Source organism: Mauremys reevesii, linkage group 2 (assembly GCF_016161935.1).
Source record: "Mauremys reevesii isolate NIE-2019 linkage group 2, ASM1616193v1, whole genome shotgun sequence".
Taxonomy (NCBI): Eukaryota; Metazoa; Chordata; order Testudines; family Geoemydidae; genus Mauremys; species Mauremys reevesii.
Window position 1 is genome coordinate 142,262,422 of NC_052624.1, and position 72,089 is coordinate 142,334,510.

Sequence of the window (72,089 nt, forward strand, 5' to 3'; positions counted from 1 at the left end):
TTTTAAAAAACCGGTTTCTGTAAAATCGGAATAATCCCGTAGTGTAGACATACACTAAGGCTCAGTTGCAGCACTCAGGATCTTCTCAAATAGAACATATCCAGTTAAATTCAGAGGCCCCTCTAAAAGAGAGTGCCTAGGCACAGATGCACAAAAAAGAGAAGAAGGAGGGTGCTGGGGGAGCGGGGAGGTGGGAAGGGAGAAGGAAAAAGCAGAGAGGGCAGTTAGAATGGAAGTCTAACATTACTTGAGCAATAACAGCATCCTTTATCCAAATAAATCAAGAAATGGGTTCCCAAATTTCTTCAAATTCATATAATTGCTCTGTCAATTGATAAGCTATTCCTTCTTTCACTGCTAACTTAGACAGGTCTAAATACCACTACTCTATTTTAGGCATAAGCCCATTCCTCCATTTTTGTAAAATCATTTGTTTGGTAATCATTGCAGCCCTCAAGAACCAAAATCTTTGTGGTGGAGTTGAACCTAGCATAGTAAGTATATAATCTAGGATATAATTTTCAGATGAGATTTGGTTGCTGAAGCCAAACCCTATTTTCACTCTTGTGTCCACCTCTTTCGACAGCTGCCTGAGTATCGGACAGTCCCATAGTATATGTATGCATCAGGGTTTTCTCTTTATTGCAGAGCCAACAAATAACAGAGGACAAGGCCCCCATTTTTCACAACCTATGTGACATCAATACATTTTGAGTAGAATCTTTTGCTGTATCGGGCATAGCCTGAGATCCACAGAAGCATTTTTATCATATTGTAATATGGTCTGACAGTGGGGTTCTTTTAAGGCTGTGATAACTTCCCCTCCAGTGCTTGTACAAAGAACTCCAGACCAATGGAGTTCTTCTTCATTAGTAAAGCATACATAGTGGGCCTGGGCTTGAGGAATGTATGAAACATTTCCATGGTTCTCAGTAGCTCTGGGTCCTGTGGAAGGCCTAGGGAATCCAGATTAAATTAGCATGTTAGCAAGTGTTTTAGGTGTAAGTACCCCCACTCTGCTGAGGGTGGTAGGTAATATTGTTGCTTTAGTGTTAGAAAAGGGACACAGCCATCATCCCTAACCAGTTGGGAAATGCACATGATACCACTGTTTAGCCCTTTCAATAGTTTCCCCTTCCTTCCCGACAATTTGCAAGTCTGGCTTATTTCAGGTAGGTAGGTGCTTTTACATGATAGTGAGGATGAAACTGGTACCTCTTAGCTAGGATATCCCAGATCCTTTACACTCCTACTGCTGTAGTCAACTTCTATTTCTCCATCGGACCAAAAAAAAAAAAAAGGGAAATGAGGAGACCCACAGGGGTAATTGGATGCATTGATATTTGTTCAGTTTCTACCCATGTGGGTATAAGTGTGTTTATCATGCTGGAACATATTTGACTTCTGTGACATGCTAAAAGCATAAATACCAATTCTGTAAAGCTGAGAGCCTGACTCTCCCACCTCCTTGGCTATGAGGAGTTGGACTTTTTAAGTGATAGTCGTTGGAGTTGACCAGCGTCCCTCAGAAAGACTCTGATAATCTTACAGAAGTTTTGGAGCATGAGCTTTCATGCATCCGATGAAGTGGGTATTCACCCATGGAAGCTCATGCTCCAAAACTTCTGTTAGTCTATAAGGTGCCACAGGATTCTTTGCTGCTTTTACAGATCCAGACTAACACGGCTACCCCTCTGATATCTGATAATCTTGTTCAATTTTCTAAAGTGAGATGGGGTGTTTAGAATATAGAGGCTTAGGCAGAATATTCATTTTTATTGTACTAACCCATCCCAACATGCTCATCCAGAGAGGATGCCACCTATTTGTATCACTAGTTATTTGAGAAAACATAGGATCTAAATGTATCTCCACTAATCTGTTAATGTTTCTTGATATTTTTATACCTAGGTGCTTGATTGCATTAGTTAACCTATGGAAATTCCACTGAGGAAAAAACCCCACTATATGACAGCCAGGAGATTTCCAAAAGTTCCAATTTATTTTGTAACCAGGTATTGCGCCAAATTTTTTGAATTAGCTGTAGGAAGGCTAGAATAGTGGTTTCTGGTTTGGAGATATACAAAAGGGCATGGTCTGCATGTAACATTAATTTATACTTCATAGAACCAAGATGTATGGCTCGGATAGTTGGGTGTACACATATAGCTATTGTTCAAAAGATAATGAAGATGGGTACCCTTGTGTAGTACCCTGGAAGAGACTGAAGGTATCTGAGGTCACATTGTAGGTTTTGATGTGAGAGGTTGAATGAGAATATAAAGATGGATGCAGGAACTAAATTCAGGTCCAAATCCAAATTTTTGTAGGGTATAAAACACATACCTCCACCCCACTCTATCAAAAGCCTTTTCTGCATCTAAAGCTAATATTCCATTCTGGGTCGTCTTATTTCAATTCTGTAATATCAATATTGTGATGGTTTCTGACAAACCCAACTTGGTTTGGGTGTCTGATAAAACCAAAAGCCTTCTCCAACCTCATTGCAAGAACTTTGCTAATAGTTTGATATCACTATTAATAAATTAAATTGGCCTATAATTGGAATGTATTGTGGTATCTCTTCCTGGTTTAGGAATAACTGATATTAGGGCTTCTCTTAATATAAGAAGAAAGTTTCCCTCTTGGTGTGACTCATTAAACAATTTAAGCATCTTGTCAGGCATAAGGTCAAGGAAGTATCTAGAGAATTTATCTGGAAAATTATCTGGCTTCAGGGCCTTTTGTCACATTCATGTTCTTAATTGCCTCTATTAACTCATCCTTCATTAGGGGCATGTCAAGGTTTCTATGCTGGGCTGTAGTAATTTGCAGTGATGTAATATTTTTTTGAAAAACTGATCTAAAAATTGAGGGGTTTATGTCCAATTTGTACAGATCTTTATAGAAATTAAAGAACTCTTTATTATTATTTTTGGTGACACCATTTGCCATGTTTAAGGCCATGATTCTACATGCAGAGGACTTTTGTCTTGCCGAATATTCCAGCAATTTGCTAGCTTTTTCACTAGATTCCTAGCAGTCCTGCCTGAGTCAAAATAGGGTGAACTCAGTCTGTGCCAAGTGCATCTTATTAAGTTCATCTCTAAAATTAATTAGGAATCACAACATACTTGGAGATGGGGCTGTGGCATAAAACCAATCAAACTTTTACTTAAGGGCTATCATTTTCCCCATGTTCCCTCTTCTTGGCACACACACAGATCATAATTCTACCCCTCAAATAAACCTTGAATGTCTCCCACAATAGCCTGATAGAAGATGTTTAGGGTATGTTTATTTCTATGAACATGGCCAATTTCATTTTCAATACAAAATTTGAAATGGGGATATAATAAAAGTGAAGGATTAAATCTCCAGCTACATGGCTATTTCTCACCTGGGTCTGCTGCTATTTGAGGAGTTATAGGAGCATGCTCAGAGACAGCAGTTTTATTAGTGGAAGAGTCAATTACAGAATTAACCAAGTCCCTGGAGACCAAAAAGAAATATCTACATGAATATGACCCATGTGCTGGAGAAAAGTATGAATAGTCTCTACTCACTGGATGTATAAGCTGCCAGATATCACATAGTCCCAGATCTTTAATGTGCAACTTCAGAACCATTCTAGTTTTGGTTAGCTTATGACACTGAGATTTGTCCACAAAAGTATTAAGCACCTCATTAAAATCCCAAGCATTCGTAGTACGCATATGAGGTTCTCCATATAATTTAGTGTATTAAAAAAAAAAAACCTATGAAAGTTTCAGGATCATCAACTATAGCCCATACATATTAGTAATGATTAGTTCAGGTCCGTTTATGTTGACTTTAAGGATTAAAAATCTGCCTTGATTGTCTGAAGTTGACTCTGAGACTGCAAACTGCCAGTGCTTTGTGGAAGAGAATGGCTTCTCCTCTGGATCTGCATGAGAAGCAGCTAGACACTGTTTTTCTTCTCAGTCAAATTCTAATTTGCAGCTTCATCTGCAGTCAAGTGTCTCTCTTGCAAAAGTACTATAGCTGCCTTTGCTTTTTTTAATAATGAGTATCCTTTTTTCTTTTAATTGGATTATTGAGACCCTTTATGTTTCAGGAAATAAAATTTAGGACCATTTGGCTGTGTTAAAAATTATTTTTGTATGTTTAGTCATATAAATGAAGGTGATGGATTGTTTGTGTCATTTTGCTTTATTACATCCCTTCCTACTAATCTATGAACAAAGTGCCTGATACTTATTCCACAGATTTTGAAATATCTTGCCAGGTGCTTGCCACGTGCCAGACTTCCAAGGGAAAAAAAGGAGAGGGCTCTGGAGAGGGTGAGAGAAGAGCACAAAAGATAAGTTAAAGCTAAAACATAAAAACATACATATAGCATCTTAATTTAATACCAAGCATAGTAGACCACAATAAAAAAGCAACAATTATATGAAACATTCAACAATATAAACAAAACTAAACCATAAGTTGCAGTGGTCATGCTAAGGAAAACACTATCCAGTCTGGGTGCTCCCCTAATATCCATTATTTTATTATTTTAATATTCATGCTATTTTTCCATACCTCAAAGTAGTAGTTGTATTGTAAGGAGATCAAAAGGGAGCACACACTCCAGAAATGTTGTATTTTGTAACCTGATATGTCAAGGATTTGCCTGTATTTTAGCTCCTGTTTTGTAGTTTGCCAAACTAAACACCAGAATGTTGGTAACACAGCTTGGTCTCTGAGTAAGACATATGTTGGGGGGATTACTTTCCCAGGATACTTTGCGTTTACAACCAAACATTCGGGTTCCAGTCAGCATATTAAATAAACAAATAGCTAAGAAGGGAGAGATCTAACTGCTCCCCTAAATTGTAAATTACTGCACAGACGAACACAGCAAACAATTCAATTGAACCAACTGACTCTTCTATATTAACCTAATACTTCATGTTTGTGTACTCTGGGATCTGAGCGTAGGGTTGGAAATGTTGAGGGAGAGTTCAGTGTGAGGAGGGATGGGGCAACGAGGAAAGAGACAAGGAAAGTGCGGGTGGAGGAGGACATGGGGGTGGGGAAAGGATCAAGGTGAGAGGGAGTAAGTAGGAGGTGGTAAGGAAGGTAGAAATCACTGCCAATGTAGCTCATGTTATGCTCCTTTGGTCCATGGGGGTTGCTCAAGTTCTATGCAGCTTTTTGTGATGTCTTTCAGGGAGGAGAGCTTCTCTCTTGCATTTCCAGCACATGTGATGTCAAACTGCCCAGTTTTGATAGCCTCTAGCAGTAAGGTGTGGCAGCACAGCAGGCTCTCTATTGGCACCAATTTCAAAAAGTGATATGGAAGCCCTCAAATTTCTACAGAGCAACAGTGAGCTGCACCATCTCCTAGTGATTTCTTTGGTGTATGTCAGTGGCAAGCTAACAAAGGCATTGTATAATCACAAACAAATGCTTCATGTTGATCTGTCCATTTAAGATGTTCTGAAATGTTTCATTAATCACCTAACTCAAATACACAGGAGCAAAGGCACTTAATATTGGTAGTACACAATTAAAATAAATCCTTCCCACAGTCAGTACACTCCAGGAGATCAATTTGGGATGTGTTCCCTTAATTCTCCTGCTATGGTGCTTCATATTTTGCCATTTGATGAGAATTGATATACATGTCCCAAAAGTTAATAAGGTATAAGTTTGAGGCAGAAGAAAGAACCCAAATAAATAAGTTAGTCAGTCACAGTAATGGGATAAGTTCCATTAGGGCAGACATAAAAACTGGGAAATAAGCTTTGTATAGAAAAGAACAGATATTCAGTTCACTGTAAGCCATTTAAAAAACGGTCTGCTACTTGTGGCTTTTGGAACAGATGCAATTCCGCACCAACCTTGACTAAAATTGAGCTGCAAAGTTTGTAAAATATTCGAGTAGTTGCTGCTTGACATGTTCCCTGGCTCTTCTAAGGGCTGATCTCTGTTCACCCTCATAGTTCTTTTTTCATGAGCTCACAACGTTAATTTTTCTTTTACAGTAAACTTGAGAAATTTGACAATCAGTGCACAAGGTTTGACATCTGAGGCTGGCTTAGGAGCCAGGGACTTATTTGATCTCTCTAAATCAAATTTCAAATCATCTGGCAGGCTGAGCACTTCTGAAAAGAGCCACAAACAAATTTCTAGGGAGTTGCCTTTCTCTACTCCCTCAGGTGTTCCAACAATTCTCATATTATTATAGCAAGACTGTGCCTTATTTAATCTGCCACTTTAGTTTTTAGAGAAAGTAAGTCTTTGAGTCTTCTCTACATTAGGGAAGAGAGCCAATTTACTTGATCTTTCAATGATGATATTCTCCCTTCTGCTTCATTCACCCATCCTGTCAGCATTTGTGGAGAGGAGTTAATCAATGCAACAGTTGCACTGTGGCCTTAATATCTACTGTGTCTGCAGCAACTTTCTCTAGCAGAGCCATCATACAAAAATGTCCTTAGTAACGCCATCTTCTTCTCTAATCTGCTTGTTTTTTGGCTACTTGTAGAGTGCACAGTAGACAATCTTTGCCTGCTGACATTCCAGAGATTTTGTGGAACCTGATTGTTTGTTCAGGGGAAAGGGAAGAAAATTGGTCGAGGCCCTGGACTCTGGATGGAAATGAATATTAGCAGTTGGTTCTGGAGCTCAAGGGATCTACTCCTTTGGCCCCTGGAGTCAAAAACACTCAATCTTAATTTTAAAAGTGCCAATGATGGTGAATCCACCATGACCCTTGCTTCCCCCAGAACTCCCGAGGGTCAGGTACAGAGGCTTAAGAAACACCTGATGGAGAAGGAAAGGAGACCCTGTCAGATCTAGACCAGAGACCTCTCCCATACATCACCCTTATCAAGCAGGCAACGCCCCTTGAAACATGATCTCGAGAATAGAGGTTAAGATGTCTAAGCCTAAAGAGAGAGCTTCCCATGAGAGTAAGGGGCACAGGGACAAGTGGTCTTTGTCAAAGACTGCCTTGAAGTGAGATAATTCCTCCTCAACCCCATCAAAGTCAGGAAAGCCTGCACACATGGGCACTGAGGACTTAAGCCTGAGTAAATGTTCTCAGCAAGAGAGAGTGCCACACAAGGATATGGATCCACCAGTTCTGGCACCATTTCTGACAAGGACAAAAGACAAGGCTAAGGACAAAGATCTTCTGGTGTTCCCTTCACCATCTACAGCCCCACCACCCGCACCCCACCCCAAGAAAAAATGATCCTTAACGTAGTTTCCAAGTTTCAGGTGAGTCAAATCATCCACTTATCAGTATTTTTTTCCTAAACCACATGCCTCTGATGGAGAGTGGAGGCTGCATTCTCTGGATGTCTGAAGATCACTGGCCTTTTATCTACAAAGAACAAAAGACGTTAGAAAGACACCTAAATGATTTGTTTCTGTAGCTTGATCTCTTTGCTATCTCTGCCCAGAAACATTCAAAATGGATCTCTGGTTGTATTATCCTTTACCAACTAGCTCACGTTGCCCACCTCTGGAGGGATGAGGGCTCATACCACCAGAATGCAAGCAACCTCTGCTGCATCTCTGAAACACATAACGTACTAGAGATATGTCAGGCCTGTATCTGGAACTCTTTGCATACCTTCACAAGACCTTACGCTTTGGTCTGATCTAGAGCAGATACAGCTGTGGGGACAGCAGTATTACAGTCAGCTATTACTTTTGCATCCTCACACCCATCTCCTCTTTGACCACTGATAGTTGATCTCTCTCATGTGAAATACACACTGGGACCATAATTTAAGTAAACTCAGTGTTTTCTTTACCTGTAACTGGAGGTTCTTCAAGATGTGTGGCCCCTATCTGTATTCCACTACCTGCCCTCTGTCCCCTCTGCTGCAGATTATCTAGGTTTGTGGTAAGAGTAGGAACTAGAGAGATGACTGCCTGCACCACCCTTTGTGCTCTGGGTGGGGAGCATGAGGAGAACTACATCACATGGGCGGACCAAAGGACACTGCTTGTAAAAAGTTATGGACTAAGGTGCATGTTCTGAGTACAAATCCCACTTGTGGAATACAGATAGGCACCCATACATCTTGATGAACCTGCAGTTACAGATTAGTAACCTCCATTTATTGTTTTTTCCCTTTTCTGTGACTTGTGCCTGTAACCTGGGACACATTTACACGGAGGTGCTTAGAGCAAGGATTAAATGTATTGATAGCTGATTATAAATATAAATTGAACCTTCAACTCACTCTTTTCTAGTAAAATGTGAACCCTTAGAGTTCCAAAATAAATAAAGACCTCTTCTTCTCCTCGCCACCCTCCAGTAGCTTTTCCCCTCCCTGCATAGACTTCCTAAAGGCTACAGGAAGTTATGAGTAATCTTCCTCCTCACCTGGAAAAAAATCAACCAAGTGGATTTTTTTTCTAGCCACTCTCTTCTCTCCCTCCCCCCTTTTGGAACTGGATCCCTTGCATCAGAGATGGGATATAGGCTTTTTTTAATTTGTTGTTTTGTCTTGGAGTATAATTTTACAAATGTTAAGAGGAAAATTTAGGGTTGAGTGGGCAGTATAAATGATGGAGAGTGCTAGTGGATTATAAGGCAGTTAGCACCTGGCTTTAACAGTTCATTTCAAAATATGTTAATGTTTGGGCTGCAGGTGGGAGGTTCTAATAAAGTGTAGTATTTTTGTAAAGTGTTACGTTTCTTTTGGTCTTAACTGGACTCTACTAAAATTCACTTCCAACAATATTTTTTTATGAAGGGGTTGTGTGTGTGTTTAACATAAAAGAAAATGTCAGTTTTGTTCTTAAATTCTTCATGTGCTGTTCTATCTGAAGAATGTTTGAAACAACTTTGACTTAAATTGCTGTGTTAGAAATGTTTTATAGGCACACTGCTTCTTTTTAAAAAATCCATTTTTATTTGTGTGGAAATTGGAGCTGGGAACTGAGTATGCTCTCAGGAAAGAGGGAAGCTTATGCTTTCTACTGGTCTCAAGAGATTGTAACCAGGGTCTGGCTAGCCCTCACATAGGAACCTAAACCTACAAGAATTAGCAGTGTGTTTCATATCTCAGTGTACCAGGCAAAGGAACTGTTTTCCCTTAGGTGTGAGAGAGGGGCAGTTGAGCAATGTTTTGCTAATAAGCTGATTTCAAGCTGGCACTGATAATTCATTGCCCTAAAGAACCTGGAAGCAGCATTTCACCACTCTTCCTCAGTCTCTCTGTGGATTCCCTTTGTACTGTCAAAAGAAATAAATGTCTATGTCAAAATATAAAGGAAACAAACCCCTACATTTTGGTCTCATTGAAAAAGTATGCATTAAAAATGACGAAGTACACAAGATGAATAATGGTGAACTATAGAAACATTAGAGCATTTGGCATCAGTAACATGGAGTCAGTCTTGAACTTCATTTGTGAATATCTATCCAATCAGTCAAGAGTGCTTCCTAGTGTTACTGAAGTGCAGTCACAAATCTGTAAGAGGGTAAATACATTTCCTCCAACCCAAACCTTATTACTGAACACATTTTTAAATAATTGAAAACTGATATACAAATCACAAAACTCATTGTCCAGCACTTGTTCAGTGTTCATTGTTCACTGTATGATACCTATGTCAGTGCTATCATTACTACACCCAAGAAGGGCATTAAATTCACCAGAGTGAAACATGGTGTTATTCAATTTATATTAGCATTGATTTTGCTATGATTAACCATTAAATAGTGTTCTGCTTTCTTTCTACCTGACACAAAAGAATTTGAAACATTTTATATGCACTAATAGTAAACTTGCTAAAGCAAGTTCTGCAAACCTTGATGTCTTTGTGAGGCCTCAATATTAAAATGTTTTTCTAGCTTGCAATAAGAAATTTTTATAATTTAATTTTTTAGACTTTTTAATGTTCAGAAATAGAATAAGACATTTGAGGTATTCAGCAATCCCTAGAAGAGCATTCTGGTGCATATTTTGGACTCACTACAAGGCAGGGCCACCTGTACTGTTTTTGCCGCCCCAAGCAGCGCGCCGAATTGCCGCCACGGACGGCGGGGGCAGTCCGTGCGCCATTAGGGCGGCATACGAATTTCTGCGGCGTCGGCAATTTGGCGGCAGCTTCTGTCTTCAGCCGGAAGACAGAAGCTGCGCCGCCGCGGACAGCTGAACATAGAAGCTGCCGCCACCGTGGAAATGCGCGTGCTGCCCTAACGGCACACGGACTGCCCCCGCTGTCCACGGCAGCAATTCGGCGCGCTGCTTGGGGGCAAAAACACACGGATTGCCGCCCCTTGCAGATTGCCGCCCCAGGCACCTGCTTGGAATGCTGGTGTCTGGAGACAGCCCTGCTACAAGGTAAATGCCAATGCAACTGTAAGGACTGGCAGACTTAAACAACCATTCAGCAGCCAGAAGATGATTTTAAGCAGGAAGCCCACTCTCTGGAGAATGCTGTCTAGTGATTCTGAAAATAGCATTAGCTTGCTGGTCTCCAAAAAGGCAGTAAATGGTTGCCTACCAAATATGTCACTACATGAAAATCCAGGAGGAGGCAGGGTCCAGTTGGTAGATACACAAAAATGTCAGGAATAGTAGTCCCCACCAGGTGACAGAAGTAAAAGAAGGTGTTGGTTATTCTGGACTTGTAGAGATGTGGGGAGAAAGTGATGCCACAAGGAAGATAGAAGGGGATTGAGGTTTGCTTATGAAAAATGGTAGACCAGAGTTTATAGGCCAAGCTGCTTCAAAGCCACCTTCTAGGTCTGGAGCCCAACATTTGTGCTGAGGAGGAGCTGTTGCCCTCCAAAGAGTAAGCAACCCATTACAAACATTCTAAAGGAAGTTTGACAGTTTAATTTGGGAGTGTAGGAGTTCTCCAGCATCTACTTTGTAGGAGCAATGGGCTGTGTGGTCACAGGAGGTCTTTGTTGTCACAGCTACTGTTGACTTGATGCCTACAGGCTCAGGACAGATGATATGAGAAGAAGAAACTGGAAATTTGAATGTTAAAGGTCCTCATAGATAGAGGACTTCATACTTCACTAGAAAGTGTTTCCATTGCTTGGAAGTGGGCAGTGTGACATGCCTGCAGAAATGCAGAGTTCTTTGTCTCTAAATGGAAATTGTCTTACTGTGGCTCTGAGAGGTGGTACAGACAGTCCAGTGATCACTGTCTTGTGAAAGAAAAACAGTGTCTGTCTTCCAAAGTCAAGGTAAGGGTTTCCATGGCAGATCTTTTATTTGAGAAGCAACCAAATGTTGTCTGAATCAGAGATTAAGAACTGTTCAAAAACAGGCTATTTCATACCAAAGAAGTCATAGGGAAATTTGTATTGCATGTTCCTAGAATTGTTTTTTAAACGTGTATTGAGTGCTACCGAAAGGTGCTGGCTTGATAGTTCTGGAGACCAAAATATCAATCCACAGAAAAGGTGTGCTGTGTACATCCTGGCTCTGCAAACACTGAAAGAGCCACTGTCATGGAAAAAGCCACTCAGGCAATAATTTGATCAGAGACTCAAGCCTGCGGCCTGTTTATTGAACACACACCAATGCATTGAGGGTAGCAGTATTGGAACCGCTCCCCCGATACAATGCTCGCAGAGACTATTTCAAACTTAAAACTGCAAACAAATTACACACAGTTAAGTAATGATAACCATATTAGGAATAATATTTCACACATTTGAGCAATAGCAACCTTATTAGGAATTAGAGAGTTAGGGTCTTTGGGTACTTTCCAGTGTTCTTTCCCAATTCTTCCCTTGGGTGGGTGCAATGTGGGTTAGGGTCTTTCCAGCATGGTTATTCCTTTGCCTTTTATGGCTATTGTTTTACCCAACTGTCCCTACCGGGTCTTACCACACGATTTGGGGGGCAGGTCAGGAGGGCACTTAGGGCTTATTACAGATAATTGTTTCACACTAGCAGTTAGGCACATACTGCAAATAGTTCCTGCTGCTGGGGCTTTCCATTGTTCCCCCCTTCCACCTCCTCCCTCCCCCCCGCAGTCATGGGACACAGCCAGTTTGGTTCAGGCTTTGGGCCTGTTAGTTACAAGGCAGGCCCAGGTCAACAAACAAAGGCCTAAGCAATGGGGGGGGGGGCAGTGTCTTTTCCCCCACACCACTGTATTGAAATACAGCTGGTCTATAAGAGAAACTTGATGCCAATATAAAATATTGTTTTCCCACTGTTGCTTCTGTTCCTTGCTATGCTCAATTTATTCTAATGTAAACACTCCAGACACTACAATATATATCCCTCCCATTTTGTTTAAAAAAATATTAATGGGGGGATAATCCAGTAAAATCCTCCCTGCCAGCAACCTTTCTCCTGCAGTGTAATTTATGCCAAAACTATATACAGGGGGACATGACCTTACATGACCTTACTCAGTATTCAAAGAGAACTACATGATTGTGTTGCAAATTAACACTTTAACAAAGCTGAGTTAATTGAATACCATTTATTATTTTCATTACAACATTTTTCCCCTGAAAGAGTGAGGTAACACAGAATTATGATGCATGATTATTCTGTGGAACATGATAATATGCTGTAAATGTTTGACCTTTCCAGCATTTAAGCAATAAGACACTCCAGGGTGTGCTGTTGAAGCATAATATTAACACACCTCACCTGCACTCAGCTTAGTATGCATGCTGATATTGTACAGTAATGGGCACCCCCTGGAGTGTTTATGGGAATATAAAATGTTAAATTAAATGTTCAAAAGGGTCTGTGCTCTCTGTTTTTGAACAGTTTTTTATATACGAGCAAAATAATATATGAAAATTATTTGCAATTTAAATAATTGCAAACTTGTACTACTGCTTTAATTGTTTTGTTGATGTTTTTGTGTGTTCATAGGCTATATAGTGATAAGTGTTTCGGTAATACTTGAGCTATTGTTTTCTTGTGGCCCTTTGCATGGGACCGGACAGACACATTCTCCACATTCCTGGGGTTTTACAATGTCACAACTGCCATACACTAGTTTTTGAATCTAAGTCAATTGTTTTCCTCAGGTATGTGAACCAATGTAGGCAGCTTGTTAATATGGCAATATGTGCTGCGAAGCTCATCTAGAGCATTTCACAGGAAATCTTGTTGCATATGCTAGCATTTGAAATATAACACAGAATGTTATGTGTGATAGCATCCGAATCACTGCTTTGTTCTCAAGGAGTACAGATGATGATTCAGTTTAAGGAATAGTTCAAATATAGACCAAAATAAAATAAAATAATAATAATAAAAAAAAACCTGCTAAAATAATCGAGAGAAATGTTAGCAACCCATTTGCTCAATACAAATGTGGCACTGTGATAGTGATTATTGTGCAACGTATTTTGTCTATAGTTTAAAACTGAAGTTAACTGACAGCTTAACAATGTTAGTTGATCTTGTAATCTAGGAAAGTTGGGCACTAAAGATTCATGAGATTCACATATCAAAAATGTGATGGCAGTGTATGAGCCATAAATAAATGTGTTATGCACTTATCAGCATCTGTGATGTTGATAGAAAAGGCTATAATGGCACACATTTACTATTCCCAACTAGGTTTCAGTCTAGTGTATAGTAGGGCAGCTTTTGGGTAGGAACAGGATGAATGGAATAACAGATGTAAAGATGTATAATAAATAACAAAGTTGACTTCCTGCTGAGCAAGTCCAGTTGTTTAAATTCTAAGCTTCTTTTTCCTGTTGACTGTTACTACATGACACCACAGGAGTACAGTAGAAGAAAAGATTTGATTTAGGGATAACACAGAACTATTATGACCCCCAAGAATTTAAGAGCTTACAGATGCTCTGAGTAGTTCAACACATTGTGGGAGATTTTAGTCTCTTGGAACTCAGGCTGACTGGAGGAAAAAAAACTGTTTTTCATGAAAAATTTGGGGTGTTAATTTGTTTTGTTCCTCATCAGGATGAAAATGAGATCATTTGAAATTATTCATGAAAAAATGAGACACACCCATCCCAGATTAGCCAATAGTCAAATAATGAGGGCATTCTGCCTAATTTGAAGCAGGGATTTGACCCTGTCTCCCACATCACAGATCTGCACCCTCATCTCTCTTTCACTTGTTTTGACCAGAAATTCCTTTCTGGACCTGACCAAACTTCCTGAATTTTTTTTTGTCGAAACCAATATATTTCTATGAAAGGTTTTAGTTTCATAGACTTTAAGGTGAGAAGGAAACATCACAATCATCTAGTTTTACCTCCTGCATATCATAGGCCACAGAACCTCGCTCACCCACTCCTGTAATAGACCCATAACCTCCAGCGAAGTTACTGAAGTCATCAAATCATGATGATTTTAAAGACTTCAAGTTACAGAGAATCCATCACTTACTCTAGTTCATACCAGCAAGTGACCTGTGCCCCATGCTGCAGAGGAAGGCAAAAACAAACAAAAACAACAGGGTCTCAGCAATCTGACCTGAGGAAAAATTCCTTCCTGACCGCAACTATGGTGATCAGTTAGACTCTAAGCATTTGGGCAAAACCTACCAGCCAGACACCTGGAAAATAATTCTGTGTAGTAACTCAGAGCCCTCCCTATCTAGTGTCGCATCTCTGGCTGTTGGAAATATTTGCTATTAAGAGATGGGCCAAATGCCATTGTAGGCAATCTCATTATATCATCCCTCCATAAATTACGGGAATTTTTTCCTCAAAACATTTCTAACCAGCTCTACTTGGAACCCAAATTAAAGTATTAGTAACTTTGAACTGTTTTACCAGATGTGATTTTTTTTCTGTAGAAAAAGCCCAAATTAACTAGTATCAGTAGTGTCCAAGACACAGGACTGAAGACTCCACCTATGTAGTAAATTAAACTGTTTTTTATTGCTATCCATTAAATGCAAGAAATCAAAATAGTGGATAATGTTATAAAAGTGCATTTCCACAGTTTATAATTGCACTATATACCAACCAAAATGCAAATTATGGGGCATCTCACATTTTCATAAGTTAGGAGCATTCATTGTCAATTACAGAAACAACAGAGTCAATTTAGGCAAGGTTTCTTATTGTATTACTGAAGTAAAATGTTAAAATTTATGGTTGTAAACAGTTAATGTAGGCAGGGTTGGTGACACCACCTATTAAGGTAGCCCAGCACTTCCAATTATGAGACCTTGTTTTCAGTTGCTCATAACTTTGGCAAACTTTAATTGTTTGGTCTGAACATTTTCATTCTCGGTATCTGCCTCCGGCTAAATTATTTTAGAGAGTAGCTTAGCCATTTCCAAGAACAAGGCTAGGAAATATGTGCTGTTTTTCAATGCTAAAAAAATTAATTATATCTGATGATCTTTAGTTTGGAAAGCCCTAGTTCACCCATGCTCTGGAGCAGGGGCTTTAAATTTGGCAGATGGGTGACTTTTGACATCCCCATGAAAATCTGGCCAAATTATAAGACTTTGACAAATTAGTTTAAATATGCTCAGTTGAGACTTGCTAGTTTAACAGTAAAATCTCTGAAAATTCCATCCTCACTGAGCATGAGCCATCTCCACAGAGTGACTATGTATTTTCCATCCTCTTACATTCCTGCACATGACAGGACTGCAAAAGTGCCATCTCCACATAACAATTGCACAGGCAACCTTCATTCTAGCCTTTCCTAACTATTGAGGGCTTGAGTGTGCATCCTTAATGATCTTTTAGTGTAGTTTTTTGGGTGTAATTATATTCTGTATTCTTATACCAGACTCATCACTCTATTCTGTGATTGCCCTGCAGCTGTGCATTAAGTGATGTGACTAAGATGTCATATATGGTCCCTTTCTTCTCCCCTCCTCTGCCCAGGGGTAGACTTGTGTCCAGTGTTATGTTTGCTTTGGTTGTTTTTATTTATTTATTCACTGCTGTGTATTTGTATTAGAGAAGACAGGTAAAAGAAGTACACCTAGTATTTAGAGCAGAAGGTGATGGTCAAAATTCTTAGTTCCTGTGACAGATCATTCCACAGTCTTGGACTGACTACCACCATCTTCTGCATAGATGAGCTTATTGTTATGGATAGGAAATTCTGTTGTGCCTGAGGAGCAGACTTGTTAACCATGATCCTCATCCCAGAGCTCTAGATGATCTTGTAGCTATCCTGGGCCAAGGCCTTAAGAGGTCCTTATCTTTGTTACACGTGTTATGGTACACAGCATGGTATTTTCTGATTTCTGTGAGTTTCCACACGTGGTAACAGGTGAAAAAGTCTGTGTATCTCTTCAAATGACACTTTCTCTGTTGTTCACATTCCTTGTCCCCAAATACTTCTCTATGTCTTCTCAATTCATTCCTCCTCTTGTCCCTTCTCCGCTAGTCCAGCGTGAAGAGAAGAATGTCTATGTCTTCTCAGGTTAGAGGCATCAAGGAGTTTCAAGCAGTCAGTCTTAGTGGTCACATCCTCCTTATTATGTTCTTATGTTATGTTATTATGTTCTTATGTCCTTCTTATGTTCTTATGTTATGTTCTTCTCAGGTTAGAGGCATCAAGGAGTATCAAGCAGTCAGTCTTAGTGGTCACATCCTCCTTATTGTCTCTTCTTCTCTCTCCCTGCTTTAGTTTACTGCATTGAAACACTTGTGCAAATCAGGCCCCATGGTCTCAAGTTGGGTACCCCAAGAACAAGAAACCCATAATTAGTAACCACCTTTGAAATGTTTGGTTTTAATGACTTGCTTAGTATGTCTCAGGATTTCTGTGGCAGAGGAAGGAACAGAATCCAATTCTCCAGGAAAGAATTCAACAGCCCTTAATCATGAGAACTTTCTCTTTCTGCAGTGTCCTTCCTCATTCATTGTGCACCTTCTAACTTCTACAAAAAAAGAGGAGAAGCAGTAGGCCTACAGACAACAATCTCCTTCACAGCCTTGATTCATCCACAGAACTGGTCAGTCCTGTATACTGAATGAGGCAGAGTTTCTATGGAAAAATATTATATGGTCATGTAATTGAAGACTGTATGATAATGCAAATACACAAAGGGATGCCAATTAAATTTGCATAGGCAACCTTAATTTTGACATTTCCTAACTTGTATGTGCTTGAGTTTGCAACCTGAATAATAATTTTAACATAATTTGTGTGAGAGAGAAAATTTCTATGTTTAAAAATAAACCCCTGGAAAAAACAATTTCCATCATGTGGCATCCAATTGACACCTACATTTATGATCAGCAAAGTACATCCATCACACAGACCTCTGCCACTTGAGCTACTAAAATAACCAGAAGCAACAGTAGGTTGTCATTCCCTATGTAGAGGGGGATGAGACACACTCTTTGACAGTGAATTTCCTAGATATTTGCTGATAGCAGAGAAATGGTGAGATTCAGGAATCTCGGGTTCCATTCCAGGCTCTGGAGGTAAGTGTGCTCTAATGGTCACAGACTCTTCTGCCCATTTCCCCCAAGCTTTTGACCACTTCTGCCCAATCCTGCTTTCCTTCACCCCTCATCCAATCTCAGTGATTTCTCCCCAGCTAACTGGCTCCCAGTGCCCCCCATTTCCTTCACTGACTCTCAGTACCAGTCTATCTTCCCAAGACTCCCAGTCTCCCCTCTCCAACTCTCAGTTTCTCTCCCCTCTCCAGTCCCAGTCTAAGCAGTATCCTGGTTCCAATCTACTCCTTTCCCTCTCCCTGGTCCAGCATTTGTCCCCTCTACATTCAAATCAGACAGCTTCCTCCTCTGTGCTACCTGGGTGCCAGCAGGGGGACTTTGAGAACACAAGAGAGAGGGACTCCCTTCCCTCAGTTGTTGTTCCCAGCCTGGAGCAAACATTGCTTCAGAGAATTTAAGATAAAAGTCTACCACTGCCTGCCAGAATTTTTTTTATCACGGGCAAAGCAATGTATTTTTCCCTAGCCTCATTCTCAGAAACAGCTGAACTGTTTTGTCTGATATTTTCCAGAACAAATCAGTCTGAGGTAGATAACCAACATGAAAAATGTCAGCCCAAATGATTACAAGTTCGGGAATTGTCAGGCAACCTTCATAGGCAGTGTTACCAGCCTTGCCTAGAAAATTTGTTTACAATTGAGGCATTGCAAGTAGCAACTTCCAAAGCAACTTCGCAATTTCCTTGAAGCTTCAAGTTGCCATCTCTCATCTTAACATTATGAGTAGAGAGACATCCTGGAGGATTTTGGTCAACCTGTTGGTTCTCTGCTGTAATCAGGGCTCTTCCTCGTTATAACAGAGACTGTCTGAAGGATCCAGGATTCTTTTTCAGAATCTCATATTTGTATCCAAGATCTCTGGCTTTCTTAAGCGGGCGAAGGGAATTATGTGGTGAATCAGTAGGTCCTTTATATATATTCATATATATGTATGAAAAAAAACACCTGCTATGTTCAGTGTAGTGAAGGAATGCCATTAAAAGAATCTGAAGGGGGAGAATGAGCAAAAATAAATAGGATGTTTGCCTTTATCTATCACTCTGTGCATATAATTTTACCTTCAGTCTATGTGCATGTGTCTATTTTTATGTACTCATATGCATACAGATAAGGTATTAAACTAAAATTATGTATCTATGAAATATGTATATATTTGGGCTGTCAGTAGACAATGGAAAAGCATAATGAAGTATGCCAAATTATGCTCCCATTTATTCACCTATAACACGTTTGACTCCAGTGCGGGTTATGCATGCAACTGAGACCAGAATTTGAATAATTTCGCTGACAGAAATTCCAGTTTCATTTCCATCCATGTAAGCCCACTGGCTTCAAAAAGGTTTCAGAAGTGGAACTGAAGTCACATTTTGGCCAGTACTATTGCTATAATATTAAGGAATTCCAGTAAGAATATATTACATTGTATCATACCAGTAACAGAAAATGGGGCATTAATTTCATAAAAATATAAATTTAGTGCAGAAGAACATAGTCTTATCTAGGCCATGGGTAAGCAGAAAAAAAGTTAATTGCCTGGAAAAAGAAGGAAGGTCAAATTCAAAGCTAATAATTACAGGGACAAGACCTCTTTAAATTATAATGAGAGTAAAGATACATGTGAAATTTCATTACTAAGTGATAAATGTCTTAAGATTGATTTAGTTTTCACCATAGTTACACATTTCAAAATGTCATATTTACACTCAAATAACCTTTCCAGGGAAACAAGGATCTGTATGGATGCATAAATATTTTGCTAAATGGTCTCATGCTTCACTGACTTCTCTCCATTTGCAATTCATTATTTTGTTAATTTAAATGACAAGTGATGCACTATCTTGGGAAATGGCGGGGGGGATACTTTCTTTGAAAATATGAGGATCACTTCCTAGCTGTTGAGATACAGTACAAGATGTAATTAAACCTAAATGAAACCCATAAAATCTGGACTCAAGGATGTGTTACTTCAAAAGAAATTTATAACAGTTATTTAGACCTCATAACATCTGATTCTTATAAAAGCAGGTATCATGGATGTCCACGGAGAGAATAGGAGAAAATAAACATTAAAATGTTTAGAAGAAATGAATTGAATTAATTAAAAAAAAACTTTTTGACCTCTTTGCAAATTGCCCACTCACTCAGTGTGACATACTATGGGCAGGTCACGGTGTAATCTAGTTTTAATTTTCAAGACACTTGTTCTAAAGATTCAATGCTGATATTTTCCTGCATCAGTTTCTATCACTCTGCACTGTAGGACACAGCGATTTAAAAAAAAAAAAAAAGTGGAAAGACATATGTAGTAATTTCCTCTGCTGTTAGTATGCTCTTCAGTTGCCTATTAAACTTCAAGCCTGTCACTGTATCCACTGCAGAAGCTTTAAGCCAAGGGGAAAGAGTTCTCCTGTTGTCCTAATTGCTCCAGCTCCTGCAAGCGGTGGTACCCGTTCTAGCTCTGGGGGAAATGCTCCCACAGAGTTTGAGATCTTGCCTTTTTGAATTAATTTTTGATCCCTTATGCTTGGGTATTTCATGTTGTACAAAGGCAAGTGGAAATTGAAACTAGTCAGGTTATGAAATTGGGATTTTCTCCCTTATGAGCACTGGTGCTCCATGATCCATTATGACTGGATTATTTCTCCTCTTTTTCCAATATATGGTAGCTCCTCTTTATATAAAACAAAGAAACAAAACTCTCTGCCTTCCTAAAGGTTTGCAGGTGGAGCAGTTTAGAGAACTGGTAGCTTCACTAGCGCCCCTGTGTTTTCCCTCTGCTCAGAGAAGGAGGAGGTTCCTCTCACGCTCTTCTTCCTGTATTTCCAGTCAGGATATTTTTTTAGTGGTCTCCCCTCCCCTTTTTCTCCTCAGTGTGGATGGTGGGGAGAGGATTTTTGAGACCAGGAGTCTGCAGGAAAACTGTGTTTGGGAGAAAACTCAGCAAGGTAACAGGCCTAGCCAAGATGAAAAGGTCTCCTTCTTACAGCCCACATTTAATCCTGCACCACCTTTGCCACTCCACAGCACTGTGGCAGCCAATCCTTAAGCTGTTTGGAACAGAAATTCAGCAGCAGGAGCTGGCTTTCTAGAATCTCCAAGCCTGGCTACTCAGTGCTCCAGCCTAAGGGAAGCATTGAGATATATGTCAAACTGAAACGTAATACAAATTAGGTCACATCATCCTGATGATTCTCCTAGTTCTGGAAGGGTTTAGAATACAAGGAAGACAAATAGAGAGGTTCAAGTGACAGAAAATTCTGGCTTAGGCCTGAGAATGACCTCCTGTGGGGGAAAAATGCACAGAAGGCCTCCAGGTGGATGGAGGCACACAAAGTACTGACTCTCCCGGGCAATGTAACTGCTTGGGGGGGGGGGGAATAGTAAGATTGGAGAAGGTTCCTCCATAAATTTAAAAAATAGTAGTAATAAAAAAAAATTGGAGATTATCTGAAGGATCAAATCATTCTTTTAGTCTCCTGGTAGCATTTCTGCAAAGACACAGCTTTAAAGAATTGGAAAATATGAGGGTGTTGCAAAACAGGGCTAAAAGGGCAAGGAATATACTGCAAGTCTCCTAACACTAAGACCTGGATGTTCAAGAAGCTTAGACCCAGATGCAGTTAAGAACCTATCTAGAAGGAACTCCAGTATAACTCTGTTTGTGAGACAAAATGTGATTCTTGTCCTTTCAAGAGCAACATAAACATGCAATTCTCAAAAAGCCCTTGAAATGCTCAGATGTGTACAGTCTGTACATTTGATCAGGAAGTCACAACTAAAAATTACATTTATCCAAGATCTACCTGCCTTTTCAATCAGTTACCTGGCTCAGAAGAATACCTGTAATAGTGCCGTCTGGTGATTCCCAGTAATATCATACCTGGAAAATAGTATCTCAAGAGAAATAATAGAAGTCCTTATAGTAAGGCTATGATTGAATCATGGGTATTTTTAGTAAGTCATGGATAAGTCACAGTCAATAAACAAAAATTCACAGCCTGTGACCTGTCCATGACCTTTACTATAAATATCCCTGACTAAATTTTAACTGGGAGACCCCCGGGGTGCTGCTGCTCTGGGGGACCACTGGGGTCAGCCGCACCGGCCACTGCTTGGGCAGTCCCTGGGGCCAGCCACTGGGGGCTGCCGAGCAGCGGCTGGTACAGCTGTCCCTGGGGCTGCTGCTCTGGCCTCCCCCGGGGGCCACTGCTCAGGCAGTCCCTGGGGCCAGCCACAACATCTGCTCTCGGGCGGTCCCTGGGGCCAGCTGCTTGGGCGGCCCTGGGGTCAGCCACACCGGCTGCTGTAGAAGTCTGAGGTCATAGAAAGTCACGGATCTGTGACTTCTGTGACAGACACGCAGCCTTACTTATAATACATTTGCAAGGAAATGGATTGGGTTATCTATATAGCTATTTTCAAATTCTAACTGTGTGATTGATGCATATATGCAAATAGGCACTGATTTAAATATTGACTGAATTTAATATTTTCATAATATGAAAAACCCAGCCATAATGAGAAACATATTTAGTGCAATCCTCAGTTTAAATAATTTTATTTTCTGAATAAGATTTTCAAAACTATATGTGTTTATTTGCATCCCTTATTTTTTGTACAGTTACCACTGTGCTCATATAACTGTGCATATAATCTTGAGTTGCATGCACAAGTTATCAGTTAGACACAAATCTGGACATTTCTGTGTACAATTACAGTGACTTAAGTGCAATTGTGGCCATTGTTGATACATATATTTGTGCCCCTAGTTTGTATCTCTTCACTTGAGCAACTCTGAAAAAGTTTGAATGCATGTTCAAGAAATAGAACAAATAGGCTATTGCTGTGCTGAGACCACTCTGGAATCATGCAGAACAATATTATATCATTGTTGTCTTGTACTCCCCTATTTGTCTGTCTGTAGTCTCTTGTTCTATACTTAGAATGTAAGATCTTTGGGGCTGGGCCTGTCTTTTTGTTCTGTGTTTGTGTTGCCTCTAACACAATGAGGCCTGGTCCATGATTGAGACCCTTAGGCACTACTGTAATGTAAATAAATAAACACACTCACTTTTTAAAAAAACATCTGTATTTATTCGGATGTCCTTGTTCTTTCCAATACTTAATTAAATAAATGAAATTCATGGACATTAGAGACATAAGGTGGGTAACGTAATATCGTTTATTGGACCATCTTCTGTTGGTGAGAGAGAGAGGCTTTTGAGCCACACAGAGCTCGTCTTCCGGTCTGGGGCCTGGTCTACACTATGCATTTATACCTAATTTAGCAGCATTAAACTGATTTAACCCTGCACCCATCCACCCAACGAAGCCCTTTATATCGATATAAAGGTGCTCTTAAAACCAATTCCTGTACTCCTCCCCAACGAGGGGAGTAGCACTGAAATCGGTATTGCTATGTCGGATTAGGGTTAGTGTGGCCGCAATTCGACGGTATTGGCTTCTGGGCGGTATCCTACAGTGCACCATTGTGACCGCTCTGGAAAGCAATCTGAACTCAGATGCACTGGCCAGGTAGACAGGAAAAGCCCCGCAAACTTTTGAATTTCATTTCCTGTTTGCCCAGCATGGAGCGCTGATCAGCACGGGTGGTCATGCAGTCCCAAATCCAAAAAAAGCTCCAGCATAGACCATACGGGAGATACTGGATCTGATCGCTGTATGGGGAGACAAATCTGTTCTATCAGAGCTCCGTTCCAGAAGACGAAATGCCAAAACATTTGAAAAAATCTCCAGGCTATGATAGACAGAGGCCACAGCAGGGACTCAACACAGTGCTGTGTGACAAGCGTAACGGAAAGCCAAAGAATCAAATGGACGCTCATGGAGGGAGGGAGGGGGGACTGAGGACTCGAGCTATCTCACAGTTCCTGCAGTCTCCGAAAAGCATTTGCATTCTTGGCTGAGCTCCCAATGCCTGAAGGGTCAAAAACATTGTCGCCAGTGGTTCAGGGAATATGTCATCAATTCACTCCCCCTCGCCCCCGCTCAAAGAAAAGGGAAAAAAATCATTTATCGCCTCTTTTCAATGTCACCGTATGTCTACTGGATGCTGTTTGTAGACGGGGTGCTGCAGCGCTAAACAGCAGCATCCTCTCCCCTCCCTTCCCAGGTGGCAGACGGTACGATACAATATGACTGATAGCCGTCCTCGTCATCATCCTGTGAGTGCTCCTGGCTGGCCTCGGTGAGGTCGGCCGGGGGCGCCTGGGCAAAAATGGGAATGACTCCTAGTCATTCCCTTCTTTAAGCTTTGTGTCCTGGAGATTCAGTCCCGGCAGATGGTGCAATAGGGTTGGTAACTGTCCTCCTCATAGCAGCGGGAGACTGTGCTCCTCTCCCCTCACCACCCTTTAATGAGTAATGGAGATGTCCTGCCTGGAATATCATAGCAGCTGGAGGCTGCCTCCCCCTCATTTTATCTCACTAAAAAGTCAGTGTTTCTTATTCCTGCAGTCTTTATTACTTCATCACACAAATGGGGGGATAACTGCCACGGTAGCCCAGGAGGGGTGTGGGAGGAGGGAAGCAATGGATGGGGTTGTTGCAGGAGAATGGCATGCAGCTCATCATTTCTGCGGGATATCTGGGGCTCTGACACAGAGTGGCTGTGCTCTCTGGTTCTCTAGTAGACTTGCCCCATATTCTAGGCAGGACTGACTCTATTTTTAGACAAAACATAGGAAGGGAATGACCTGGGGAGTCATTCCCATTTTTGTCCATGCGCCCCTGGCCGACCTCAGCGAGGCCAGCCAGGAGCACCCAGGACAGCAGCAGATGGTACAATGTGACTGGTAACTGTCATCGCCAATTTCCAAAGCAGCAGACGGTGCAAAGCAGCAGAGACGGGCTGGTAACCGTCTCTGCTACCTTGCAAAGGCAAATGAATGCTGCTGTGTAGCACTGCAATACCGCGTCTGTCAGCAGCATCCAGTACACATACGGTGACAGTGGAAAAAAGGCTAAACGGGCTCCATGGTTACCATGCTATGGCGTCTGCCAGGGCAATACAGAAAAAAGGGGCGCAAAATGATTATCTGCCGTTGCTTTCATGGAGGAAGGATTGAGTGAAGACATTTACCCAGAATCACCCGCGACACTGTTTTTGCTCCATCATGCATTGTGATCTCAACCCAGAATTCCAATGGGTGGGGGAGACTGCGGGAACTATGGGATAGCTATGGGATAGCTACCCACAGTGCAACGCTCTGGAAATCGACGCTAGCCTTGGTACATGGACGCACACCACCGAATTAATGTGCTTAGTGTGGCCGCGTGCACTCGACTTTATACAATCTGTTTTAAAAAAACGGTTTCTGTAAAATCGGAATAATCCCGTAGCGTAGACATACGCTGGGAAAGGTACTCCAAGCATCACAACTAACTGCAAGGTGGAACAGATTGTTTAGCATAAGTAGTTAGTACTTATTCTAAGGGATTGTTCAAGGTAGAGTCGCCTATTATTACTTCTGAAGTCATAGAATAAAAAGAGGGAGTTAGTGTGTGACAGATTTGTTGTAATAAGTCATAAATCTGGTGTCTCTGTTCAGTCCATTATTTTTAGTGTCTAGCAATTATGACATTAAGATCCCAGTCTCATCTTTTGAAAGTGTTTTGCAGGATTCCTATGAGGATTAGGACTGATAGGCCAGATATAGAGTGATTACTTTGTGAAAAGTGTTCACCCATAGGTGATAGGGTGTTTTTGTCATTTATCATTTTCCTATGTGAGCTTATCTGAGAGCGTAGTGATTGTCTGGTTTCACTCACATAGCTATTGGGACCTTTAGTGCACTGGATGAGGTATACCACATGCATAGATATGTAGATATAGACATTTTCATGGACATATCCTATATATGGTTTCTCACAAATGTTTCTCTGTGTATTCAGATCTATAAGATTTATCAAGAAACTATTGATTCAGATCCTACAGTAAAAAATCATGTTTTATTTTTTCAATTTAAAAATATAAATTGATGAGTTGGCTTTATTGGAAAACTAGCTTTATCAGTGAAATCCCAGTTTGAAGTTAGTTTCGATGTATTCCCTCTTTTTGCAGGCAAAAATTATAGCACATAGACATTTCTTACTACCTAGTTTGTGCCCACAAAAATGGCAATTTTAAAAAATCAGGCCCATAGAATTTTCTCCAAGCTTACTGAGTTCACTCGGGTAACAAGAAATCGCTGGTGCCAAGATGGAAAATAAATGTATACAAAGATGGTTTTTGTAAAGTTTTATACAAGTGTTTGCATAAAACAAAGTGCAAAAGGGTCAATATTTCTAAATCATTGTTTAGCAAAATTCAAAAGCTATTATACTGCAAACGTCTCATTTTATATGTTGATCTAAATTGTTTTTGCTAATCAAATTGCTGTACGTGCAGGTCATGGCTTTACTAATCAGACTCATTACATTGTGTAAAAAGAAATCCATCTTCACTTTGCAAACACAGTCAAAAGTCAATTTTGGAACAATTTAATCCAGATGTGTCTTTAAAAAATGCTGCATGTTCTTTGGGTGTGGGTTTATTCAAATTATAGAAGTTTATCTAGGTGACAAATATTTATTATTTATTTATATTTGATAAAGGGCAAATATATTACCCTTTTATTCTTAAAAAAATGATTTACTTACATTTCCAGTCTAGTGTATGAACTGGGTACAGATCCTCTTATATAATACTTGAACAAGTATGTGGATATATAGCCATATATGAATTCCAATATTAGTTCTGTGGTTGTGTGTGTACGATATATAAAAATGCTTTAGAGGAATACTAAAGTTGCAAAGTCAAGCATATAAAAGTCAGGAAATTCCAGTATTAAAGTTTAATGCACAGAATTTATTTTGCCCCTACTGTAATTATGCACTGTGATATACTATATGCTTTAAATCACAGGCTTGGATTAAGAGTGGTCCAGGGCCACATTTCTCTAGCCATAGGTCTGAATGCTATTGCATTCAGTACTTACATATTGCCTTTTTATCTATGGATTTCAAAGTGCTTGATACAAATGGCACAAATTAGTAATTCCATTTTACTGAGAGCATATCTATAGAATAAGAAAAGGTTCAAACATTTTTTCTAACATATTGTGGCATATTCCTAGCTTTGTGAGTCAGTTTCTCCATCTGTAAGACTATGATAATATTTATCCATGATGATGTGGTGATGTGCAGTCTTATTAAATAAAGGTTGTGAAGTACAAAGAAGTATCAAGGTTAGCAATAAGAATTGAATTTAGAATATCCTGACTACCAGCACTGAACATGTTCCCTTAAATCACGGAAGCAATTTGATGAGCAATACAGGAGGAAAATACTTTTTACCAGATCCTGGGGCTCACACAATGTTTAATACTTGTGTCCAGGAGAGTTTGGAGCCATTTCTCCTGCAGTCACAGACAGTTCCTGATGCTTATTCTCTCTGTCCCATAGAGGCTGGGGAGGGGAGTTGAAATATCTTTCCTCCACAGAGGCATAAGAAAAAAAATTGATATATGGTTTGTCACAAATTAGTGTAGATAAAATATTCCTATCACACTGTCATGTATTCTGCATATGCCACATGTAACAAAAAAACTATTTTAGTTTTTCACATGAAGAATGAATTTAAAATCCACATGTGACTGCCTTATCTGCCCCATATCAACCAAGTTATCTTCCGGAAATGTATTCTAACGCGAGTAGCTTCAAACAGCTATTTTGTTTTTTTAACACAACATGCCAAATAATATTTCTCTTTTCTCCTCAATTCTGGGCATTTGAAAAAAAAAATCTCAAATTTTCTAAAATAGTTTTTTTTTTACATGTGGTATATGCAGAATACATGACAGTGTGATATGAATATCACTGAGGAGGATTGGCCTATTCAGTTAGAAGACAGATGAATTATTAGATTTCATGCAAAACTCAAAAGCAACCCTTCACTCGCTAGGTACCTATACCCCAGCACCACAGAGGAAATACACCAAGACTCAGACAACCAGGCCCTCAACTATTCTACCACAAAAAGCCTTGAGAGCCACTTATGAAATTCCAGTGAATGCAGCATAGTAAATGCTATCTTCCCCCTTCATTCACTTCATTCCACTAAGAAATCCTTTTGATAGCTCTTTTGAGATGAAAATCAGTCTCAGTGCCACAGTAACCAACTCAGGTCTTGTATACCCTATTCAGTGTCCACCTAACTCATTTTTCCCAGGCATGGCACCATATAATGTCAAAAAAATGGGTTCCGGAGATAATCACCACTGGTTAAACATTTAGAGTTCCTCTTTCTTTCCAGTTCCCCCAAAAGAAAACCCTTCTCTATCCCTTTTCAGGTTTCCCTCTCATGAGAGGATGCTAGATTCCTTGCCATAAAAGCAGTACCTCTTCAGTTCCGGGGAAAAAGGTTTTACTCAAGATATGTCCTGATCCCCAAGAAGAAACAAGGCCAGAGGCCCATACTAGGTCTTAGATAGCTGAACGTCTTCATCCACTGCGTGAGGTTCAGAATGTTCCATGTGGCCTCTATGATTCCCTCCTGAAACAAAGGCAACTGGTTCACAGCTCTCAGTTTAAAGAATGCATATTTCCACAGAGCTGTCTGCCCTGCAAGAGGAGATTCTTATAATTTATTGTAGGCCTAGACTGTTACCAGTACAAAGTGCTCCCCTTTGACTTCTCAATGTTACCAGGGGTATTCACAAAGGTGTTAAAAGTAGTGGCTGCTCACCTGCATCATCAGGGTTCATCAGTGTTTCCCTTTTCTGAATGATTGGCTGTTCACAGGGGAAGTCAGATCAAGAGGTATGGACGACAATCCTTTCCCTGCTTAGACTCCTACATTCATTAGCAATGTCCATTTTAGCTCCAACACAGATCATAGACTTTATTGGAACAACCCTAGTTTCAGTCTGTCTTAAAGCTTACTTAGGTCAGGATTCCAGGCAATGAAGGACCTTTATTACTTGGGTTTGGCTGAACCCTCAGATGATAGTTAGAACGGGTGTCATCCTTCTGAGTTACATGGCCTTGTGTACTTGTATGACACCTTTCCTGAGGCTTCACCTTCACCTTGGAGGTCAGGCTTGGTCACAGACAATCTACATGTCAAGGAAGCACAGTCTGCAAATATTGATCTTGCCCCTCCACATAATTCTGACTTCATTCCCCTGCTGGGATAATAGGGAGACTTTATGTGTGTGGGTGGGTGGGGGGGCTTCCATCCCTTTTCTACCCACAAAAAAAAGATTGATTACAGATGTCTGCCTGCTAGAGTAGGAAGGTCACCTGACCAAACATGCAGCTGGACCTACCAAGAATCCTAGCTGCACATAAAACTTCTGGACTACATGCAGGATATGAAGTCTACAAATATCTCCTACCATTTATTAGGTTCTTGCACATTAGAGTCACATTGGACAACATGACAACAGTTTTTAATCAATAAACAAGGGAGAGTATGTTCCACCCATCTTTGCTTACACAATCCATGTATATACAACACATTAGCAGGCAGCCTCAGCAGATGTTTCTCCAGAGATCACGAGTGGGAACTACATTGCCATCTTTCAGCAGTGGGGATTCCAATCTTGAGATCTCTTTGCATCTCAAGAGAACAAGAAATCCCCAACCTGCTGCTCCAGAGCATGCTAAGGCCACGATTCCAGAGAGGAACGTATTTCTAATTCAGTGGTTGGGACAGCTGAGGTGTACATTTCTGCCCATTCCTCTCCTGCCTCACATTCTGAGGAAGATCAAACAAGATGGAGTGTAAGTGATTTTGATTGCTCCCCAATGGCCCTGGCATTGCAGGTTCACCTGCATTCTACAGATGTCCTTGCATCCATATTCAGCTCTTCCCAGACCTACTGATGCAGGACAAAGAAAACCTCCAACATCCCAACCCAACATCCCTCCATCTAAAAGCATGGTACTTGGATGCCCCACAGACCTAGAAAAGTCATGCTCAGAGGTAATACTATCCATCCTTAGCAGTAGTAGGGGAGATTCCATGAGAAAATGCTTCACAGCAAAATGGAAAAAGATGTTCATCCTGGTATCAACATTGTCATATACTTCTGGAAGCTTCCAAGATCACTACTATTCTGGACTACCTCCTCCCTCCAGAAACATCAGCAATATCCATAAGCTCCTTGCAAGTGCTGTTGGTGGCTATTAGTGCTTTTCACCCTCTGTGCACAGCCATTCAGTCTGAGCTTATCCTGTAACAGTAAGGTCTCTGAAGGGACTTATCCAAACCTTCAGTCTGGTGCTGAAACCTACCCCAACATGGGCCCTCAACCTTATCCTATCAGCACTGATGAATGTTCCATTTGAACCCTTAGCCTCATGTTAATTCATTCATTTCTCTGTGAAGGTTGCATTCTGGGTTGGAGTCACCTTAGCCAGAAAAGTAGGTGAGCTGGGAGCCTGTATGGCTTGTCCCCCTCCCCGCCCACATAGTCTTCCATAAGGACAAGGCTTCCTTAAACCCATTCTGAAAGTAATTTCAGAATTCCATCTGACCCAGATCATCTGTCTTCTGTCCAAAGTTTCATGCTACCAAAAAGGACAGGAAGCTCCATTTTGCATGTCCATTGGGATTTAGCCATCTAAATACAGAGGATGAAATCCTTCAGCAAATCTGTGTTCTTTGTCGAACGCATGAAAGGAGAAGCTATCTCCTAACAGTGACTCTCCAAATGGATTTCAGGCTGCATCCGGCTGTGTTATGAGATGACAGCCTAGGCTCCAGTCAAGTCACCTTAAGGGGGAGGGGTTGCCGTCTTTGCTCTGGGATGTCTCTCTCCCAAAGATTTACAGAATGGTAACATGGGGCTCCATCCATGCCTTTTGTGAGACATTATGCCCTTTTTCAGAACTCAACAGTGGGTGCATCTTTTGGCAGAGCAGTTCTCCAATTACTGGTACAAGAAGTACATTCTCCTTCTCAATGAATACTACTCATTAGTCACCTCAGGTAGAATACACATAAGGACTACCTCTTGAAGAATAAAGTAAGATTACTTTCCTTATACAGTAAGTGGAGTTCTTGGAGAGATGTGGTTGCTCTCTATATTACACTACCTGCCCTCCTTCTTAAGAACATAAGAACGGCCATACTGGGTCAGACCAAAGGTCCATCCAGCCCAGTATCCTATCTACCAACAGTGGCCAATGCCAGGTGCCCCAGAGGGAGTGAACCTAACAGGTAATGATTAAGTGATCTCTCTCCTGCCATCTATCTCCACCCTCTAACAAACAGAGGCTAGGGACACCATTCCTTACCCATCCTGGCTAATAGCCATTAATGGATGTAACCTCCATGAATGTATCTAGTTCTCTTTTAAACCCTGTTATAGTCCTAGCCTTCACAACCTCCTCAGGCAAGGAGTTCCACAGGTTGACTGTTCACTGTGTGAAGAAGAAATTCCATTTATTTGTTTTAAACCTGCTGCCCATTAATTTCATTTGGTGGCCCCTAGTTCTTATATTATGGGAACAAATAAATAACTTTTCCTTATTCACTTTCTCCACACCACTCATGATTTTATATACCTCTATCATATCTCCCCTTAGTCGCCTCTTTTCCAAGCTGAAAAGTCCTAGCCTTTTTAATCTCTTCTCATATGGGACCCGTTCCAAAGCCCTGATCATTTTAGTTGCCTTTTTCTGAACATTTTCTAATGCCAGTATATCTTTTTTCAGATGAGACCACATCTGTATGCAGTACTCAAGATGTGGGTGTACCGTGGATTTATGTAAGAGCAATAAGATATTCTCCATCTTATTCTCTATCCCTTTTTTAATGATACCTAACATCCTGTTTGCTTTTTTGACTACTGCTGCACATTGCGTGGACATCTTCAGAGAACTATCCACGATGACTCCAAGCTCTCTTTCCTGATTAGTTGTAGCTAAATTAGCCCCCATCATATTGTATGTATAGTGTGGGGTTATTTTTTCCACTGTGCATTACTTTATTTTATATTTATCCACATTAAATTTCATTTGCCATGTTGTTGCCCAATCACTTAGTTTTGTGAGATCTTTTTGAAGTTCTTCACAGTCTGCTTTGGTCTTAACTATCTTGAGCAGTTTAGTATCATCTGCAAACTTTGCCACCTCACTATTTACTCCTTTTTCCAGATCATTTATGAATAAGTTGAATAGGATCGGTCCTAGGACTGACCCTTGGGGAACACCACTAGTTACCCCTCTCCATTCTGAAAATTTACCATTTAGTCCTACTCTTTGTTCCCTGTCTTTTAACCAGTTCTCAATCCATTAAAGGATCCTCCCTCTTATCCCATGACAGATTAATTTACGTAAGAGCCTTGGGTGAGGGACCTTGTCAAAGGCTTTCTGGAAATCTAAGTACGTTATGTCCACTGGATCCCCTTTGTCCACATGTTTCTTGACCCCTTCAAAGAACTGTAATAGATTAGTAAGACATGATTTCCCTTTTCAGAAACCATGTTGACTTTTTCCCAAGAATTTATGTTCTTCTATGTGTCTGACAATTTTATTCTTTATGATTGTTTCAACTAACTTGCCCAGTACTTGTTAGTCTATAAGGTGCCACAGGATTCTTTGTTGCTTTTACAGATCCAGACTAACACGGCTACCCCTCTGATACTTGCCCAGTACTGACATTAGACTTACCGTTCTATAATTGCTGGGATCACCTCTAGAGCCCTTTTTAAATATTGGCGTTACATTAGCTATCTTACAGTCATTGGGTACAGAAGCTGATTTAATGGACAGGTTACAAATCATAGTTAATAGTTCCACAATTTCACATTTGAGTTCTTTCAGAACTCTTAAGTGAATGCCATCTGGTCCTGGTGACTTGTTACTGTTAAGTTTATCAATTAATTCCAAAACCTCCTCTAGTGACACTTCAATCCCTGACAATTCCTCAGATTTGTCACCTACACAGGGCAGCTCAGGTTTGGGAATCTCCCTAACATCCTCAGCTGTGAAGACTGAAGCAAAGGATTCATTTAGTTTCTCTGCAATGACTTTATCGTCTTTAAGTGCTCCTTTTGTATCTCGATCGTCCAGGGGCCCCATTGGTTGTTTAGCAGGCTTCCTGCTTCTGATGTACTTAAAACACATTTTGTTATTACCTTTTGAGTTTTTGGCTAGCTGTTCTTCAAACTCCTTTTGGGCTTTTCTTATTACATTTTTAGACTTAATTTGGCAGTGTTTATGCTCCTTTCTATTTACCTCACTAGGATTTGACTTCCACTTTTTAAAAGATGCCTTTTTATCTCTCACTGCTGTTTTTACATGGTTGTTAATCCATGGTGACTCTTTTTTAGTTATTTTACTGTTGGTGGTGGTGATTTTTTTCTTTGTTTGTTTTGTTTGTTTTTTTAATTTGGGGTATACATCCATTATGTTGTCTTTGAAAAGTGTCCATGTAGCTGGCAGGGATTTCACTCTAGTCACTGTACCTTTTAATTTCTGTTTAACTAACCACCTCATTTTTGCATAGTTCCCCTTTCTGAAATTAAATGCCACAGTGTTGGGCTGTTGAGGTGTCCTTGCCACCACAGGAATGTCAAATTTTGTTATATTATGATCACTATTTCCAAGCGGTCCTGTTTGTTACCTCTTGGACCAGATACTGTGCTCCACTCAGGACTAAATCAAGAATTGCCTCTCCCCTTGCGGGTTCCTGTATCAACTACTCTAAAAAGCAGTCATTTCAAGTATAGAGAAATGTTGTTTCTGCATTTCGTCCTGAGATGACATGTACCCAGTCAATATGGGGATAATTGAAATCCCCCACTATTACTGAGTTCTTAATTTTGATAGCCTCTCTAATCCCCCTTAGCATTTCATTGTCACTCTCACCGTCCTGGTCAGGTGGTCGATAATAGATCCTAAGGTTATTTATGGTAGAAAGGGACCTGGAGAGATGTTCCATCCTCCCAACACTTGTTTCAGAGCATGAGGCAGAGAAGGGTATAGTCCAAGACCAGCGGACATAGCTAGCAAAAAATCTTCCTGTCTCAGGTCCCTGGAGCACATGCTCACCTTGAGTGGAATATAAATAAGGACTGCATATATTGAACAACTCTGGTTACTGTACAAGGTAAACAACCTTACTTTTTTGGCCACTGGACCTGAGAAATTTGCCAACCCACTTACACAGTTACAGTAGTAGAATAAAAATATCTAGGGAATGTTAATCTTCTTGCTTTAGAGCATAAACCAACTGTGAACTTTGTGGCCTTAGGAAAAGAATTCCCAAATAGATATATTATTGCTTAATTGTATATTAGAGATTTATATCTGTATCTAAAGAATTAGATATTGGCCCATTTTGAGTTCAGAAACATCAAATCAGATTTCCCTGAACAGTAGTACATCCTAAAAAGAACCTTAGTCTAGTCACAATTTTGACCTGGCCAAAAGCCTACCAATTAGAGACGGTTACTGTTCTTCTTCAATTGTTCATGCTGCTATGCATATCAGTGAGCTTCTACTCAAGGCTGAAAGACAGTTGGAGGATTATATTTCTATATTTTTGTATATGAACAAGAGGGATCCTCATTTTAGCTATCAAGAGAGCAATGTACTTGTACAAAAGGTCAATCACTATTTTTTTTTCCTGGGCAATACGATTTTGTAACTAAAAAGAGAATTTTACCGGCAAGACAAGCGCTAGTGTAAATTATATACTACAGCCAAGGGATCTGAAATGGAATTATGGCCTCTCTGTGATATAATTAATGAGAAGCATCGAGGACACAAGGGATAGTGTTAGCAATATTCTGCCACAGCCATGTGTCTTCCGTCTATTAAAGCAGATGGCAGTAGAAACATACAAAATAGGTGTGGGGAGAAAAGTTACTTTCTTGAAAAGAAGAGTAAATAGAGTGAAATGCACAGAAGCAATAATTATCCATCTCAGATTGCACTGTGCCTATATGAGACAAGTAGTCACTTTTTTGGAAGTGGAACTGTATAGTATCAGAATAGTATTACTTGATTTCTTTATCAGTTTAACATACTTAAAAAAGATCTTGGCTGCAAGAAAGGTCTTGTGGCTGTGCAGTAACCAACACGTGCTGCTGCCACTTCTCCTGCTGTCATAATCACTTCTTTGGTTTCCTAAGTATGCATAAAAAGATTTATCTCAGACTCTATGTCCTTGTCTTTCACATTATATACATTCACCCTTTTGGATGCCAGTCTGGTTCTCCCACAGCCTTGGAAAGGACATGGATTGGAACTAGACAAGAGCAGATGAGGATATCAGTTATACAGTAAGTCCTTGTACTGTCAAGATATCACATTTGGCAAGAAATCAATTCTAATCAATGATGTCCATACATACAGAGAGATGGCTTATATATATATTTTTTGCCAGTGCAGAAGAGCAAGCTGATAAGTTTATATGGTAACATAAGAGAATTTGATCAACTTTTAAAAATAATGTGTTAAGTGATAAATATATCATATTATATTTCAGTACTCCTAGCTCTGCTCTATGGGGATTTTTTGTGGAATTTTTAGTGTTTTTAATTTTTCTAACTGTTGTAAATTATGGAGGAAGTTTTGGGGGTAATTCAGGGTGAACTTATCTTCAATGTGATGTTATTTATTTAAGCAGCATTAAAATAAACAGTGTACTTGAATCAAAGTAACAAAAAATAAGTGGGAGTGGTGCTAACTATAACCTGCTGCAGTGCAACAATTTTGAAAACAGGTAAAATGTTTGCTTATTTGTTAAAAAAAATCAACTTACAGCTTGAGCTCTTATAAATGCTGGCATTATGAATTTCTCATGGCTTGTCAACCTGCTAAGCTTTCTCGTGTATGCAGGCCCAGGCCTACAATCTAGATGCTGCAGTTTAGTCTCTAGCATCATCTTCCTATTAGTAGTTGCCATTATATTCATATTTTGACTTAACCAGTGAGAGCAGTCAGGGAGATTGAAGCATGTCCTTTATTGGAGATAAACCTGCTGGCACTGGAACATTAGCAATAAGATACCTAAATGCCAAAAAGAAAAAAAGACAGCCAGTCACACTTCCTGATGCATTTCTGCAGCTATCTCTGTCTGTTCTCTTTTCCGATAGTAACTATGCATTAGGACCCAATAGTATTTCCTTTGGGCTCTCTTCCAATTTACCAGTGCAATTCAGGGCCCTTGGAAATTGTAACTCTGTGTTACTCCATGTGCACTTTGAAACCACAGAATGCCACTGAAATAGAAGAGGTAAATAAAAGCAGGGCATAGTGGAGGGCACTCCACTGCAACCGACATGAGGAAGAGAGGATGGCACCTTGGAAAAAATGACCTGCCACCAGAGTGACATCATCCAAGATAACAAGATTGGGCCTAATAGAGACCTGGAGGAAGGTGGGAGGTGTAGGTAGCCTCAGACCGTATACACGTATTCAAAATAAACTGTTGGCGCTTTACAAGTTCATACAGGACACTTACAATTCGCCATAGTTCCATTCGTCCCTACATAACAGCACCATTGTGTTCTGTGTTCTGATTCTCATCAGCAAGATTCTCCTTCCCTGAATAAAGTATTCAACTGTTGGAGCCAAGTTTATCAGCACTGGATGCCGTGTGTGTGTGTGTGTGTGTGTGTGTGTGTTTTAAATTTAAAGGAAGGGATGGAAGTTGGTTAAACAGGGGCTAAAACCTATTAAGACATTTTAATGTAATTATCCAAATCAGAGATTTGGCTCTCCTTTGGTTGATGTGACTGTCAAACAGAAGCATAGTATATTTTTTACTTTCTATATACACAAAATGACATACATGGCAGTATGGTCTGACATAACATTTATATCAGCACAATTTTATGATGTTCACGTTACCCACAAGTGAGTTATTCAGGTCATCTGGAGCAAGTTCCCATAAAATCTTCATACCACTTCACAACATCATGTATCCTGTACATACCACATATTACAGAAAAAAAATAGTTTAGGAATATTTTGGAGAGGTTTCACAATTTATATTGGATCTATTTTTTTTTTCATTCTATATCCTTCTGCCCGTAAAGCGTGGTTCCTAAATTACCATCATTCCAAGTATACAGGGCTTAGAGAGAGCCATGAAAACCTATAAATGTGTCCTAAAATAACTTTAACATTCTGGGTGGTGGTGATGGGCGATAGGTCCGGTATATCAGGATGTTCCAAGGCTAGAAAAAAGTATGGTATGTCATTTCTCTTCACAGTGGTATAAAGCTCTTGTTTCTAACTCTGCAGGATTGTGAGATATCAGACTTTAAATCTGTCACTGGTGCAGGACTGAAACTTGCCCATTGTAGCCTATGGGCCAATGTAAGTATTGAGAAGAATTCCTTGTTTGGGGTAAAAGAAGGAACTCTTTCTCTGAAAGGTTGAATTTTTGTAAAAGGTAGATGCTTAAAGTTAAAATAAGTCCTGGAGAGAAGGATTTGTGACTAGATAGCAGGTGAGGCAGTCAACGTTGAAAGATAAAATAATTGCATCATATGGCTATCACCACGACATACATATGTGTGTGTTTGTGCACATACATAAAGGTATGCAGAGTGAAAGCTCTCCTAAGTGGCTGCTTAAGGGACCCATAAAAATTGGTGGCCTTTATATAAATGTATGCACACCACATATGTGGAAGTGATGCCCCTGCATTATAGGCTGCTTTGGGAAAAGGTAGGGAAGACAGATGACTTTGTGTATCTAGTCACAGATACAGGAGCACCTTTGTGGGTGTTACTGATGATATAGGCTCATGCATCTTTCCACAAGTGCTCTTTTTTGTTTTCTCTTTGACCTTCTGCAAAGTCTGGTGTCCCCCAAGGGAAATGTACTGCCCAGATTGAGAAACACATGTCTAGATTATTTCCAGTACAATGTATCCATTGGAGAATTTTAAAATGTATCCCTTTTGTTTGGAGGGCCATTGAATTACGTATATTTCTGAGTGTACAGTTCCTGTTTGTAGCAGAAATGTGTTCCTTGGAATAGCTTCATGAGTTTATACTGGGTAACTAGGAGTTGTTCAAAAACTTGTATTTGAAGATCATGTTGAAGTTCAGTGAGAACAGAGTTTGTTTTGCATTTATGGTGGATGGTTAGGTTTGTGCAAACAGATCTAATGGAAGCCAGAATCCCCCTGAAATCAGGGCGTTTTGGGGGGTTCTGTTATTTTTTTTCTCACATATCAGCCCAAGTTCATAAACAGTTCATGAATCTGAGTTGGTGGTGTTTGCATCTCCCATATAGGTGACTTCTCCTCAATTCCCCAGCTGCCTATACACACTCCAGACCCTGGGACTTCTGCATCTTTACTTCTTGGTGCCTTCAGGGAATGTCTAACTGTCACAGCTGGGCTCCTTGAATTAGCTGGGTTGTCCCCTTCTCTTGTGCTCTGGGTTACTGCTCACCTCAGAAAGATCTTTGGGGTGGACCGCTTACTTTGGGCAGTTGCTTCCCTTAGTCTTTGCAATAATCTTCTAAGGGCAACTTATTCCTGTACTCTCCAAAGAGAGAAAACACATCCTCCCTCCTGCTGTAGTGGCAATATGACTAAGTACAGGCATAGAACACCCATAGTCTTTACAGTAGTAGCTAAGAAAACCTCATAATCCCAAGTGTATGGTTGCTAGGAAACCTGTGAGGGTCCCCAGCAACTATACTAGAAATTATATGGCATATCTCAGCCTGGGAGCTGTAACAGTGATTGATTCCCAGAGGTTCTATACAGGATGAGATAAGGGTGGACACATCCTCTCCCCATCAGCAAAGACCCTTGTAAATGTCAGAGAGGCAATGGTCCATACTGGGATGTCCCCCGATGGCTACTTAGGAAGATAGCCTTTGGGTACTTCTGAAAACCTGAGGGGAGATATATAAGCCATTCAGCCCCTAGAACCTAGTGTTGGGGGACACTGCCTCTACTCTCCAAAGACAAGTAGAGGTAAGGAGGGTCCTTGGGATTGAGGGTTCTCTTTGGCAGTTTGTTTTTTGCAGTACCTGAACCTTTGAGTTAAAGCCACTGGGACCACTTGTTCCAAGTAGGAACCAGACAATATAGTGGAAATGATATCATCATAAGCACATGTACTGTATTAGATGATTATGGTAAAAGAAGATGCTGCTGAAAAATAATTTTTAATTCAAGATCTCCCCTTTGCTGAGAAACAAAATATAGTGTATAAAATAAGGGAAATCAAGATCTTACTTGAACTCCATTTTGTAGCCAAAATCTACATATCCACTCTTATAAAAATTGTTAGCAATATAACAGAGAGTACATAGATGCTGATCTTTTAGACCAGTGGTTCCCAAATTGGGGTTCGCTAAATGTTACAGGGGGTTCTCGGGAAAAAGTTCCCTAATGGCGGACAGAGCTGTCCCTAGGGTCCCCAGGCAGCATGGGGCCAGCAGCCCGGAGCCCCTGGACTTCCAAGAGCTAAGCAGATCAAAGTAAGCATATCTATTACACTGAGGAGATTTAAACTTCAAGACTCCTTATAAGAAATGGAAAGGGAGGTGGATATTCTTTGCTGTTTTTAAAATTAAATAGGCAGCTAGTATTGTTTTTTAAATGATTATGAAGAACAAGTTTAAGCTTTGTTTTAACATGCATTGTTTGCCTGGACTGCTCAAGACCTGAATACTTGTGTAGGAGGAACTCTTTGAGTTGTCTTCTTAAATACCTTCATGCTGTTTCACATCTGATACTCCTTGATGAAATATAGGAGCCTTGTCTTATAACAGGCTTATTCAAAGTGATACAAGCTATGAAAGAGCTTCTTGGAAGATCTTGGAAGAGAGTTGCCATTTTAATAATGTAATAAAAATACTGTAATGATAAATAATAATTAATAATAAATAGTGTGTAATAAGCATGTCATAAAAACAAATTTTATATTTCCAAGATCACTGCTTTTATAATTTATACTCAGGTAAAGGAGAAAATCCCTGGAAATATTCATTTTTAGGAGGGTGTCCGCGAGACTTGACATTTTAGTGAAAGGGGTTCACAGGATGTTAAAGTTTGGGAACCACTGTTTTAGACTCTTCCTCTGAGACAGATGGTTCCTTGTTGGCGTTATAAGTTCAGGTAAGGAGAGAAATAGGCTCTTTTTAGTTGAATAGGTACTAGTGCTTTCAAAGTACTAACTTTCTCCCTGTGCAGCTATTTTCTCAGCATCAATACTGAAATTGTATTACTTTATATTTTTAGCATAATCCACCCTAGCTTGGCAATTAAGTGAAAGACTGGTTCTGATACACTAAGAAACCTAGGCCTAAAAGTGGTCCCCAGAGTGGAGAGACAGGTACTTCAAGTGTGATTTCCTATATATTCCCTACTTATAATAATTTGCGGTGTAGAACACAAAGAGGAGGCAAGTACATGGTTGCTATGTACTACTTTTAACTCTCCTTATGAGAATTAACTGTGTACCGCTTCTGGGGTAAGGTTGGGGTAAGGATTGTCCTGCTACCGTCCTCCATGAATCTGGCTGTCTGGGCTTGGAAAGGGGCATCTCTTCTATTTGGCTGCTGTGCTTGGTTGCTGACCCTAGATTTTGAGTTTGAAAGGCATATTATCAGCCTTGGCTGTTGACAGAGGTACTATGAGTTGGCCACCAGTTTGGAAATGGATCCAAGGGTGTAGTATTTGTCCTTCTGGCTAGTGAAGCCCATTAGTCCTGCTGCCAGGACAGACAGAGATGGAGAAGCCTTAACTCAGGCTAAGGGATTCATTCCCTGTTGCCTCAGTGCTAGTGTGGAGGGTTGGTGTTCACCTTTTCTCCTTGAAAATATCAAAAACTTTTCCCTTAGAAATCCATAAGCCTGGATAATTACATAGTTGGGTACCATGGCATATGGAGTATCAGCTTTCACTTCAATTTCACTGTAGTTTTTACAAGTGTCACAAATCAGTAGAATATTCGAGAGAGAATGTTCTACAATATATGTAGTTTGCTGTGTGCACCTCAGTACTTAAGTACAACTATCTGTAATGTCAGCTTTATCTTTAAATACATGCTTCATGTAGATTGTTATATATTAAAAATAATAGTATAATATAAATGTCCTTCAAATTTATGTCCTATATAAAACAGTAGTAGTAAAGCTCAGTACATTGGTTTTCCAAAAAGAGCTGCAAATGGTTCATGTGATCCAGCAGATGGTGCTCTTTGCATTTCTTCTGAATTTAGTACTGTGTAGCAGCAATTTATATCCAATTCAACCTTTGATGAGTTGTAAATTATTGAGGATACCTTTGCAATACGAGCTGTTAATGCATCCTTGCTCCTAAGGCTTTCGCATTTACAAATAATTTGCATAACATTTCCACATGAGAGATTAGAAAATGTACTACTTCACCAGTAATCTCACATTAATGTAGCTTGATATATTGAAGTAATCCCAGTTATCTTCTGCCATGAAAACATTCAAATGTGAAAATATATATTAGATTAAAAAAGACTGTTTAACTTTCTTGTTAGTGTATTAAAATAAAAATGCATTATACAATGTATCAAAACCAGAAATCTATCATTTACATATTTGAGAGAAAATTTGGTCCCCAATATTGAACTGTTTAGCAAGAGTGTTTGCAATTTTTTGGTATTTTAATTGTCCACTTTATGTAGTATGGATATATTTGTTTGTATATATTGCTATAGAAAGACACACACAAAGTATGCATAAATGATGCTTGTGTAATATAATACATAAACTGAAGTGTCCAACTCAGCATGTAAAAATAAATCTTGTTTGCAGTATTGTTGTAGCCTTGTCAGTCCCAAGATGTGAAAGAGACTAAGGCTATGGCTACACTTAAACTTCAAAGCGCTGCCGCGGCAGCGCTGGCCGCGGCAGCGCTTTGAGTGTAGTAGTCGCAGCGCCTGCGGAGAAAGGCCTCTCTCCCCCCTGTCCCCTCCCTGTGGCTGTGGGGAAAGACAGACAGCGCGCGGGCTCAGCGCTGGCGCTGGCTGGGGCTTTGCTTACGCGCGCCGCAGCGCTTGCAGCGCAGCAGTGTGTTTTTTCACCTGCCATGCAGCTGCAAAATAGCCTGTAGCCAAGCCCTAAGTGGGTGAGGTAATATCTTTTATTGGACAAACTTCTGCAGATGAAAAAGACAAGTTTTTGAGATACCTAGAGCTCTTCTTTCCCAGACCTGAAGAAGAACTCTCTGTGGCTCGGAAGCTTGTCTCTTTCACCAACAAGTTGGTGAAATAATTCCTGGGTAGAACCTCACATCTGAGTGTTATAAACCACACATCACATTCTATTTGTGCCTGCTCACATAGCATTTTGCATTTGTATAGTTCCTTCCATTTTAGGATTTCCACCCAAGGTGATAGTATTGAGTGCAAACCTCCTGTGAGGTATATAGGTACTATCTGAATTTTATAGATGGGGAAACTGAAGGGCATGAACCGTAAGTGATTTTTGTGCAAGGTCACATAGCGAGTCAGGGACAGAACCAAAAATAAATCTCAAAGTCACAATTCACAATTTCCTTCCAAAATCACTAGATGCAATTCCTCCCAAATAACTAGCAGTTCAGGCCCAGCCTCTCAGGTATCAGTTTACATCCAACCACTCTCATGGCACTGTGGATATAATTAGCTGAGTTGCTCTGTGTGTGTGGTTTGAAGATGGGATTAACAACATGGGAAAGAAATACTAGGAGAGATAGGGGGAAAAAAGGGGTAGAAAGTGAAAGAGGAATTGGATGTATGTACTATCTGAAAGTAAAGACAAATTTTGAATTATGGAGTTATAATGTGATGAATAGAAGCAGCTTAGCTGTGAACAAAGATAACCAAGAAGAGTGTTTCAGAGGGCATAGCCGCAGACACTGCTTGGAGGAAGTTGGATTGGTGAGGGGTATATTTGGTTCATCTGTGGGTTCTTTGGCTGTTTGTTTTGTTTGTGCTCTGTTTATTGGCTGCGCTTGGTAAAGGGCATGAAGCTTTGACTCTTGGAGCTTTGATCAGCCCCACTGTTTGAAGACTGAGTGGCTATTTGCTCCCTGGTAGTGAGGGGCATTGCTGAGCTGAGCTAAGCAGGGAGACTTGATATAAAAAGTCACTTCTAGACAAGCTCAAAAAGCTGTAAACAGAGGCAGCTAACAGAAAGCTTCTGACAGAGTTGAGAGAGGGAGTGTGAAAGGCTTTCCTTCTAGGTCCAGCTCTAAGTATGATATCAAGATGGCCACTGATGGAACAGTGGATTGCAATGGATGTGCTGTGTTTTCTTTCCTGCCTGAAGCCAAAAGGAACTTCCTGTGTATGAAGTGCAAGTTGGTTGCTGTGCTGAAGAAAAAGATTCTTGGATTGGTGGGGCAAGTGTAGATGCTACTGAGAAGCGGAGCATTTCCTAGACAACCAGGTTTGGGAAACAGGGCAGTACCCCAGGTTCAAGGAAGACCGGGGCTAGCCATCAAGGACTCAGGGGGAGAGAGGAAGTCAGAGCAGAGGAATGGTGGTTTGTAACCACCAGAGGCAAGAGGTCATGGCAGCATTCTGCACAGCTGGAGACAGATGAGGATGGGCAGGCTATACCCACCAGAAAGAAGAGGATCAGGAAGAATTACATACAGCTAGATGTTTCCAGTAGATACCACCTGGTTGATGTGAAAACTGTGGAGGATACCCCTCCAGATCCAGCAAATCCAAGGGAACAGAGAGATTTACAGGATGCACCTGTGGATGGTAGTTTGGCTCAGCATGTAATCAAATCAAGCTTGCCCAAATAGAGTTCTCCAGCTGTCCCAGGAAGACTGACAATCCTTGTTGGGAATTTGGTATTCAGAATAAAAATAAAAAATAAAAAAATAAAATAAATAAACAACATGCAAGGGGCTGACAAATAACATGATGGTGTGCTACCTTCTCAGAGCCAAGTCATGGGACATCACTGTAAGACTGGATAGGCTTCTGAAGTTGATAGAAAAGGATCCATTAGTAATGGTTCCTATTGGCACTAATGACACTATTTTTGTGGGATGTCTCACAGACAGTAGATGACTTCAGTGAACTCTGAAGTGTTCTGAAGAAAAAGAATTTCCAAGCAATCTTCTCTGAGATTCTTCCTTTCCCATGAAAGAAGGAAGAGAGGAGGCAGAAGATTCTGGAAGTGACCTGCTAGCTAAGTAAGTGGTGTAGGGTTGAGGGTTTTGGTTTTGTGGACTATTGGCCCTCTTTCCATGAGATGAGGGAGCTGTATAATTTGGATGACCTCTACCTCAGTGGAAGGGGAGCAATGCTCCTTGGGGACCATCTGGTTAGAGTAGTCAGGAGGACATTAAACTAATAACAAAAGGGGAGGGTAAAAAGAGGGAAGATATGAGCACTTTGTACAAAATCAAGATGTTGAGAACAAAATTAATCAAGGAACCAAAGGACATGAAGAGAAGAAATTATTTTATTGCCTATATACCAATGCTAGGAGCCTGGGTAACAAACTAGAGGAACTGGAAATGTTCATTTATGATCATAAATGATGGGATGATTGACATATTGGAATATTTGAATCAATAGGAAGGATTGAATGGGCAAAAGGGGAAGGGGAGCAATACTCTGTCAAAAATGACATTACCTGTTTACGAGACACTGAATTTTCTTCCAGGTTATATCTTGAATGTTTATGGATCAATATGCCAATGGATAAAGCACAAGATGGAATATTAATTGTTGTCTGCTACAGACCACCAGATCACACTACTGAACAGGGTGACCAGCTTCTTATGAATGTATCTACTATCTGCAGGTAAAGAAAAGAAAAAAAGAAAAGCTGTGTGATCATGGGGGACCTCAGCTTGAGTGAAGTATGATGGAGGTCTTATGCTGTCAGTTGTAAAACACTCTTGGAATTTCTAAATATTATAAATACAATTTCCTAACTCCAAAAGTGTTGCATCCAGCACAAGAGTGTTCTATATTAGACCTTGTACTGATAGGTAGAAAGGAAATCATTACAGAACTAAAAAAAATGGTGCATTAGTACAAGTGATCATGACTTTACCATATTTATAATATAAAGTCCAAACTAATGACATCTATATTTGGTGCTTTAAAAGGACCAGTTTCACTAAGCTGAAAATAATTGTGAGCCAAATCAGCTAGGAGAATGAATGTAATCAGAAAAAATGTGAATGGTAATTGGGGATTGTTTAAGAATACTATACTAGACATCCAGAAACTACAATTGAGGGTCAAGGTCATACTGGCTAAAAAAATGATTTGGTATAGAGGGGAAGTAAAGGGGTGTGTGTGTGTGTGTATGTATGTGTGTACACACACCATGTCTAATAAATGGAAGAAAGAGAAAGTTGATAGTAATGAATATAAATCAAAGCTAGGAATTGTAGATAATTGATAAAGTAAGAATAGCGCCACAAAGGGATATTTGTGGGCAGCAGAGTTAAGGACAATAAGTAGTCTTTTTTAGTCAAATTCAGGACACTGTTTAAACTCTGATTTTAGGTCTTATTAATAGCTTATAGTACTATCAAAGAGAGAAATACCACATCATTATTTAGTGTAGAAGTATTTACATTTAATGCAGACAAGTGAACAAAGCATTTTAAAAGCAGCACTTGAAATAGTTAAATTTTTAAACAAGTCTGTTAGTAAGATTGTCAGTGTAATCCAGGCTACACAGATTTTCATAATCCTACTGGTATTATATATTCCATATTAATAGAACAAATATGATTTGTAACATCTGCATCACATTTGTATAGTTTTAAGCAGGACTTTTGCACCTCTTTGTTTAGCAAGCAGAAAAATAGAGGCATATATATACCCTCTATGATCTTCTCCAGAGATGATTTCCCAAGTCTATACTGTGGCCTAAAGAGTAATGTGTATCACTTGTGTCCTCAGAAAGTGAAATGGAATTGGAGCACGTCTCAAACCACAGCCAAATACTGCTTGCTGACAGCCAAATTGTTAACTGGTTTTGAAAATAAGTCTCAACAGCAGCCATGTTCTTCTGGCCTTCAATCATCTTTCCAGTTACTCCACACTCAACCCACAGCACCTGTGGGGTGTCTTTCCAGGGGGCCAGCATTCACCCTCCATCTCAAGTATCTCTTCCCCTCTTTGTGTCCCTAGTGATGCCACCAGACAGCCCTTAGTCATCAAAACAAAGGTAACAAAACACCTGTAAGCAGCTCCATCCATAATATGGGCCTCTCTTACTTCAGAGAGTCCCTGGGAGTATCAATGTCCTCTTCAGCGTTCAGTGGGCTCCAGTGCAAACCTCAGTTCTGTTCCTCTTCAACTCAGGGGTTCTGCACCCTCCTTCTCTGAGGACAGGGCTTCTGTAGGCTGTAAACCCTCTCTCCTGGGCTGGAGAAGCTCAACTGTCTGTTCCCTCCCTGGGGTTTCCCTATCTGAATGCAGTTCCCTCTTTTTAACTCCATGTCCTCTGGCATGATTTTCAGGTGCAGCAAGACAGGGCCATTCATTAACACCCTCTCTTTGGGATTTTTCCTTTTCTGTCTGCTTTTCTCTTTTCTACACATGTGCATAAAAAAAATCTGATTCCAACAATTCCCATTCTCTTTTCCTCTGCTGCTGTCACTTTCCTTGGGCTTAAAAAAATAAAATAAAAAAATTGAACCGTATAAATGTGTTACTCTTACTTAAGCAGGCCTCGTATTGCGGGCCTCCAAAGTATTTAAAAGTAGAAATGTAAAGAAGTCTTTCTGTAGGAGATAAAGCCTGATTTGTTTGAGATTTTCTTTGTTTATGTGATAGGTGTGGAGTTGGTGTGTGCATAAGTTGAAGGAAAGAGTTTTGAAGGAGTGCCTTCCATTCTATAGGCCAAGTTCCTGTGAAATTTCTGTCTCATGCACTCAGTTTCATTCTATATATTGACATTTTCATTTTTCTAGTAGAATATAACTATGATGGAAAGCAATGGTCACAAAATGAGAGTCGACTTCTCAGTTAGGCCTCGCCAATCCCAATGGAGGCCTTTAATATCAACTGTTAGGACCGAGACCTTCAGCTGTACTTTATACCTCTGATTAGTCTCTTCATATAATGTAGATAGACCCAAGGTTCTCAAACTTCATTGCACCGTGACCCCTGTCTGACAACAAAAATTACTACATGACCCCAGGATGGGGGGGCTGAAGTGTGAGCCCACCCAAGCCTTTCCGCCCCGGGCATAGAGGCCAAAGCCTGAGCCCCACCGTCCCAGGTGAGGGGGACAAAACTGAAGTACAAAGGCTTCAGCCCCAGGCAGGGGGACCGGTAACCTGTGTCCCATCACCCAGAACTGAAGACCTCTGGCTTTGGCTTCAGCCACGGGCCCCACAAATTCTAATGCCAGCCCTGGCGGCCCCATTAAAACAAGGTTGTGACCCACTTTGAGGTCCTGAGTCACAGTTTGAGAACCACTGACACAACTTTTTTTGAGGTTCCCTTTCTTTGTCTGTTGCCTGTCCTTCCCAAAATCATGTTCAGTAATTGAACATCTAATTTTTTTTTCCAGTTCACCATTCCCTTCACCATTAACACTTCTGAGTTTTTGTCTCAGGCAAAATTATAGGTGGAGCTGGTACAGCCACCTATAGTTAAAACTGTCTAGTATTTTACATTACAAGAACCTGTTTTTAGTTGCTTATAACTGCCAAATTGTAAATATTCGGACGAAAATTTTCCATGATGGCTGTCTACATTAGGGTGAACATTTTTAAAGAGTTTCAGCTGTTTCTCAGAAGTAGGTTAGGGAAAAATGTGTTTTATCCATGTTAAACTCCTACAGTTGGTGTTTATTGAGAAGTTTCTAGTGCATCCATGCTTTGGAACAGAGTCTTCAAATTTGACAGGGGGGTTGCCCTGGTGTCAAGGATGTATCTTTTTCAGTCCCTATAAAAATGGTTCTAATTTGGCCAATCTATAAGCCTCCAAAAATCTCTATTTGCATATGCCCAGTAAATAGAATTGGGCAGCTACAGTCTCAAGATTCTGTCTGTCCTGAGCATGCTTAAGCACTTTACCATTCCTGCCTGTGACTAGACTGTGTATACACCATCCTCAAATAGCAACTGAGCATGCTCCAGCCCAGGAACAGATTCTGAGTAAAACTTTATCTGCAGGTTTTTTTGCCAGCTGTCAGGGGCCACTGTGACAACAGGTCCAGGAACTAAAAGTAAGGAAACTCTCTCTCCTGTGCTCTCAATGCTCCCCCTGCTTCCACCCAGACCTAAGTATGTGTGCTTCATTTTCTGGATGCCCAACATGAGACATTTGGGCTTGATTTGCAAAAGTCCTGAGCACTCAACTGCAACTGAAGACAATTGGAGGAGTTATACTTTGAACATAAAAAGTACTATAAAAATGCTAAGCACTCTGAAAAATCAGGTCCTAGGTATCTCAAGTTATCCACCCAAAAAGTTAGTGGACACCTTACAATTTTGTCTGTAAACTCTGTGGCTCAGTTCTCCATCTGTAAAATTGGTATCCCACCAGGGTATTATGAAGACAAATTCATTTATATTTGTGAACTAATTAGATACTATGGTGGCAGGACCATACAGATGCCCATGAGGAAATTAATAATTTTGTATTCATTTCAGGGGTACATTAAATAAGACCTGGGCCCCACATTGAATATGGAGGATAAAAAGAAACGTTAACTTCCTACCCATCCATTGAAAGGCAGGCATCTTTGGAAAAAATACTATGTGATCATATAATTAAAAACTATATCATAATACATATGCACAAGAGAGCCAAATTAAGGCCACTCAAGCAATCTTAATTCTGGCATTTCTTAGCTTTTGAGTGCTTGACTTTGGAAACATAACATTCTTTTAATGTACATTTCTTTGACATAATAGTTGTATAGGTTAGCATAGTAACCCACGGTATTTAAATAAAAAATAATGCCCTCTACTGTAAATATCAAAGTTGTCATTCATGATTCAGCCATACCTTTTTTTGCCATTATAGCTTCTAATTTCAGCATGTTGAATCAGCCAATTAACTTGGAACAGGAAATAAAATGAAGAGGAAGGTAATATATCTCAAAACTGGAGAATAAGAGAGATCACTGGGATGTTAACAATGAAAATATTCTACTAAAAATAGATCAAAAAATCAATAACATCTTTAAAGATTTTAAAATGAAGGTGTTCCAATAGGCTAATTAATTTAAAAAATGTGCATTCTGCAAAAGCTTGATTTATAAGTACTTGTTTGTTTGACTATCTAATATCTTCTGACCAGAATTTTTTTTCTAAAAAAGGGAATACTATTTTTTAGCTCTAAATTGATGCAATATGCATCAATATGAATCAATGAGATATGTTCTGTCCTAGTACGCTTGAACACAGTGCAGTACAATTTCTGGTGCCTGCCTTGACATTCGAGTTAACCACAACGTATGGTAAATCACTGTTTGCTTCTATCTTACTAATTTTCAGTAGCTTGAAGTGATGTAAAGAGATCAAAAACACTTTGCATCAGATCATGCCATTGTTTTTTTTAAGTAGAATTCCCTGATAATTTCAGTAGGAAGTTCTGCTCAAAAATTGATGACACAATATGGCTCATCATTATTATTTTACCTATTGTTATTGAATTTAATATGAAGTGACAATTTAATATGATGAAGTATCATTTGCTAGACCTCATTAAACAAACAGAAATACAGATTAGTTTGCATCAAAGGAAGGTTGGAAGAGTTACTGCAGCTCAGCATCTGCTTTCATTTATTTATTTTTCTTGCCTTTTACTGCATTTTTATTGGACTTTGAGGTTTGCTTGGAATATAAAGATACCTCTATCCTGATGTAGTCTAAAAAGTAACATACTATGACTATATTGGGGGCCAAATTATCTCCACTAAAAATAATTAGATCTTATAGATAGGTTTTCATGACTGGATCTCAAAGCCACCTTCCCATGAAGTTAAGCATCACTCTACCCATCTAGAAGTGGAAAAAACTGGGGAAGACAGAGAGGAAATGATTTTCCCAAAGTTACACTGCAGATTGGCAGCAGTGCTGGGAATGAAACCTAGGTCTCCTGACTTACCCAGTCAAGTTCCCTATCCACCGTCCCACACTGCCCCCGTGATAGAATGTTTACCCTTCTCACATAATGAAAGAGTTAATGTGGGCCTGAGTAGCCAATTATGCTACTTGGCTGCACCTGGAGGATGAAACCCAGCTCGGGAGGGAACTGGGTTGTCACTATAAAGAAGAGAAGTACAGATTAAAAGGGGGCTAAAGGGAAGGAAATCTGCAGTCTCTCTTTTGGTTGTGGAGTGCAAAGAAAAAGGAAAGCTCATCAGAAGCTGGCCCGGCAAAGGTTATGATAGAACGAGATAGACCTGGGATACCCTGCTGGGAAGAAGGCTCATGCAGGGCCCTGAGGTAATGAGGAAGAATGAGCTCAATGAGGGAGAGGCCTAACCCAAGAGCAGGAATGTTCAGCTGGAGTAGGACTTGCAGGTGGAGAGACTGGATGAGTGGAACACTTCTGGGAGCCCGCTCAAAGGAGCCCTGGCATGAGGGAACGCAGCCTGGGGCAGAAACTAGACCTCCAGGGAGGTCATTACAAGATCCTGGAAAGGGGCTGGGGAGAAGGCCTAATAAAAAAGGTAGGCTAGAAAGAAGCCCAGAAAGGCAGCACCAAGGAGTCAGACAGTGCAGATCTTGGCCCCTGGTTACAGGGTCCCTGGATTGGAACCCAGTGTAGTAGGAGAGCCTGGGTTCCCCTAACAGCTGCTGGAGAAAGCAGGGGAATGTGGGGCGGTTGAGGAGATAAGGATGACTGAGTGAAGGGATGCAAGGACCCTGGAGCCCAGAGTTGAGGGCCAAAGACCAGAGATAAGGGTTGTGACTATTATTTCTTAGATCTTTTGTTGCCCTGGAGGCGTGGAACAAAAACATGACCTGGCCAGAGGGCTGTGTCACAAGACGAGGCTGATTACAATAAACTCAGAGCAGTGTCAGCAGAGGGTACAAGAGAGAGAACATTTGCTACGCCACATGCAGCCAAGAGGGTAAGTCTGTTATCTGGGGTTCTTTCAACCCAAAGCTTTTGGTAACTTTTACTCTGTGTGAGGTGGTGTCAGGAAATAAATCAAGGGAGAGATGGCCATTCGACCAATAGATGGCTGGCACAAACAGGACAACATGAGTGCTTTCACTTAAAGCTAAACTTTACTTAGTCTCAAGCACCTACACACGTCTGCAACAGGTTAGTAAAACACCCCCAACCCTCGCTAATTACCAAGCTGAGCATGACTTTTAAGTGGCACCATGACAGGCTTCAGCTGGCCAGGCTTCCCTCTGCCAGTGGGGACCTGAAGATGCATCCAGAGGGAGCATTCCTGAAGAGCCCCTCCTGAGAAGTCCAATTACCTCAAACTTTTCCCCCTTATTTATACATTAGTAATACAATGACATATCCCTTAAAGAAAACTTGCTAAGCAAGCAGGTTTAAAAGGCCAAACAGCTTTTGATCATCAATTAATTATATATATATATTTTTTCCTCAAAGTGTCCATGCTTTTGGGCACTGACAAACATTCCCGGGGACATGTATAAACATGTATAAACATTTGTTTTTTCTAAAATACATGCATCTGCAATTTCAACACTCTTAGCACGAAGTGTGCGGGGTCAACCTCCCCTGTCTGTGGCACCCAAACTCCCCTCCCCACCTGCATGACTGATTTACGACCTGCTGACTTGGCTACTTTTAGCAATAAGCAAGAATGGCTCAGTGTAGCCTGCTAATTTGGGTACTGTTAGCAACAAGTGATAGTGGTTTAGGCACTTTACTGGTTTGCCAAAATTTCCCCGAACAAGTCCATTCTTTTACATTCCCATGATCCAGTCTTTGAGGAGGCTCTTCACAGACTGATCTCTTCCCGGGGGCCTACGGATGGGCACTAGAGCCAGTACGTAAGGATGTAGTCTCTATGAGGATATCCTAAGTCTCCTGTGGTTCCTTGGGGGTCTGTCAGGTTTAGGAGCAGGCTCCAACTTTGTAAAACTGATGATGATAGATTTTGAAACCAGTACTCTTCCACTAAACATTGCTAATATTCTGTCAACTTCTATGTATATGCTGTATGTTATGCCCCCTCACACCCTCAGAAAGTTGGAGTTAAGGTTTCAAGCATATATTCATGTGTGGGCATGGTGAAGGAAGATGCAAATATCAGAGGGAAACTGAGTTTAGCACTGCAGGAAGAGGCAGGGAAAAACACTAGTGCTTCCTTGGCCTCTGCAAAAGACTAATCTGCGGTTAGTCAGATGGGAGTACCACTACTGCAAACCAGAAGAAATCTGTGAGGTGGAGCACGGTGGGTACCACTAGTCATTTCCCCACCCCTTTCTTCTACTTTACCTTTTGAGCCTCTCAAAATCATTGAGCAGCTGGAGAAGGAGGGCAGGAAGGGTTTGGAGGAATGGTGAAATTTACCAAGGGTCATGGTGGATTCTCCATTAACTACCATTTTTAAATTAAGATTTTTTTCTAAGAGATGTGCTCTAGGAATTATTTTGGGGAAGTTATATGGGTCTGGCCTGCATTATGGAGGACAGACTAGATCATCACAATGGTCCCTTCTGGCATTGGAATCTATGAAATGGTGTGGGGAAGCAAGAATTAGGGACTTGAGGGTATCTGGTGTCTTTTGCCATGGGGTGCTGTGCCTGGGAGACTGCCAAGGGCAGAAAGGTTCAGAAGGGGCAGGCAGTGCTCAGGAGCAAGCTCCTGAGTGCAGGAAGGAAAGGTGAAGGAAAGTGCCACAGTGCTTCTTTACCTTTTCCACCTGATTTGACAGGTGACACTAGGGATGGGGGACTAGGTATGGGGAGAGGAAACCACAGTAGCATCCCCCATGCTTAATACCTTCTCAGTTATGTAGGAAGGAAGAATACTTGGGAGGCTCTCTGACCATCCATAGTGGTGGAAAAAATCTTTTCCATTGACAAGCCTACGTTGTGATTGAGTTATACTTTGATCTCTTATCTCTGCAAAGGAAAAGGTTAGACTTCTGAGAGGGGGAAAAAACACACAAACAAGAAAAAAACAACCCTTCAATCTCCAACAGTGACTGGGGTTGCTAGTGCTACAATAATAAAAATGATGATAAAATGTACTAGTTACCTTGTGCTTTTTATTTGGTATTGTTGTTCTGCACTATTAATTTTTACCATACTGCTTCTGACTCAGACTTCTAGGGTTATGTTAGTAATGTAATACCACATCTGCACTGCACATGGATAAGTTGGGAGGGGGGCATCATAAACATCACCACATCAGTTAGATAGGATCAGGGTAGCACAGCAGCAATCACTGACGTGGTTCAGAGGGACACAGGACTGTTAGGACATTAGGAGTAGCCACACTGACATCAGCCAGGCACATAACATAGTGAATAGGTAATATCAGGATTTAGATTGCACAGTTCTTTATGGTGGCATGTGGTAGAGGACAAGCATTCAGCACTAGCTCTAATTTGTTAATAAATGCAGGATGTGAGATTGTCCAAGAAATAACTGATGTTCAATTACTATCATGCTGTCATATTCAAATTCTAAATGCATACTACTCCATAGGTCACATACATGAGGCATCCAAAGCTTAGACTAAGCAACATAAATCATTTGCACCCATTTTAAATAATGTTGCTCAGTATCTGGTGATCAGCAGATAAAAATGTGCATCTCTTATTTTGACTTGAATACCAGAAGATGGTGTCCCTGCTGTTATTGGCTTAGGCACGGACAGACTCTCTTTTTAACTTCTGCTAGTGCTCATGCTGATTTATTATGCGGGTCTCTAATGTGGAAGATGTGCACATGACAGACAAAATTACAGTAGTGAAAATCGAGTAACTCCACTGAAATCAAGAGAATTAATCCAGACTCACACAGCTGCCTCTAAGAGCAGATTTTTGCCTGGGTGACTCAAATTACCTTTTGGGTGAATGTGACAATTGGACGAGTCTTTTCCAGTGAGTTGGGAGACATAGGACAGGAGATGTTGCAGAGACGCACCTGCTTGTGAGTGCTTTTTGGCAAAAGGGCTTAATCGAATCCTACCAGAAGATTTATAGAGTTGCCTGTGCAAGATGTTAACTGCACCATGGGGACACTGCAGTTTGAAATTTCATCAGTAGATTTCTATTATAATTACTGTATATGTTTGTTCATAAGCCATTTTTTTTTAGTAAAAAAGGGAAGCACTAGAGAAGGGGGTCAGATTATGAACGGGTATAGAGATGGAGAGGTGGGACACAGCCCCCTCCCACCAACAGAGGCAGCAAAGAGAGGCAGCACAGCCAGAAGGGAAGAGACAGGGCCAGAGTCTCTCCGCTTTTGGCCATGCTGCTCTCCCCTGAGCCTCCGAAGCAGCTGCAGCTCCAGGGCTGGCAGGCTGCAGCTGTGCCGCTCAGCCCTGCCCCCCAGAGCAGGCTGTGGCCCCGCCGCCAGGCCCAGCCCGCTAGAACAGGCTGCGGCCACGCCGCCAGGTCTGGCCCGCCGGAGCAGGCTGTGGCCACGCCGCCCAGCCTGCCGGAGCAGCTCCAGTCAGGTCAGAGACATCCTCCCCTGGCCCTCCCCAGATAAGGTGGGAAGGGATGGGATGGGGAGAGTGTGGGGGTCCCAGGCTAGTGGTGGGGTAGAATGTGGGGGGTGGTTACAGGGGTTATTGCCCTGACTCCCAGCTTCTCCCCCCCCGGTCAAAAAAAATTCCCCACCAGCTACTGTCCTGGCTCATCAGGGTAAGCAGCTGGCGTGCTGGGACACTTTGTTTACTTAGGTTTACCTCCGTGCCTGTGGACACTCGAGGTAAACAAACCGTCTCAGCCCACCAGCGGCTTATCCTGATGGCCCGGGAGCCAAAGTTTGCTGACCCCTGAATTATAGGGTCGGCTTATGAATGGGTTATAACAATTTTACATTTTTACTTATCCATCTTGGGAGGGGTCAACTTATAAACAAACTGGCTTATGATCGCGTATATACGGTATATTAGTTTCCAGTGGACTTCCAAGTCAGTGGCCCATTGTTTGTTCTATCTTGCTTTCAAATATCAGTCAAAATGTGATAGCAGTAGCTCAGAATTTGACACCAAAAGGAATCACAGCCTGCTGTCTCAGTGAATGTTGCTATAATATAGGGCTAGAGGTTGATGAAATGTTTATAGTGAAACCTGAATTCAAGAGAAACATGGATGTCTTCAAATATTATCAACATCAAACCCAGTCCATATTTGAATCATAGACTATCAGGTTTGGAGGGACCTCAGGAGGTCATCTAGTCCAACCCCCTGCTCGAAGCAGGACCAATCCCCAACTAAATCATCCCAGCCAAGGCTTTGTCAAGCCTGACCTTAAAAACCTCTAAGGAAGGAGATTCCACCACCTCCCTAGTGCTTCACCACCCTCCTAGTGAAAAAAGTTTTTCCTAATATCCAACCTAAACCGCCCCCACTGCAATTTGAGACCATTGCTCCCTGTTCTGTCATCTGCTACCACTGAGAACAGTTTAGATCCATCCTCTTTGGAACCCCATTTCAGATAGTTGAAAGCAGCTATCAAATCCCCCCTCATTCTTCTCTTCTGCAGGCTAAATAATCCCAGTTCCCTCAGCCTCTCCTCATAAATCATGTGCTCCAGCCCCCTAATCATTTTTGTTTCCCTCTGCTGGACACTTGCCAATTTTTCCACATCCTCCTTGTACTGTGGGGCCCAAAACTGGACACTGTACTCCAGATGCTGGGCTGGTTCTAGGCACCAGCGCTCCAAGCATGTGCTTGGGGTAGCACTTTCCAAGGGGCAGCACTCTGCCTTTTTTTTTTTTTTCGTGCTTGGGGCGCAAAAATCCAGGAGCCGGCCCTGAGCGGAGGTGAGCTGCGGTGGTGGGGGCGCGGAGGGGGCCGCAGGAAGTAACCCTGGGGGTGGAGGCAGAGGAACCGCTCCCCCCCGCAGCTCATCTCCGCTCCACTGCCGCCTGCTCCCCCGAGGGCACCGCCGCTCCACTTCTCCCCTCTCCCTCCCAGGCTTGCTGCGTGAATCAGCTGTTTTGAGGCAAGCCTGGGAGGGAGAGGGGAGAAGCAGAGCAGCAGTGGGGCGCTCAGGGGAGCAGGCGGAGCGGAGGTGAGCTGCGGTGGTGGGAGGCGTGGGGAGTGCCGCAGAAAGTAACCCGGGGGGGGCAATGGAACCGCTCCCCCCCCAGCTCACCTCCGACTGCTCCCCCGAGTGCGCTGCCTCTCTGCTTCTCACCCCTCCCTCCCAGGCAAGCCTGGGAGGGAGGGATAGGAGGGGAAATGCGGCACTCCCGGGGGAGGAGGCGGGGCTGGGGATTTGGGGAAGGGGTTGGAATGGGGCGGAGGAGGGTGGAGTTGGGGCGGGGCCAGGGGGCGTGGGAAAATTTTTTGCTTGGGGCGGCAAAAAACTTGGAGACAGCCCTGTCCAGATGAGGCCTCACCAATGCCAAAAAAGAGGGGAATGATCACGTCCCTTGTTCTTCTGGCAATGCCCCTACTTATACAGCCCAAAATACTGTTAGCCTTCTTGGCAACAAGGGAACACTGTCAACTCATATCCAGCTTCTCATCCACTGTAACCCCTAGGTCCTTTTCTGCAGAACTGCTGCCTAGCCACTCGGTCCCTAGTCTGTAGAGGTGCATGGGATTCTTCCATCCTAAGTGCAGAACTCTGCACTTGTCCTTGTTGAACCTCAGATTTATTTTGGCCCAATCCTCTAATTTGTCTAGGTCTCCCTGTTTCCTATCCCTACCCTCCAGGTTATCTACCACTCCTCCCAGTTTAGTGTCATCTGCAAAGTTGCTGAGGGTGCAATACATGCCATCCTCCCGACCATTAATGAAGATATTGAACAAAGCTGGCCCCAGGACCGACCCTTGGGGCACTCCGCTTAATCTAACTGCCAACTAGACATGGAGCCATTGATCACTACCCATTGAGCCTGATAATCTAGCCAGCTTTCTATCCACCATATAGTCCATTCATCCAGCCCATAATCCTTTAACTTGCTGGCAAGAATACTGTTGGAAACCATATCAAAAGCTTTGCTAAAATCAAGGAATAACACACCCACTGCTTTCCGCTCATCCACAGAGCCAGTTATCTCCTCATAGAAGGTAATTAGGTTAGTTGGGCATGACTTGCCCTTGGTGAATCCATGCTGACTGTTCCTGATCACTTTCCTCTTCTCTAAGTGCTTCAAAATTGATTCCTTGAGGACCTGCTCCATGATTTTTCCAGGGACTGAGGTGAGGCTGACTGACCTGTAGTTTTCCAGATCTTCCCTTTTTAAAAATGGGCACTACATTAGTCTTCTCCAGTCAAATGGTACCTCCCCTGATAGCCATGAGTTTTCAAAGATAATGGCCAATAGCTCTGTAATCACATCTGCCAACTCCTTTAGCACCCTCGGATGCAGTGCATCCAGCCCCATGGATTTGTGCTCACCTAGCTTTTCTAAATAGTCCTGAACCACTTTTCTCCAAAGAGGGCTGGTCACTTCCTCCCCATACTGTGCTGCTCAGTGCAGTAGTCTGGGAGCTGACCTTGTTCATGAAGACAGAGGCAAAAAAAAGCATTGAGGACATTAGCTTTTTCCACATCCTCTGTCACTACTTTGCCTCCCCCATTCAGTAAGGGGCCCACACTTACCCTGACCACCTTCTTGTTGCTAACATCCCTGTAGAAACCCTTCTTGTTACTCTTAACATCCCTTGCTAGCTGCAACTCCAGGTGTGATTTGCCCTTCCTGATTTCACTCCTGCATGCCTGAGCAATATTTTTATACTCTGCCCTGGTCATTTGTCCAATCTTCCACTTCTTATAAGCTTCTTTTTTGTGTTTAAGATCAGCATAGATTTTACTGTTAAGCCAAGCTGGTCGCCTGCCATATTTACTATTCTTTCTACACATCAGGATGGTTTGTTCCTGCAACCTCAGTAAGGATTCTTTAAAATACAGCCAAGTCTCCTGGACTCCTTTCCCCCTCATGTTATTCTCCCAGGGGATCCTGCCCATCAGTTCCCTGAGGGAGTCAAAGTCTGCATTTCTGAAGTCCAGAGTCCATATTCTGCTGCTCTCCTTTCTTCCTTGTGTCAGGATCCTGAACTCGACCATCTTATGGTCACTGCCTCCCAGGTTTCCATACACTTTTGCTTCCCCTACTAATTCTTCCCTGTTTGTGAGCAGCAGGTCAAGAGAGCTCTGCCCCTAGAGGGTTCCTCAGGCACTTGCACCAGGGAATTGTCCACTACATTTTCCAAAAACTTCCTGGATTGTCTGTGCACTGCTGTGTTGCTCTCCCAGCAGATATCAGGGTGATTGAAGTCCCCCATGAGAACCAGGGCCTGTGATCTAATAACTTCTGTTAGTTGCTGAAGAAAGCCTCGTTCACCTCACCCCCCTGGTCTGGTGGTCTATAGCAGACTCCCACCACGACATCACCTTTGTTTCTCACACTTTTAAACTTAATCCAGAGACTCTCAGGTTTTTCTGCAGTTTCATACTGGAGCTCTGAGCAGTCATATTGCTCTCTTACATACAATGCAACTCCTCCACCTCTTCTGACCTGCCTGTCCTTCCTGAACGGTTTATATCCATCCATAACAGTACTCCAGTCATGTGAGTTATCCCACCAAGTCTCTGTTATTCCAATCACATCATAATTCTTTAACTGTGCCAGGACTTCCAGTTCTCCCTGCTTGTTTCCCAGGCTTTTTGCATTTGTGTATAAGCACTTAAGATAACTTGCTGATTGTCCTGCTTTCTCAGTATGAGGCAGGACTCCTCTCCTCTTGCTCTCTCTTGCTTGTGCTTCCTCCTGGCATCCCACTTCCCAACTTACCTCAGGGCTTTGGTCTCCTTCCCAAGGTGAACGTAGTTTAAAGCCCTCCTTACTCAGTTAGCCAGCCTGCTTGCGAAGATGCTCTTCCCTCTCTTCATTAGGTGGAGCCCGTCTCTTCTTAGCAATCCTTTTTGGAACACCATCCCATGGTCAAAGTATTCAAAGCCTTCTCTCCGACACCACCTGCGTAGCCATTCGTTGACTTCCACGATTCGGTAATCTCTACCTGGGCCTTTTCCTTCCACAGGGAGGATAGACGAGAACACCACTTGCGCCTCAAACTCTTTTATCCTTCTTCCCAGAGCCATGTAGTCTGCAGTGATCCGCTCAAGGTCATTCTTGGCAGTATTATTGGTGCCCACATGGAGAAACAGGAAGGGGTAGTGATTCAAGGGCTTGATGAGTCTCGGCAGTCTCTCCGTCACATCATGAATCCTAGCTCCTGGCAAGCAGCACACTTCTCAGTTTTCCCAGTTGGGACAGCAGATAGATGACTCGGTCTCCCTTAGAAGGGAGTCCCCGACCACCACCACCCACCTCCTTCTCTTGTGTGCGGTGGTCGTGGAACCGCCATCCCTAGGACAGTGCATCTCATGCCTTCCAATTGGTGGAGTCTCCTGCTCCCTTCCCTCAGATGTATCATCTAGTCCACTCTCTACATTAGTACCTGTGGAGAGAACATGAAAACAGTTGCTCACCTGTATCTGCATTGCTGGTACATGGATGCTCCTCTTTCTTCTAGAGGTCTCATGCTGCCAAATTTCTTCACCGTCCTTCTGTTCCCACTGCACAGCCTGCTCTGATTCTTCAGAATGTTGTGCCCCAAAAGCATATCCTGGTGTCTGTCCAGGAAATCTTCATTTTCTCTTATGCAACGCAGGGTTAATACTTGTTTCTCCAGACCTTGAACCTTCTCTTCTAATATGGAGACCAGCTTGCACCTTGTACAGACAAAGTTGCTTCTGTCCTGTGTACGAAAGACAAACTTGGCCCATCCTTTGCAGGTCAAAAAAGCTGATCGCTCACCATGCATATTACCTTCCTTCTAAGAGCATCCTCAGCTGTAGCAGTAACTACTCAGAGATGCCTCAGGATGAAAGCCTCAGTGGGCTCTCCCCAGGTGAACTCCCAGTCAAACTCCCTCTGTTAGCCTCTCCACTGTTTGCAATGATTCACAAAGTTTCACAACCCTTATGAGAGAATGTAGGCATCCTTTTATTTTAAGCAAATCTTGACCTCTGGTTTCACATCAGACTCAGAAAAAACCTTGTGACTTGGTGTTTGGGGGCTTTTTTAAATTGCAAATTCAAAGCAAAATTCAGAGTATGTGAATGCAGATTAATCAAATATGAATGAAAGCCTTGAACAAACCCCTGTCAACTGAAACCACTAAGACTGACACAGGTGCAAGCAGTGACCTCCAGTGTGGAAATGAATGTATTTCCATTTTCATATAGAATATTATTTCATAGAATCATAGAGTCATAGACTTTAAGGTCGGAAGGGACCATTATGATAGTCTAGTATGACATCCTGCATGACGCAGCCACAGAATCTCACCCCTCAACTCCCGCAACAACCCCCTAACCTATGTCTGAGCCACTGAAGTCCTCAAATCATGGTTTAAAGACTTCAAAGTGCAGAGAATCCTCCAGCAAGTGACTCGTGCCCCATGCTGCAGAGGAAGGCAAAAAATCCCCAGGGTGTCTGCCAATCTGCGTTGGAGGAAAATTCCTTCCTGACCGCAAATATGGTGATCAGCTAAACCCTGAGAATGTGGGCAAGACTCACAGCCACACACCCAGGAAAGAATTGTCTGTAGTACCTCAGATCCCACCCCATCTAACATCCCATCACAGGCCATTGGGCATATTTACTGCTAATAGCCTAATTTTGGCAATTGATTGATCTCTGACTATCTCATCATACCATCCCCTCCATAAATCTATCAATCTTAGTCTTGAAGCCAGATATGTGTTTTTTCTCCCACTGCTCCCCTTGGAATATTCATATATATATATTCATATAGAGGCTATGCCAGCTTTCATGGGAGTAAAATATCGGCTGCCCTCTCAGCTTCTCAGAGAATTTCGTGCATGCAGTAGGAACTTCTTTGGTAGATGTTCTGAGGTTACTGGCATGCCCAGTTCAATCCTGATTTTCCACCTTCCATGTACGGTGGAGTCCTTGAACCGCCTTTCACAATTGAGTGCGCCTGTGGATGGAACTGGGCACTTCACATTCCAATTTACTGTTTGTTTGGTTTGGGAAGCCCACCTAACTTCCTACTGTCCACTAAACTGACCAGTGTTTGAGATATAGTGTCAAGTACTTTATCCCTAATAGACTGTACCTGCAACAGAATAAATCAGAGAGAGGGTCAGAATGTCCTCACACATAAAAGAGCTGCAAAGAATTACACAGGAGTGTGTTAATCATGAGAGCAGCTTTTGTGCTGCTTCCGTGTGTGTTCTCTGTATGTGAAATCCCATGCTAGCAGTTGGGAGAACTGCTAGTAGGGAATTCCTGTACAGAGAGTTGCTCCTTCTGATATTGTCTTGCGTGATATTATGCCTGTCATCCATCTATAAGCAGGTATTTGTAAACAAGCTCTTTGATCTTAATTAGGAGACAACCTAAAGCCTATTATAAATTTCAGTATTTTGCATTATAATGGAGTAGTAATTTGTAAGCTTCTTCTTTGCAAATGGAACTATAGCCATATTCCTGTCTTCAGTACATTATTTGGGTAACAGGTTTCATCACTTTATGCTCTGATTTAGATCCGTTAAAAACATTTTTTTAAAGGGTATTTCTTTTGTGTTTGTTTTCCAGGGCGTGTGTGTATGTTTTGTAACATATTGTAAGTTACATTTTTCTAAAGATTTTATTTTAAATCTCAGTATTTTGAATTATTTATACATGAACAGTAGTGGCGGATGTTACTATATATGCAATCTGGATGAAAGATCTGGCAGTTAAAGAGGATATAAGGATAAATCACTAGGAAAACCTTTCTTTCTGCCTGAAAATCTCAAGAGGGAAATAACTTAAAATTGAAGTTATGGCACATAATCAGGAAAATATTAAAAGGACTTTTTAAAGTCACAGAATAATAAATTTCCTATTATAAATTCATTGCTTGGAAAGTAAGAAAATGTTAATTTCTCTTTCTGTTTCTTGCTCATGAGCACTCTCTTTGTTAAATAAGACCAATGCTTCAATACACATCATAAACAAATCAACATTATCAAATGAAGACACAGAGGATCAGACTAGTATCTGTTTCTTTGTGGGCCTGGTTCAAATCCATTGAAGTCAGTGGAAAAATTCATTGACTTCAGTGTGCTTTGGTTCAGGCCCTGTAACATCTTCTCCAAAAAGAGTAGTAATTCTGTTTCTTCAGAGAATAGGAGTAGGTTGCCTCTTTTGGATATGGTATTTTTCTGTCTGAGTGTAGATGTAAGTTATATGCCACTCCATGAATGGGGAAGGGTTAGGATCATTCCAGTTTCTTACTGTAATCTTAAAAAAAAAAAAAACTAAAGTAAAAGTTAAATGCACTTCTTTTTTTAATTATGGAGTGGTGCTTCTCCAAGCAAAGGAGGCAAAGCTGTACAAGAGTTAGATAGTAGATCAGGTCATAATAGAAAAATATATATTTAATACTGCAATGGAAAAAGCCAACATTCAAGATGACTATTATTTACAAGAAATTATTTGTCCAGCCACTACAGGATGGTGTCATTTAGCAATTCTGCAGCCTGGAGACATGTGGGTTGTCTATTTGAGAGAGATTTTTCTGGTGCATTTAAAAATAAACTGATATTTAAGTGGGTTGGGATGACAAAAAATATTAACACTGTCATTTGCAGTTGTTATAAAGCTTGTCCTTTTCATTCAGATGCTGACCTCATCTTGGTTATTCAAGCCTTCGGTGTGTGTCACATGGAGCTGTTTGTTAAAATAGTTTGGAAATTGAATTTGTGTTGCATGGGTCTCCAGCACTTATCCTCATCAATGGGGTGCCTGATCCAGTCCAGGTATGCAGCAGAAACTTTGTCCTGGTATTGGTGTTGTTTAGCTTATGCAAAATTTCACTCATTCCCTTCCTTCTAGAGTAGTCTAGCTATTGCAGGGTCTTTGTAAATTCCTGAAGCAGTGATGGACTGAAATGATGGTGTAGACCACCTTTGTGGATACAAGAGCCCAGAAACTTGGAGTGGGGAAAGTATTTATTTAAATCTGTTTTGTGAAGAGGTTTGGGCATCAGCTTGTTTTAGAATAAAAAACCTTCTCTTCGGGGGTGGGGCGGTGCAGAGCCAGGAGTAATTGCTTAAACCGGAGTTTGGTTATTTAGGTGTTTGATGTATCAGAGACGGCTGCTACTTCGACCGACTTTTCCTGCTTCCCCATTGCAGAACCATTGTCTAGCCACTGGGAAACCAAGTCAGAACTGAATATTAAGTACTGGTAGTCAGCTATCTTAGAAATCAACTGCATCCCATCAAGGAATTGAGAAAGATATTTTTTTGAGACCAAGGATAAATTATCTCGGGGGTGTCTGTTTTAGCAGTATACCGTGAAGGGAAAATTCCCTAAGCCCAATGCACTCTTCAGTTTGCTGACAGAATCTTACCAATGCCATCCTAGGACACTCTGTATTGCCCCTCCAGCAAATTAGCCTTTAGGAGGTGGTGTCAGGACCTTGGTATTTAACCCAGGCTCGACAGGTTGCTAGGCAACATTCTTAGCCACTGTGCTAAGGCTACCTGGACTGCCTTGCCCTGCTGCCTTGCCCAACCCAGCCTTGCTGCCCTGCTGCCTCACCATCTCTCCCGACCTCATTTCTCTAAACTGGGATTGGATCTTCTGGCTACTGACCCCTACAGGAACTCTGACCCTGGCCCCGGGCTGCCTCTGATACTGATTGAGTCCCCTCATCCCTTCCCCAGCTACCCAACCACCCTCGCACACTTGACTACTACTATGGATGGCCTACCTGAATTAGCTGAACTTAAGGACTACATCCACAAGAATATGGAGGACAATTTTTATCTGGCATTCCACATCCAGAGCTGGGGCTCCTCTCCTCTTTGTGAAATAGAAAGACATCTCCCTAAGACTCTATGTGGACTACTGTGTCCTAAATAAAATCATTGTGTGGAATCAATACCTGCTACCCCTGATGCCAGAGCTACTGGACTGGGTAAGAACAGCCCATGTATTCACCAATTTAGACTTAGAGGAGCATGCTTTTTTGGACTTACTAATGTGTCCACAACCTTTCAGTGTCTAATCAATTATGTCTAATGAGATATGCTGGATCACTGTGGTTGTCTACTTAGATGACATCCTGATTTACTTGGAAGACCAGAATACACACAGCCAGCATGTGCACAATGTCCTAAAAGACTCCACTATCACTTTGATAAGCCTGCCATCAACCTCTTAGGCTACATTCTGCCTGCTGAGGGAGTCCACATGGATACCTAGTACCTGGAAGCAGTTTGCAATTGGACAACACCAGGAAGCACTGAGAAATTTAGTGCTTCATTGAACTTATGAATTTCTACAGGTGCTTTATACAGGACTACTCTTGAATCCTGGCCCCTATAATCTTTGTTGTGAAAACCCACCAAGTTTGCTTGGGCACCAAAAGACCAAGAAGCCTTCAATCATCTGAAAATTCTCTTCCATGCCCATCCTTGCACATACTGACCCAAGTCAGATGTTCATCTTGGAAACTAATGTTTCCAATGTTGCCATCAATGTGGTTCTGTCCCAGAAACAGGGTCTTGACCAAGAATTTCATCCCTGTGCATACTGTTCCCACAAATTCATTCCTCCTGAGTGTAATTAGGAAATTTTGGACAAAGAGCTACTTAACATTAAAGTGGCTTTTGAGACCTGGAGATATTAGCTAGAGGGAGCCAGACACTCTGTTCACTGATCACAAAAATCTAGAATACTTATCCTCTGCTAAGCCTTAACCCAACAACAGCTACGTTGGTCTTCTTTTCTAGGTTTGATTTTACTGTCACCTACAACCTTGGCTCTGCAATGAGAAGACAGATGCTCTGTCTTACAAAATAGACTACATCAAACGATCCTAAGGGACCTAAAAAAGAGCTTCCCTGTATCCTGAAACCACATCACTTCCATGGAGGATCATTGCTATCCGATTTGTTCATGACCATAGGTTTTGCCCTACCAAATGACCCGTTGGCCCAGATAGGCCTAACTTCCAATGTGGAACCTCAAAATAAGTTAACACAAAAGAATGGACTCCTCCTCATTCATGGGTGTATTTACTTCTGGAGATCCTACATATTTGCCATCATGTCCTTTGGGCTGGACACGTAGGCCAGGCAAAGACCACTTTTGTGGCACACTGGTTATTCTGGTGGCCAAAACTGCAGTCTCACATTCAGGTGTATGTCCAGTCTTGTGACACCTGTGACTGTACCAAAGTGCTTTGAACTAAACCCTTTGAGATGCTAATACCCACACTGAGACCCCCTTGAGATCTTGGGCTAATATTACAATGGACTTCATTGTTGAATTGTCAGAATATGAGGGATGCTGTACCACAAATAAGGATGGTGCACTTCTTTCCCTGCATATGTCTTCCCACTGCCAAAGACAATGCTGATGTCCTCATCACACACATGTTCCACTTCCACGGCCTCCCAGACCACATCACCTCAAACTAGGAGTCCCAGTTTGTATCTGTTTTGGAGAGAAGTGTTCTGACTATTACCAGTGTGTCTCCAGGCATCTTCTGCCTATCATCCACAAACCAATTGCTAATCAGAAAAAGTCTTAGAACAATACCTATGATGCTTCACAAACTACCACCAAAATGACACTGATTTCATATGCGGAATTTGCATACTACAATGCAGACCATGCCTCAATAAAGATAAGCTTATTTTTTTGCAAATTATTATTTTCATCTCTGCGTCCGTCTGAAGTTCCCACAGCCTCAGACCTGGTTTGTCAAATCCATCAAATACAGAAAGAGTTGAAGCAAAACCGAGATAGCAGCCAGGATGTCATACAAACATCATGCTGACCATCACTGGCAGGAGGGCCCTATCTTTAGGAAAAGTGAAGCTATCAGTCAAACACCTCAAGACAGGCAGACACATACGTAAACTGGACCTCAACTATGTAGGTCCATGCCAGATGCACAGGAAAATCAACCCAGTAACTTTCAAACGTCAGCTTTCCCAGTACCTTAAGGTGCACCCTGTATTTGATGTCTTCCTCTTTAAACTCTTCTCTGACAATCCCTTTCCTGAATTAAAAAAAACAAAAAAACAAAAAAAAACCTTCCACTTTGCCAGGCCAAGGCCAAGAAGAGTACCTCATCCATGAGATAGTAGATTCCCACATATAAAGAGAGAAAATATGATAACTCATCCTGGGAACCTGCCCACTATGTGCATGCTTCAGAGAGCCCATCCAGACAAGCCCAGTCCTTTGGTACCTTGAGGTTGCCCCAAGGGAGAAGGTGGTGTCAGGACTCTAGTATTTAACCCAGGCTTTCCAAGTCCCTAGATGACCACCTTAGCTGCTGTGTCACAGCAGCATGCAGAACCACTACCCTGTCCAACAGCCTATGTGCTAAAGGCCTACAGACCCCCAGCCTCCATGCCCCGGCACCCAATTGGCTGGACAGATAGCATCTTCGTTGTGTGTCTGGACTATATAAAGACCCCAACAAAAACAGGTACCAGACTTGACTACTGCTATGGACTGTCCCCTAGCCTGCCTCAGCCACTGGGCATTATAAGTAGGTAGAGCAGGCAGGGGACATAGCTGAGGGGGCTGTATCTGAAGAGGAGGAGCAATTGTTCCTTGTGACAAGTATTTAGTGTCAGGTGAAAAAATTGGTGATGACCTGATGCAAGTCCTTTCTCTAAGAGAAGAAACAATGAACTTTTAGGCATCAGAGTCCTTACCCTAAACCAAAATATCTGATGGGAGAGGGACTGATGGAAAGTCATTTATCACCGGTTCTGTGCATGGCTGAAGTCTCTACAAGATCCCCAGAGCATCTAGAAATATTTACCTGGCACTCAAAGTTGCTCGTTCTATGACAGTTTTGTGTCTCTTTTTGCATAAGAAATAGTCTGTCTCGTGAACTATAGTCACCTCAAGCAAAGAAAACCGTTGTGATGCATGCACCATAATTTATTTTCACAGGGGGCTTTCTTAAAAAAAAGAGAGTTAGTGTGACAGTTATTTAAGATTGATCTGTTGGTGAAATAATTTAGCAAGCTGTGATCTAATAAAAAAATTAAAGCACAGAGCATAAGTGTATTTAGTCGGCGGCCTATCAAGCCTAATTGTAAATGGGGAGAAAATAGCTTCATGAGTTTATGAACATTCTGGGACAGCAAAAATATTTGGGGTAAGTGTGTATAAATCAATTCAGTCACACTCCAGGACACTGTGTTTTATAGTTTGTCATTTTATAATAGAAATTTTAGTGTTCAGCAAGAAGGGGGCGAAAAACAACTTTAGAAATATAAACTCTGTAAAAGGGAATTCAGGTTTCCATTGACTAACTCTTAAACTTAAGTATCAGAGGGGTAGCCGTGTTAGTGTGGATCTGTAAAAGCAGCAAAGAGTCTTGTGGCACCTTATAGCTCATGCTCCCAAACGTCTGTTAGTCTATAAGGTGCCGCAAGACTCTTTGCTGCTCTTAAACTTAAGGGTCAGACTCATTAAGGCAGTTGGTAATTCAATTGACACAATTTTTATTTTTATGAAATATTAAGCATTTTCCAATCACTAAATCTCTTTTCCTTCTATATTAGTTATCTCTTATATTCTTGAGACAAATTATGCTTTGTTGTGCTAATTGAACTCTACTGAAACTAGTTGAGTTACACTGGATTTTTCACTGCTGTATTTAAAAGCCAAATTTGACTTCTCTTCTTCAGAAATGCAGTCATGTTTTCTTTGCTTGCATGCAGAAATATTTTTCTGTTATAAATATCACTTTGACTATTTAACACCTTCTTTTTCGGTGCCACCTGCACAAAGAGCAATGAAATAAACTCATTTTTTTTATTTCCAGTAAACCCTACCCCGATACATTTTTTTCCATCAAATTTCCCAATTCCATTTGTTTTTTAAAGCACATGAACTGGAAGAATTTTTTTTCTCTAACCATTTTCTTTTTTTGAAATTGGCCTGAAGTACACAAGATTTTGGATAGAATATGTAAAGTGCCTGGAACATACAGAGAAGTAAAATTAGTTTAAGTAAACATGGAACTATGTAGACTGAAAACTGAGCAAATGTGTGCAAAAAAAAGAAAGGTTAGATGTTTCTTGTCGCTTGAAAAATTAAGCAAATGTCTCACTGAAATAAACTTGCACAGAATGCAACTTAGTCCCTGATTCTGAAACTGGCTCTGCGTGTGGTGGACCTGGTGCCTGTGCAGAGCCTGTTGCAGAATTGCAATCCTGTGTTGTGTTTTCCCATTTCTTATCTCTCTACAATACTTTTGGTAGTAGAAAACAGACTCCTGGAGTTTATCTGGTAAGAGAAATGGCTGCAGGATCAGCCTCTATATGAACTAAACCTCCTTCACTGAAATGCAGTATATGAGTCATCTATTGCCCTGTACATCCTCATATTTTAATTAAATTAGATCATAATGTCTATGGAGGTGTGTGAACCATTGCTAAGATGCTCTCTGCCCTGTGAAGCAGACCACATGGCTCATCCACAAACTCGGTGGATCCATGGACTATCTGTGCCTCAATACTGGTTCTGGCCCTTTTATGCATTTGTGCTCCTTCCAGCCCCCTACCTCCTTTGGAGACCTGCTGGCAGAGATTTTTTTCTAGTCTCAGTGCCTCAGGTCCTTGGGTGAAGTGGTTCTGTGGAAAAATGCAACTCCAGGATGTTCTTTTGTTCTTCTCAAACTCCATGGGACTAGAGGAGAGATGATGTATACTGTCTCTGCACAGTATCTACCTTCTTCCCTTGTGCATATCCCAAACTCACAGAACAAAATTTGAGAGAAGCTGGAGTGATGGGACAGTGCAACAGAAGGTTGTAGGTGATGGAATCCTGTGTGTGTGTGTATATGTGAGTCGGTTGATATGGGCCTGTAACGGGATGCAGACTCACCTGGCGATGCCTCCTGCTGGTCATCCAGGGAATTATCTCATCCAGCTCCGGAGTGCCCTCTGTCAGCCGGTGTCTTGCCCTGCACTGCCCCCCCCATGTTCTTCCCAGACCCCAGATGACCCTTTCCCTGGGTGCTGCCCCCAGGCAGTACTATCACAGTTTCTTCACCTGCTCCCCATCCAAGTTTGGACCTGCTGCCTCTGCCCAAGCTTGGGCTGCCCCTCTGCAACCCCAGTACCTGCCTTAGGCCTCCAGTTAGGCCTGCAGCCTGGGGGGTTTCCAGGCTGGAGCTCCCCAGATCCTCTAACCTTCCCCCAGCCCTGCTCCACTCTCAGTGCCCTGCTCAGCTCCCCGGCAGCCAGGCCCTTCTCTCTTTACAGGCAAAGAGAGTCTGGGCTCCTGGATCGCAGCCTCTTATAGGGGCCAGCTGGGCCTGATTGAGGCGTGGCCACAGCTGTTATTGCCTTCCCCCAGTCAGCCCAGGCTTTGCTTCACAGCCTGCCACAGCCCTCTCCCAGGGCTGCTTTAAGTCCTTCAGGGCAGGAGTGGGGGACCACCCCACTACAGGGCCATTATTATTTAGATTGTGGCAGTGCCCAAAGACCCCTTTGTGCTAAGTGCTGAACATGCCTATAGGAATACATAATCTCTGCCTTGAAGATCATACAGCCACACACACAAAAAAAACCCCACAACACCAACAATGTAAGGTGATGAAAAGTGAGGCAACATAAAAGGAACAAGGGTGAAGATGAATTTGTGAGCTCCTTTTTAACATACTTTCATATTTTCATATCTATATTACAAAAGTATAGTTTCAGATTGTGGAGAGCCACTTAGGATTGATGAGGAGAAGGAAAAAATAATTGATGAGGGGCATTGGCCACTTTCAGAAGATGGGATACTGGGATGGATGGACAGTTGGTCTGATCAGTTGAACATCTGGCCATTCTGATGTTCTTATGTTATGTTCACATGAGGAATGGGCGCTTTAAAAATGTCTGGAATGGGGATCATGTCCATCGTGGATATTTAGCATGTTGATGTTGGAAACAGTGCCCTGCACTCAAGTCCACGTACCAAAACACTAACCAGCCCACATTTGAATGCATACGGATTCCAATATATGTGTATTGTCAATATGATATTATATAGCACTCATAGTATAAAAATTCTTATATTGCATTAATCACCAGTATAGTGATAAATAATCTGCCAAGGACCCCTTACAGGTAAATAATCTGCCAAGGACCTCACAGCAGTACCTATATCTGCTGTAGTCAAATAACATTTCCCTTTTTGCAGGTGAGGTTTCATATATTTCAAACATCTCGAAAATATTCTTAGAGCTACTGAAAACAATAATGGATTATGGCTCAATTTCTGGCTATATGATAAATAATGTGAAAGTACAAACTATGATTCTAGGCAGCAGGAAACTAGAAGATAATCAGATTTTAGGTAAATGTAAGTGGAAAAGGGACTGAATAACTAAGAGTACAAAATGCTAGACACTGGATTTATGGCTCATTATAACAATCTGTAACCCACTAACCCTCCTTTGTCCTATGACTGAAGAAGTGTTAACTTTCCCACTTCAGCTTGAATGGTCTCTTGCAACATATATTCACTCCGTATAGTTAATAATCTGTTTTTATTTGTCATACTCTGAGTACCTTTCCCAGACCTGAAGAAAAACTCTGTGTAAGCTCAAAAGCTTGTCTCACCCACAGAAGTTGGTCCAATAAAAGATATAACTTCCCCCACCTTGTCTCTCTAAGATAAAAAACAGTAATTTAAATACAAATTACAGCAAATTGTTCAACAAATATGATGACTTAAAGAGATGGAATGTTTTGTCCTTATTTTGTAGTACTTAGAGTAGATCAATTGATATGAATGTGTTCCCAAGAGTACTAATTTTATACAGTGCCTTCCAATACAATCCTCAAGAATCAGGTAGAATTGATTGAAAAGCAAATATCAATATTCAGATGGAATGTAGGGGGAGGGATATAAACCAAGAGGAAAATATTAATCATTACAGCTCTTGGTGAAGTGCGGGAGGAAGGATATTGTGCTAGCTCTACTGTGAGCAGCACAAGTTCCCTTTAATGGAGGAAATGCCTGTGGAAAAGCATTGCTGTCTATATTTTGCCCACCATAATGAAATAAACACAACATTCACTGTGACATGCTGGAGGGAATGCCATGGTATTTGGAATAATCTTTATATTTTCTCGGGTGCCAAATTAAGTGGCTTCTAATATGATGTAATGGTTAATGCAAGAGTTATTTCAGAGATCTATCCCCAAGGTTCTTATTATCATCACATTAGGGAAATGTCATACATTTTCTGAAACTGAAGATAGATACATGTGCAGAATTCTTGTTACTGCAGCCAATAAATACATTTAATCCATATGGGTTCTCTGAGCATTTGCTCCTAGCCCTATATTAAGGGGCAGTGTGCAACTCTAACAATCAAGGAGGTGTCCTGGGAAAGAAGTGTTCTCAGGGGAGCATAGATTCAGTGGTGCATCAGTATACCAAGACTTCACCCGCTCCCCATCCATCTGCAAGTGAGACCTTACTGAGTCTGCAGTCTTTATTGTCCACACCTGCAATCATGATGTGGGAGTCATGGGGTGGCTATTACTTCCTCTCTGTACAGCTGCATGTGGCTGGGCAATAAACTGACCCTATGGTTGTGCAATCCCCTCTCTCCCACTCCCAAATGAAAGTACTATAAAAATGTGAATGGCACAAATAAAGGATTTAGAGAGCTGGGATGACTTACTGCCTATGTTAGATTACTAATGGAACTATATAAGGATAAATATACCACTATCAGTCTAGGCTAGATTCTTATACTGGTCTCTGACTTCATAGTGATGTGAGCACTTCTCAAGAATAAGAATGACAAGCATATCATCTCTTTCTTCCTTTCCTACTGACAGAAAGATGAATACTACCTCAGCTCTGTAATTTATTTCTGTATTCTCTTATATCTATCGCCCTCTTTTAAAAATAATATGTAAGATAACTTGTATTTTTAACTTTTGTTTATCTTTAAAAATAATATTTACTTTAAAAATCTGCATCAGTTTCATATGCAGAGTGTAAAACTGACAGTTACATCCGCCTTGAGCATGTTTTTACTTGTGTCCTGTTTCATGCTGCTTATGGCAGAAATAATAGATTTGGCACTGACTGCACCTCCTTCATTGAAGGACACGACCAGTATATCTGCAGCTTACAATCCTTCCTTAAACCACCACACTTTACTCCCAGGAATCATAAAACAGCATGTGGTTTGATGTATCGTATGCTCTTGACTTAGATGTTGCATGCACCATTTTTGTCAAATGTACATACTGTGTCAGCTGGGATAACTGGGGACCACAGATACTTAAAGATGTTCAAGAAATTTTAGAACAGGAAACTGGTAAAAATAACAGATTGCCAGGTAATGCAGATTATCATGATTAAACATCACGGTAAACTAAAAAGAAATTTGGGATATCTTCTACAAGATCTCTACTATAGATGTTGAATCCAGTGAGATAATTCATGTTCCATAGCGGTTAACATTGACAGCCAGACATGTCCATATCCTTCT

The 72,089-nt window shown here is 41.4% G+C and overlaps 3 long non-coding RNA genes across 3 annotated transcripts; 1 reads left to right on the top strand and 2 right to left on the bottom strand.

Moving 5' to 3' along the window:
* Positions 1 to 7,305: 7,305 nt before the first annotated feature.
* Positions 7,306 to 37,983, bottom strand: LOC120396859. The gene is made up of 3 exons (XR_005593464.1): positions 37,848 to 37,983; positions 36,293 to 36,363; positions 7,306 to 7,363 (listed from the first exon to the last, which is right to left on the bottom strand). It is a non-coding gene; the product is annotated as an uncharacterized LOC120396859 (long non-coding RNA).
* LOC120396860 lies at positions 28,987 to 35,922 on the bottom strand. The gene is made up of 3 exons (XR_005593465.1): positions 35,900 to 35,922; positions 34,461 to 34,560; positions 28,987 to 29,176 (listed from the first exon to the last, which is right to left on the bottom strand). It is a non-coding gene; the product is annotated as an uncharacterized LOC120396860 (long non-coding RNA).
* Positions 37,984 to 38,117: 134 nt separating the features above from the next.
* Positions 38,118 to 46,063, top strand: LOC120396858. Its single transcript, XR_005593463.1, has 4 exons — positions 38,118 to 38,380; positions 43,447 to 43,582; positions 44,059 to 44,199; positions 45,318 to 46,063. It is a non-coding gene; the product is annotated as an uncharacterized LOC120396858 (long non-coding RNA).
* Positions 46,064 to 72,089: the final 26,026 nt, after the last annotated feature.